The 72,089-nt window shown below is 44.5% G+C and overlaps 2 protein-coding genes across 3 annotated transcripts; both read right to left on the reverse strand.

Annotated features, from left to right (window-relative positions):
- Positions 1–23,035: 23,035 nt before the first annotated feature.
- Positions 23,036–25,164, reverse strand: LOC123130667 (glycine-rich RNA-binding protein-like). Its single transcript, XM_044550498.1, has 2 exons — positions 24,909–25,164; positions 23,036–24,824 (listed from the first exon to the last, which is right to left on the reverse strand). The coding sequence occupies exons 1-2, from the start codon at positions 25,023–25,025 to the stop codon at positions 24,453–24,455; spliced, it is 489 nt and encodes a 162-aa protein (XP_044406433.1). The 5' UTR covers positions 25,026–25,164; the 3' UTR covers positions 23,036–24,452.
- A 3,337-nt stretch (positions 25,165–28,501) lies between these two features.
- Positions 28,502–34,312, reverse strand: LOC123127651 (tRNA (guanine(37)-N1)-methyltransferase). Of its 2 annotated transcripts, XM_044547415.1 has the most exons (12): positions 34,082–34,312; positions 33,833–33,930; positions 32,563–32,667; positions 32,202–32,264; positions 32,032–32,105; positions 30,694–31,216; positions 30,520–30,606; positions 30,171–30,317; positions 29,580–29,686; positions 29,345–29,419; positions 28,884–28,962; positions 28,502–28,794 (listed from the first exon to the last, which is right to left on the reverse strand). In XM_044547415.1, the coding sequence occupies exons 1-11, from the start codon at positions 34,183–34,185 to the stop codon at positions 28,894–28,896; spliced, it is 1,452 nt and encodes a 483-aa protein (XP_044403350.1). In that variant the 5' UTR covers positions 34,186–34,312; the 3' UTR covers positions 28,502–28,794; positions 28,884–28,893. The 2 variants fall into 2 exon arrangements, with proteins under 2 accessions (XP_044403350.1, XP_044403349.1); XM_044547414.1 differs by having other exon boundaries at positions 28,502–28,962.
- Positions 34,313–72,089: the final 37,777 nt, after the last annotated feature.

The following is a 72,089-nucleotide window of genomic DNA, read 5'->3' on the forward strand; positions in this document are numbered from 1 at the left end:
TCCATTTAAACATATCATACCTTGGAGCCGATTGCATTCACTCGGCTTTAAAGAGATGGGCACAAAACCATTCTTGGTCGCGCTGAGAAAATCAAATTTTGATAAGTCACGTCCCGTCAAGCAGGTAGCATTGGGATGTTGCCAATCCACGATGCATCGGCCAAAGCAACATAGGCCGAGTTATCCGCATGAATAACTTCCACTTCATCATCAACCCACTGAATCAAAAACTGGTGCATAGTGGATGGCACGCACTAGTTTGCATGAACCCAATCGCGGCCTAGTATGACGTTGTAGTTACCTTGCACCTCAGCGACAAAGAATGCAGTAGCCAAAGTTTTGCTTCCGACTGTAAGCTCCACATACATCACACCTTTGGCTTCAGTTTTCTCTTTGCCTTCAAATCCGTTGAGCACCATATTGGTCTTGATCAATTCTTCATCAGGCAAACCCAATTTCTTGAAGACCGAATAGGGCATAAGATTTACCACAGCACCACCATCAACAAGCATCCGAGTGAGCGGCGACCCATTGATATGACCTCTAAGATATAATGGTTTAAGATGCGTTACTGGTTCTTTTGGCTTCTCGAATATTGCGTTTTTAGGGCCAAAATCCAGCTGAGCTACCTCCCCTTCTTCATCTACAGCACGAGACTCAGCAGGTAAGTAATACACCATATTGATATCCATACCTTCATGAACCGGCGTAGACTCATAGTCCAACATATCAGCCTCCTCCTCGAGTGCATGCACAGATTCTGAAATTTGTCTGAGTGAAGGAGAAGTAAGAAGTGTCGCAGATGATGTCATATATGTTGCATCGTCCTCCTTTGGTGATGTAGGTATTGATGTGATAGATGTAGAAGTTACTGTATCTTGTATTTGTTTAGGCCTCCACACTTGTTTTGGTGGAATCATGGGTCGAGTGTCATTGAACAACTTATCCCTTTGTTTCTCGGCCTCCTGTTCTGCCATCTCCTGACTCCTTAACATCTGTAGTTTCCTCTTTTGTGTCTTTGTTAGCCCTAGAGGACACCACTTTGGCTGAGTGTATTTAGGATCTCTCATTTTTACCTGGCTGGTGCTTGCCTCATGGTCATTAGCCGAGTGCTTTGGCGCGATAGCAAGTATCGGCTCAGTCGGATTGCTATGCACAATCGGCTACTGTATGGCGAATGTTTCGGTACCCAAGATAAGTGAGTCGACATCCATTTTCTCCTTGCCTTTTCCCGGCTCAACTGCTGCAATACTTGGTGATTTAACATGCCATTCTTTTTGACTTTCCAGATGCATGAAATTTCCACTCGGGCGCACCTTTTTACTCTGATGGAATCCACTCGGATGGATATCACTCGGATGGAATTCAGTCGGATGGAATCTACTCGGCCACATTTTTTCACTCAAATAGGTTCCACCTGGGTGCATTCTTACACTCGGATAATTTCCATCCGGTCGCATGTTTTGACCAGCCGGCCGATAATTACCGATGTTCAGTCAGCCATTATATGAGTATTCAAGTCGACCCCAAACAGTTTGCCTTTGCTCTTCTGGAAACAACGCCTTTGGTCCACTCAGTTTCATATACTGACTGAACATATCATCTGATGGTGACCTTGGTTGCTTCAAGTATGATGGCCGGTTAGAGCTGAGACCAGCCGACTGATTAGCATATTTGGATAGCAACATATCAAAAGTTGGCTTGATCCGCTTGCGTTGCACTTTAGCTTCATTCCTCTTCCACTTGCCAACTTCTGGACTCTTGGGTTTGACAAATTTAACTCGAATATTTTCTTGCACTTGCGGTTGCCCCCCGAGTGTAGGATTCTTCATGGTGATTTTGATTACTTCCTTGCCATCGGGCTGCTTATCAATCACAACATGTCTCCCCAAGACCGTGCTGCCTTCCTTGTCTTTCCTGGGCTCACCAATAATGATATTAGCTTTATTAGCAGATTCGGCTACCTCAGGCCGAATGAGTAGCTTCTTCCCCTCCAAATCCATGGTATTCATTGGAAAAGGTTGTTTATCAACTTGCATCTCAGAAAAGTTCAATCGTCCGTCATTAATGGCCGATTGTATCTGTCGTCGAAAAACATTGCAATCATTAGTAGCATGAGAAAAAGAATTATGATACTTGCAATAAGCACGCCGTTTTAGCTCTTCAAACGGCGGTAAAGTATGAGATATTCTAATAATCTTAGCCTGCAGCAAAGCATCAAATATTCTATCACACTTAGCAATGTTAAAAGTAAACTTAATCTCTTCATCATGATTCTTATGAATCGGTTTCAGATCATTGCAAGTAAAGGGTTTGGCCTTAGATGGCCAAACAAATTCAGTAGCAAAAACATCACCCTCATCGTCCGAGTGATCACTATCATATTCCACCATATTCATCTTTGGGCGGTCGGTTTTGTATCTATGCACTTCTTTGAGATCTTTGCTTCGGCTTTCCTGAGCCAAAGCCCTTTGTAAGACTTGGTTGATATTTAAGAACTCATAACCTTCTAGCTTTTCTCTAATGGGAGTTCTCAAACCACTCAGCACTAGGTCTGCCAAGTCTCTCTCGGTTATCACCAAACTAGAACACCTATTTTTTGTTTCTCTGAATCTCTTGACGTAATCGGAGACTGATTCATCATGCTTCTGTTTAACCGATGTTAGATGTGATAACTTGAGTTCATTGTCGCCGCTATAAAAGTGATCATGAAATTTCTGCTCTAGCTGCGACCAAACCCGAATGGAACCATGTGGTAAAGAAGAAAATCATGAAAATGCAGTACCAGTTAAAGATAAAGGAAACAAATGCACTTTCAACTCATTTAGTGAGCCTGCTTCACCTAGTTGTGATAAGTATTGACTAACATGCTCCCATGTGGTTTTTGTGCCCTCTCCATTGAACTTAACAAAATCTGGAATCTTATATCCCGGAGGGCACTGGATGGCATCAAAGTACTCGGGGTACGGCTTTTGGTAAATCCGATTCCGAGGTAACTCAACTCCAAAATTCTCTCTAAGCATCTTAGCCATCTCCTCTCTAAGATTAGCTCGACCATCACCCGTAGTGGACGATGAAGCTTGTGGCGGTGACATAGGAAGAGTATGGTTACTAGCTGTAGGTAGGAATTGTGGCATGTATGTCGACCCATAATTTGGTAGTGGTCGAGTGGTTGTAGCTATAGGTAGAGTTTGGTTCGGCGTTGCCACCGAACCTGTCATGCTCATAATAGGATTAATGGGTGTAGCCACAATCTGATTTGTTTGGGTAGGATAATGAGTCCTCGGCACGGGAGGCGCCGATGCAATAGGTAAAGCTAGATTAGGGTTTTGCACACTAGCAGCTACACCATTATTACCACTAGACGATTGAGATATATTCTTATAAGCATTAGTATTTTCTATAAAAGTTTGATAGACTAGATTGTTACCATCAGCAATACGACTTTCAATCTCAGCCCACTGCTCAGGAGAAAAGGCAGTACTTACACAGGGTTTAACCTGTTCAGTTTGAAGAGGAGGGAACTTGATTTCTTCAATCGGAGTGATGTTGCCTTGGCGATCTTTCTTGAATTTTGCAAGGAACTCCTGCAGGTTCTTCTCCTCGCGTGCCTTCTTGTAATCCTCATAGACTTGGCGATGATCGGCCGATATCTCATCAAGGCTGGGCTTAATGATGTTATCGGCGTCTACCTCACATGGCTTGGGAAGATCAGACATGGTGGATGATGATGATTGATCTTTGATCCCCAGTGGAGTCGCCAAAAAGTGTGTTGACACATGAACACGTCACGTGTACCCTCGACGCTAGGGGTGATACACCGCAGCTCACGTCGAAGGAGACCCGACCGACAGGGCGATACGCAAGACAATCGACAGGCGCTTTTGCAGACCCGAAAACCCCACACCCCCGGGAGGGACCCCGTCAGGGAGTGCGGCGGCTATGGGCTTCCCTAGGTTGATTCGCTCGCCCCTAGAGCCTCGGGATTCGCAGCTCTCAAACACGAAGAACAACGAAGAACAAGATAGAAAAACGGTGAAGAGATAAAACGTAGATGAAAAAGTAGTATATTGATTTGTTCGATTGTGTGTTGTTCAATCGGCCATCACCCCCAACATATATAAGAGGCGGCTGAACTTCCCGTACAAGCAAAGGATTCATCTAGGCTTTCCTTACAAAAAATTACATCAATTCACATCCTAGAGTCCTAGTTCTATTCCAACTCGGATTCAGTCTGAATCTGACCCAACTTCTGTCTTCCTCCTTGCGCGGGCCGCCGAGCTTGGATATGACCTCCGATCAAGATGGCCCAAATATGAAACTTGTGCGCCTCGACGAGACGAACAATCCTTATGTTGAACACTTTTCCAAATAAGACCATCTTGAATATTTTACGAAGCCATCTTTAATATCCAGTCGGACTCGGTCATGTAACGGACTGGATTGTCCGAGTCTCGTAGTGAACTTATAGGCCGTATACTATCTCATATGATAATGACTCCAAAACCAAAGTTCACCGTTTTGACGATGCGCGCAACTTCCGTGTTGATCACTTTTCCATCCGAGGTCATCTGGATTACCTTTCGGGCACATCTTCAGTTTCACTCGGATCCGAGCTCATCCACTCGGATATTAGAGTTTTTCGTTCGACTGGACCTTTTCACTCGGAAGACAATCTTTCACTCGGATGACTATAATTTCACTTGGAATACAATCTTTCACTCGGATGACTATATTTCGCTCGGAAGGCAATATCTTACTCGAACGTCAAGTTTTCATCCCGATGGTAATCTTTTCACTCGGAATAACTTCACTTGGATGATAATTTCACTCAGATTACTATATTTTCACTCGGAAACCCATCTTTTACTTGATCGGTAAGTTTTTCACTCGACCTTTTACTCGATCGGTAGGTTTTCACTCGGATGGTAAACTTTTCACTCGGATTTCCTGACTGAAAACACAGCCTGATCTTGATTTGCCTCTCCAGGTTGCATACGACCTCGGATTGGGACAAATTTTATATGAAAAGCGACTGGCTCGACGAGAAAAATCTTTTTCATGTTTAAGGTTTTTCAATTCAAGGCCATCTTGATGGCCGAATTACTCGTGCAACCTATCAGACAAGTGTCTGGCACCTCGCGCCATATTTCCGTTGAGCTTCGGTCTGCAGTGTATTGCCTCTAACTTTTGCATATGAACTCGGATTGAGATGATTTATATATCAAAATCGATTGCCTCGACGAGACGAAGACAATTCCTTAACAGTGCTCCTTCTTCCGAGGTCATCTTGAAGACGTGATTGGCCAAAAACCACTCGGAGTATAGTTTCGGTCCGTAAGATAAAGTCGAATGAATATAACCGAAACATCAAAGTGGTTCCACTCGGCGACGTGAATCTTTTCATGCTGAAAACCCGTTCACTCGAGACCATCTCCATTGCAATCTGTATCTTGCCAAAATCAGGTACCAACAATACCTTGCACTTTTTTTCTTGAAACTAGTGGTTTTGTTAACCATCAACACTTGATGCTCTTTCTTGATTTCTACTTTCGTCGATTTTAGTATAGCGAAGAGCTTGGGAATTGTTTTCATCATCCCTTGCGTACTATAGTTCATCACAAAGTTCTAGTGGCTTGGTGATAGTGACTAGAGAACTATGTCAATCACTATGTTATGTGGAAGATTAACTCCCACTTGATTCAAGTGATTGTAGTACCCAGACATTCTAAGTACATGCTCACTAGCTGAGCTATTCTCCTCCATTTTGTAGGCAAAATACTTGTCAGAGGTCTCATACCTCTCGACATGGCATGAGTTTGAAATACCAATTTTAACTCTTGGAACACTTCATATGCTCCGTGGGGTTCAAAACGTTTTTGAAGTTCCGATTCTAAGCCGTAAAGCATGGCGCACTTAACTATCAAGTAGTCATTATATCGAGCTTGTCAAATGTTCATAACGTCTGCATCTACTCCTGCAATAGGTCTGTCACCTAGCGGTGCATCAAGACATCATTATTCTATGCAGCAATGAGGATAATCCTCACATCACGGACCCAGTCCGCGTCATTGCTATTATCATCTTTCAACTTTTCTCTAGGAACATATCAAAAATATATAGGAGCTATATCACGAGCTATTGATCTACAACATAGATATGCAAATATTATCAGGACTAAGTTCATGATAAATTAAGTTCAATTAATCAAATTACTTAAGAACTCCCACTTAAATAGACATCCCTTAAGTCATCTAAGTGATACGTGATCCAAATCAACTAACTCATGTCCGATCATCATGTGAGATGGGGTAGTCATCAATGGTGAACATCTCTATGTTGATCATATCTACTATATGATTCACGTTCGACCTTTCGGTCTCTAGTGTTCCGAGGCCATGTTTGTACATGCCAGGCTCTCAAGTTTAACCCGAGTATTCTGCATGTACAAAAATGTCTTGCACCTGTTGTATGTGAATGTAGAGTCTATCACACCCGATCATCACGTGGTGTCTCAACACGATGAACTGTCACAATGGTGCATACTCAGGGAGAACACTTATACCTTGAAATTTTAGTTAAGGGATCATCTTATAATGCTACCGCCATATTAAGCAAAATAAGATGCATAAAAGATAAACATCACATGCAATCAAAATATGTGACATGATATGGCCATCATCATCTTGTGTTTTTGATCTCCATCTCCAAAGCATCATCATGATCTCCATCGTCACCGGCTCGACACCTTGATCTCCATCGTAGCGTCGTGGTCGTCTTGCCAATTATTGCTTCTACAACTATTGCTAACGCATAGTGATAAAGTAAAGCAATTACATGGCGTTTGCATTTCATACAATAAAGAGACAACCATAAGGCTCCTGCCGGCTGTCAGATATCTTACAAAACATGATCATCTCATACAATAACATTTATCACATCATGTCGTGACCATATCACATCACAACATGCCATGCAAAAACAAGTTAGATGCCCCCTACTTTGTTGTCGCAAGTTTTACGTGGCTGCTACGGGCTTCTAGCAAGAATTGTTCTTACCTACCCATCAAAACCAAAATGGTGTTTCGTCAAGTTTGCTGTTTTAACCTTCTTCAAGGATCGGCCACAGTCAAATTCAATTCAACTTGATGTGACACGGACTAGCGAGATGCTAATTCGCGCGCGTAGATGGCCCGATCTTTCACGACGATGCTTGATCAACAGTTCGTCCCCTTGTTCCTCCTCGCAACCTTTAAGATAATTTTCACCTGTGTACGAAAATACACAAATGAAAATAGCGACCCCCTCGGATCAGCACGTAGGCGTCGATGTGATGATCGACCCTCCGTCGCTAGTAAATTTTCACGATGGGAAAATCACAGATAATACACAAGATATGGTCGCCCGTAACTCAGACGTTTTTTTGTATATATCATACTCAAAAATAAAACTCAAAACTAATCCCCCGTACATGGCTGGAGCTAGCCTATTATATAGGGGACACACAACCCTACGTAACCAACTAAAACTTAAACAGACTCTCCTGCCTTATCTCAACTAATTGAGGATTCTTCTAATTAATGATCTGGCAAGATCTTCTTACCAACTAAACTAAACGCACATGTTTGGACTCCATAAAATATTAGACTCAGTTTACCTACCTAAATCTATCCATATTGGCAAGGACCCAACAAATAATCTACATGGAGGTGTACGAAACGTGGGTGTTATTTCTTCTGGCTTTGGTTCTTCTATGCTTGTACGTGTTAGCTTCTTGCTCCACATTGGTGGCATCTTCATAGACGGTTGTGTAGGTTGGTTTACTTGACAGTAGTTTTGCTTCGGTTCTGGTTGCGGACCACAAAGCAAACGTAGCTTGCCATCCTTTCCACAACTAATAAGTTGTCCTTTGGCTATGTCTGTCATCTTGTCCTTCATCACGGCCACATAGTCATTTCTTAATGCACTTGATATTTGTAGGTTCGTATCATCCTCCCTTCCTTTAAACAAAACCGTCCTCGGTTTTGAGCCAACCTTCAAAACCTTCTTTTTTGAAACTTCCATGTTTCTAGTGATCACACTGTCCAGCATTGGTTTTAGAACGTGTCGTCTACCATCATGCTTGAATGTATATGTATTTGATTTACCTGCATGCATTGCATCACGATCAAACTGCCACGGTCTTTCCAATAATAACTGACACGTGTCCATCGGCATGACGTCACAATCCACCTTGTCAACATAATCCCCAACAGCAAATGTCACACGTACCTTATGTGTAATTTTTAATTTCCCAGAGTTATATAACCACTCCACGTGGTGTGGTTGAGGGTGTCGCCACATAGACAAACCCAATTCTTGTACAAGGTCTTTGCTAATGGCATTGGTAAAACTGCCACCATCGACTATCATCTTACATGCACGGTCCTTGATCTTGCATTGTGTCTTGAAAACACTCCATCGTTGGCCTTTTGCATCACCGTCTTGTACCTTCTGTACCAAAAGATTCACACCCTTCATCGGTGCATCAACTTCTTCCTCTATTTCTTTTTGCTCTTCTCTCCTTTTCTGCAAACGGCCTATCCAATCTGCCATGAACACATCCACTGGCATAGGAATAAAACAGATTTGTTGGCCCTTCCATGATACAAAGTAAGTATTTTTCTTGGAATTCCGAACAGCCCCAACACGTTTGCACCATGGGTTCCCAAGCAGCAGATGGCACGACACCATGGGCACAGGACAAACATGAAAAAATTCCGCACAACAATATTTTCCTAAAGTAAAAATTAGCAAAATCTGATGTGTAATGTGGATTTCACCTTTGAACCACTTCAATGTGTATGGTCTTTCAAGAGGTGTCATCTTCAGCCCCAATTTTTCCACCACCTCAATGCTAACCATGTTGACTGCAGTAGTCTCATCGATCGTCAGATTGACACGTCGTTCGCTCACAACGCAACGACTGTGAAAAAGAATGACCTCGCCAATGCCTTCCTCCTCCATCAATATGTTCTTGCTCAACATGTTGATGCTCATCTCCGCAGATGATATTGCAAATTAAATCGCCGTGACTAACCTTAGCTCTGATACCACTTGATGTGACATGGACTAGCGAGATGCTAATTCGCGCGCGTAGATGGCCCGATCTTTCACGACGATGCTTGATCAACAGTTCGTCCCCTTGTTCCTCCTTGCAACCTTCAAGATAATTTTCACCTGTGTACGAAAATACACAAATGAAAATAGCGACCCCCTCGGATCAGCACGTAGGCGTCGATGTGATGATCGACCCTCCGTCGCTAGTAAATTTTCACGATGGGAAAATCACAGATAATACACAAGATATGGTCGCCCGTAACTCGGACGTTTTTTTGTATATCTCATACTCAAAAATAAAACTCAAAACTAATCCCCCGTACATGGCCGGAGCTAGCCTATTATATAGGCGACACACAACCCTACGTAACCAACTAAAACTTAAACAGACTCTCCTGCCTTATCTCAACTAATTGAGGATTCTTCTAATTAATGATCTGGCAAGATCTTCTTACCAACTAAACTAAACGCACATGTTTGGACTCCATAAAATATTAGACTCAGTTTGCCTACCTAAATCTATCCATATTGGCAAGGACCCAACAAATAATCTACATGGAGGTGTACGAAACGTGGGCGTTATTTCTTCTGGCTTTGGTTCTTCTATGCTTGTACGTGTTAGCTTCTTGCTCCACATTGGTGGCATCTTCATAGACGGTTGTGTAGGTTGGTTTACTTGACAGTAGTTTTGCTTCGGTTCTGGTTGCGGACCACAAAGCAAACGTAGCTTGCCATCCTTTCCACAACTAATAAGTTGTCCTTGTTGGGGAACGTAGCAGAAATTCAAAATTTTCCTACGTGTCACCAAGATCTATCTATGGAGAGACCAGCAACGAGTAGAAGGAGAGTGCATCTACATACCCTTGTAGATCGCTAAGCGGAAACGTTCAAGTGAACGGGGTTGATGGAGTCGTTCTCGTCGTGATTCAAATCACCGATGATCAAGTGCCGAACGGACGGCACCTCCGCGTTCAACACACGTACAGCCCGGTGACGTCTCCCACGCCTTGATCCAGCAAGGAGAGAGGGAGAGGTTGAGGAAGACTCCATCCAACAGCAGCACAACGGCATGGTGGTGATGGAGGAGTGTGGCAATCCAGCAGGGCTTCGCCAAGCACCATGGGAGAGGAGGAGTAGGGAGAGAGGTAGGGCTGCACCAAGAGGGATAGAACTCATGTGTATGGCAGCCCCAAACCTCATCTATATATAGGGGAAGGGGGGGCTGCGCCCCCTTTAGGGTTTCCCACCCCCAAGGGGTGCGGCCAGCCCTAGATGGCAAAGGGGAGGCGGCCAAGGAGGGAGAGGAGAGGGAGGCACACCAATATGGGCCTTAAGGCCCATCTGGACTAGGGTTTGCCCCCTCCCACTCTCCCTTGCACCTTGCACCCTTGTGGGGGGCGCACCAGCCCTCCTAGGGGCTGGTCCCCTCCCACACATGGCCCACGCAACCTTCTGGGGCAGGTGGCCCCACTTGGTGGACCCCCGGGACCCTCCCGGTGGTCCCGGTACATTACCGATATCGCCCGAAACTTTTCCGGTGACCAAAACAGGACTTCCCATATATAAATCTTTACCTCCGGACCATTCCGGAACTCCTCGTGACGTCCGGGATCTCATCCGGGACTCCGAACAACATTCGGTAACCACATACAAACTTCCTTTATAACCCTAGCGTCATCGAACCTTAAGTGTGTAGACCCTACGGGTTCGGGAGACATGCAGACATGACCGAGACGTTCTCCGGTCAATAACCAACAGCGGGATCTGGATACCCATGATGGCTCCCACATGTTCCACGATGATCTCATCGGATGAACCACGATGTCAAGGACTTAATCAATCCCGTATTCAATTCCCTTTGTCTAGCGGTATTGTACTTGCCCGAGATTCGATCGTCGGTATACCGATACCTTGTTCAATCTCGTTACCGGCAAGTCTCTTTACTCGTTCCGTAACACATTATCCCGTGATCAACCCCTTGGTCACATTGTGCACATTATGATGATGTCCTACCGAGTGGGCCCAGAGATACCTCTCCGTTTACACGGAGTGACAAATCCCAGTCTCGATCCACATAAAACAATAGATACTTTCGGAGATACCTGTAGTGCACCTTTATAGTCACCCAGTTACGTTGTGACGTTTGATACACCCAAAGCACTCTTACGGTATCCAGGAGTTACACGCTCTCATGGTCGAAGGAAGAGATACTTGACATTGGCAAAGCTCTAGCAAATGAACTACACGATCTTTTGTGCTAGTCTTAGGATTGGGTCTTGTCCATCACATCATTCTCCTAATGATGTGATCCCGTTATCAACGACATCCAATGTCCATAGCCAGGAAACCATGACTATCTGTTGATCACAACGAGCTAGTCAACTAGAGGCTCACTAGGGACATATTGTGGTCTATGTATTCACACGTGTATTACGATTTCCGGATAATACAGTTATAGCATGAATAAAAGACTATTATCATGAACAAAGAAATATAATAATAACACTTTTATTATTGCCTCTAGGGCATATTTCCAACAGTCTCCCACTTGCACTAGAGTCAATAATCTAGTTCACATCACCATGTGATTAACACTGACAGGTCACATCACCATGTGACCAACATCCAAAGAGTTTACTAGTGTCACTAAACTAGTTCACATCATCATGTGATCAAGACTCAATGAGATCTGGGGTTTGGTCATGTTCTGCTTGTGAGAGAGGTTTTAGTCAACGGGTCTGAACCTTTCAGATCCGTGTGTGCTTTACAAATCTCTATGTCATCTCCTAGATGTAGCTCCCACGTTCTATTTGGAGCTATTCCAAATAACTGTTCTACTTGGAGCTATTCTAAATTATTGCTCCATTATATGTATCCTGTCTCTCTATTCAGAGCTATCCGGATAGGTGTCAAGCTTGCATCGACATAACCCTTTACGACGAACTCTTTTACCACCTCCATAATCGAGAAAATTCCTTAGTCCACTAGTTACTAAGGATAACTTTGACCGCTGTCCTGTGAGCCATTCTTGGATCACTCTTGTACCCCTTGACTGACTCATGGCAAGGCACACTTCAGGTGCGGTACACAGCATAGCATACTGAAGAGCCTACGTCTTAAGCATAGGGGACGACCTTCGTCCTTTCTCTCTATTCTGCCGTAGTCGAGCTTTAAGTCTTAACTTCGTACCTTACAACTCAGGCAAGAACTCCTTCTTTGACTAGTCCATCTTGAACACCTTCAAGATCATGTCAAGGTATGTGCTCATTTGAAAGTATTATTAAGCATTTTGATCTATCCTTATAGATCTTGATGCTCAATGTTCAAGTAGCTTAATCCAGGCTTTCCATTGAAAAACACCTTTCAAATAACCCTATATGCTTTCTAGAAATTCTACATCATTTCTGATCATCAATATGTCAACAACATATACTCATCAGAAATTCTATAGTGCTCCCACTCACTTCTTTGGAAATACAAGTTTCTCATAAACTTTGTACAAACCCAAAATCTTTGATCATCATCAAAGCATACATTCCAACTCCGAGATGCTCACTCCAGTCCTTAGAAGGATCGCTGGAGCTAGCATACCTTTTAGCATCCTTAGGATCGACAAAAACTTTCTGATTGTATTACATACAACCTTTCCTTACGAAAACTGGTAAGGAAACTCGTTTTGATATCCATCTGCCAGATTTCATAAATGCAGCTAATGCTAACATGAATCCGACGGACTTAAGCATCGCTACGTATGAGAAAATCTCATCGTAGTCAACTCCTTGAACTTGTGAAAAACTCTTCGCCACAAGTCGAGCTTCATAGATGGTGACATTACCATCCACGTCCGTCTTCTTCTTAAAGATCCATTTATCTCAATGGCTTGCCGATCATCGGGCAAGTCCACCAAAGTCCATGCTTTGTTCTGATACATGAATCCTATCTCGGATTTCATGGCTTCTAACCATTCGTCAGAATTTGGGCCCACCATCGCTTCTCCATAGCTCGTAGGCTCATTGTTGTCTAGCAACATGACTTCCAAGACAGGATTACGTACCACTCTGAAGTAGTACGCATCCTTGTCATCCTACGAGGTTTGGTAGTGACTTGATCCGAAGTTTCATGATCACTATCATAAGCTTCCACTTCAATTGGTGTAGGTGCCACAGGAACAACTCCCTGTGCCCTGTCACACACTAGTTGAAGAGACGGTTCAATAACCTCATCAAGTCTCCACCATCCTCCCACTCAACTCTTTCGAGAGAAACCTTTCCTCGAGAAAGGACCCAATTCTAGAAACAATTCATATTGCTTTCGGATCTGAATTAGGAGGTATACCCAACTGTTTTGGGTGTCCTATGAAGATGTATTTTATCCGCTTTGGGTTCGAGCTTATCAACCTGAAACTTTTTCATATAAGCGTCGCAGCCCCAAACTTTTAAGAAACGACAACTTAGGTTTCTCTAAACCATAATTCATACGGTGTCATCTCATCGGAATTACGTGGTGCCCTATTTAAAGTGAATGTGGTTGTCTCTAATGCCTATCCCATGAACGATAGTGGTAATTCGATAAGAGACATCATGGTACGCACCATATCCAATAGGGTGCAACTATGATGTTCGGACACACCATCACATTATGGTGTTCCAGGCGGTATTAATTGCGAAACAATTTCCACAATGTCTTAATTGTGTGCCAAAACTCGTAACTCAGATATTCATCTCTATGATCATATCATAGACATTTTATCCTCTTGTCACAATGATCTGCTACTTCACTCTGAAATTACTTGAACCATTCAATAATTCAGACATGTGTTTCATCAAGTAAATATTCTCAACATCTACTCGAATCATCTGTGAAGTAAGAACATAACGATATTCACTGCATACCTCAGCACTCATTGGACTGGACACATCAAAATGTGTTACTTCCAACAAGTTGCTATCTTGTTCCATCTTACTGAAAACGAGGCTTTTCAGTCATCTTGCCCATGTGGTATGATTTGCATATCTCAAGTGGTTCAAAATCAAGTGAGTCCAAATGATCCATCTATATGGAGTTTCTTCATGCGTAAACACCAATGGACATGGTTTGCATGTCTCAAACTTTTCAAAAACGAGTGAGTCCAAAGATCCATCAACATGGAGCTTCTTCATGCGTTTTACACCAATATGACTTACATGGCAGTGCCACAAGTAAGTGGTACTATCATTACTATCTTATATCTTTTGGCATGAAAATGTGTATCACTACGATCGAGATTCAATAAACCATTTATTTAGGTGCAAGACCATCGAAGGTATTATTCAAATAAATAGAGTAACCATTATTCTCCTTAAATGAATAACCGTATTGCGATAGACATAATGCAATCATGTCTATGCTCAACGCAAACACCAATCTCGGTGGTAGAGGGAGCGTGCGATGCTTGATCACATCAACCTTGGAAACACTTCCAACACATATCGTCAGCTCACCTTTAGCTAGTCTCCTTTTATTTCGTAGCTTTTTTTATTTCGAGTTACTAACACTTAGCAACTGAACTGGTATCTTAATACCCTGGTGCTACTAGGAGTACTAGTAAAGTACACATTAACATAATGTACATCCAATATACTTCTATCGACCTTGCCAGCCTTCTCATCCACCAAGTATCTAGGGTAATCTTGCTCCAGTGGTTGTTCCCCTTATTACAGAAGCACTTAGTCTCGGGTTTGGGTTTAACCTCGGGTTTCTTCATTAGAGCAGCAGCTGATTTGCCATTTCATGAAGTATCCCTTCTTGCCCTTGCCCTTCTTGAAACTAGTGGTTTTACTAACCATCAACGATTGATGCTCCCTTTTGATTTCTACTTTCGCGGAGTCAAACATCGCGAATATCTCAAGGATCATCATATATGTCCTTGATATATTATAGTTCATCACGAAGCTCTAGCAGCTTGGTGGTAATGACTTCGGAGGAACTATCACTATTTCATCTGGAAGATCAACTCCCACTTGATTCAAGTGATTGTTGCACTCAGACAATCTAAGCACAAGCTCAACAATTGAGCTTCTCTCCTTAGTTTGCAGGCTAATAAAATCGTCGGAGGTCTTATACCTCTTGACGTGGGCACGAGCCTGAAATCCCAATTTCAGCCCTCGAAACATCTCATATGTTCCGTGACATTTCGAAAACGTCTTTGGTGCCTCTACTTAAACCATTTAACTGAACTATCACGTAGTTATCAAAATGTGTATGTTCGATGTTCGAAACATCCACAAACGATGTTTGGGGTTCAGCACACTAAGCGGTGCATTAAGGACATAAGCTTTCTACTGATCGCATAATCGCTACTGTCAACTTTCAACTATATTTTCTCTAGGAACATATCTGAAACAGTAGAACTAAAGCGCGAGCTACGACATAATTTGCAAAAAGGTCTTTTGACTATGTTCAAGATAATTAAGTTCATCTTATGAACTCCCACTCAGATAGATATCCCTCTGGTCATCTAAGTGATTACATGATCCGAGTCAACTAGGCCGTGTCCGATCATCACGTGAGACGGACTAGTCATCATCGGTGAACATCTTCATGTTGATCGTATCTGCTATACGACTCATGCTCGACCTTTCGGTCTCCGTGTTTCGAGGCCATGTCTGTACATGCTAGGCTCGTCAAGTTAACCCTAAGTGTTTTCGCTGTGTAAAACTGTCTTACACCCGTTGTATGTGAACGTAAGAATCCATCACACCCGATCATCACGTGGTGCTTAGAAGCGACGAACTGTAGCAACGGTGCACAGTTCGGGGAGAACACTTCTTGAAATTGTTGTAAGGGATCATCTTATTTACTACCGTCGTTCTAAGCAAACAAGATGCATAAACATGATAAACATCACATGCAATCAAATAGAGTAGTGACATGATATGGCCAATATCATATAGCTCCTTTGATCTTCATCTTCGGGGCTCCATGATCATCTTGTCACCGGCATGACACCATGATCTCCATCATCATGATCTCCATCATCGTGTCTTCATGAAGTTGTCACGCCAACGACTACTTCTACTTCTATGACTAACGCGTTTAGCAATAAAGTAAAGTAGTTTACATGGCGTTCTTCAATGACACGCAGGTCATACAATAAATAAAGACAACTCCTATGGCTCCTGCCGGTTGTCATACTCATCGACATGCAAGTCACGAATCCTATTACAAGAACATGATCAATCTCATACATCACATATATCATTCATCACATCCTTTTGGCCATATCACATCACATAGCATACCCTGCAAAAACAAGTTAGACGTCCTCTAATTGTTGTTTGCATGTTTTACATGGCTGCTATGGGTTTCTAGCAAGAACGTTTCTTACCTACGCAAAACCACAACGTGATATGCCAATTGCTATTTACCCTTCATAAGGACCCTTTTCATCGAATCCGTTCCGACTAAAGTGGGAGAGACTGGCACCCGCTAGCCACCTTATGCACCAAGTGCATGTCAATCGGTGGAACCTGTCTCACGTAAGAGTACGTGTAAGGTCGGTCCGGGCCGCTTCATCCCACAATACCGTCGAAACAAGATTGGACTAGTAACGGTAAGCATATTGAACAAAATCAACGCCCACAACTACTTTGTGTTCTACTCGTGCAAAGAATCTACGCAATAGACCTAGCTCTAATACCACTGTTGGGGAACGTAGCAGAAATTCAAAATTTTCCTACGTGTCACCAAGATCTATCTATGGAGAGACCAGCAACGAGTAGAAGGAGAGTGCATCTACATACCCTTGTAGATCGCTAAGCGGAAACGTTCAAGTGAACGGGGTTGATGGAGTCGTTCTCGTCGTGATTCAAATCACCGATGATCAAGTGCCGAACGGACGGCACCTCCGCGTTCAACACACGTACAGCCCGGTGACGTCTCCCACGCCTTGATCCAGCAAGGAGAGAGGGAGAGGTTGAGGAAGACTCCATCCAACAGCAGCACAATGGCGTGGTGGTGATGGAGGAGCGTGGCAATCCAGCAGGGCTTCGCCAAGCACCATGGGAGAGGAGGAGTAGGGAGAGAGGTAGGGCTGCACCAAGAGGGATAGAACTCATGTGTATGGCAGCCCCAAACCTCATCTATATATAGGGGAAGGGGGGGCTGCGCCCCCTTTAGGGTTTCCCACCCCCAAGGGGTGCGGCCAGCCCTAGATGGCAAAGGGGAGGCGGCCAAGGAGGGAGAGGAGAGGGAGGCACACCAATATGGGCCTTAAGGCCCATCTGGACTAGGGTTTGCCCCCTCCCACTCTCCCTTGCGCCTTGCACCCTTGTGGGGGGCGCACCAGCCCTCCTAGGGGCTGGTCCCCTCCCACACTTGGCCCACGCAACCTTCTGGGGCAGGTGGCCCCACTTGGTGGACCCCCGGGACCCTCCCGGTGGTCCCGGTACATTACCGATATCGCCCGAAACTTTTCCGGTGACCAAAACAGGACTTCCCATATATAAATCTTTACCTCCGGACCATTCCGGAACTCCTCGTGACGTCCGGGATCTCATCCGGGACTCCGAACAACATTCGATAACCACATACAAACTTCCTTTATAGTCCGTGATGATCTCATCGGATGAACCACGATGTCAAGGACTTAATCAATCCCGTATTCAATTCCCTTTGTCTAGCGGTATTGTACTTGCCCGAGATTCGATCGTCGGTATACCGATACCTTGTTCAATCTCGTTACCGGCAAGTCTCTTTACTCGTTCCGTAACACATTATCCCGTGATCAACCCCTTGGTCACATTGTGCACATTATGATGATGTCCTACCGAGTGGGCCCAGAGATACCTCTCCGTTTACACGGAGTGACAAATCCCAGTCTCGATCCACATAAAACAATAGATACTTTCGGAGATACCTGTAGTGCACCTTTATAGTCACCCAGTTACGTTGTGACGTTTGATACACCCAAAGCACTCTTACGGTATCCAGGAGTTACACGCTCTCATGGTCGAAGGAAGAGATACTTGACATTGGCAAAGCTCTAGCAAATGAACTACACGATCTTTTGTGCTAGTCTTAGGATTGGGTCTTGTCCATCACATCATTCTCCTAATGATGTGATCCCGTTATCAACGACATCCAATGTCCATAGCCAGGAAACCATGACTATCTGTTGATCACAACGAGCTAGTCAACTAGAGGCTCACTAGGGACATATTGTGGTCTATGTATTCACACGTGTATTACGATTTCCGGATAATACAGTTATAGCATGAATAAAAGACTATTATCATGAACAAAGAAATATAATAATAACACTTTTATTATTGCCTCTAGGGCATATTTCCAACAGTCCTTTGGCTATGTCTGTCATCTTGTCCTTCATCACGGCCACATAGTCATTTCTTAATGCACTTGATATTTGTAGGTTCGTATCACAACTAAAGTAGGAGAAACAGACACCTGCCAGCCACCTTTATGCAAAACTAGCTGCATGTTAGTCGGTGGAACCGGTCTCATGTGCGTGGACATGTAAGGTTGGTCTGGGCCGCTTCATCCCACAATACCGCTGAATCAAAATAACACGTTGGTGGTAAGCAGTATGACTATCACTGCCCACAATTGATTGTGTTCTACTCGTGCATATCATCTACACATAGACCTGGCTCGGATGCCACTGTTGGGAAACGTTGCATGGAAAACAAAAAATTTCTACGCACACGCAAGATCTATCCATGGAGATGCATGGCAACGATAAGGGAGAGTGTGTCTACGTACCCTCGTAGACCGTAAGCGGGAGCGTTTAACAACGCGGTTGATGTAGTCGTACTCTTCGCGATCCGATCATGATCCAACTGATCTAGTGTTGAATGAACGGCACCTCCGAGTTTAGGACACATGCGGCTTGATGACGTCTCCTCCTTCTTGATCCAGCAAGCGGGACAGGATAAGTAGATAATATCACAACCAACACGATGGCGTGGTGGTGATGGTGGTGGTGGAGTACGACAGCGCTTCGCTAAGCATCGCCGGGATGAGGCGGTGGAAGTACGGAGTAACGGGAGAGAGAGGGGAGCCAAGGGCTTGGTATGTCCTCTTGGGGAGCCCCCTCCCCTCTATATATAGGTGGAGGGGGCGTGGGAAACAGCCCCTCAAAGCCCTAGGGCGCAGCTAAGGGGAAGAGGACTTGGACTCCAAGTCCAATCCTATTCCTAGTAGGACTCCTTTCTTTTTTGCCTTCCCTAGCCACTTGGGATTTTGAGGACTTGGTGCGCCTAGCCCAATAAGGCCAGGGCACCTCCCCGCAGCCCGTTCTAGCCCTTGGGTCGTGGTGGACCCACTTGTGGACTTCCGGACCCCTCCGGAATCCTCTGAAACCTTCTAGAAGCTTCCCAGCACAATACGAAAAAACTACACTTTTTTCGGAACCCAAAATATGACTTCCCATATATAAATCTTTACCTCTCGACCATTCCGAGACTCCTTGTGACGTCCGTGATCTCATCCGAGACTCCGAACAACATTTGATTACCACTCATTAAATATCCCAATACTAGTCTAGCATCAAAGAACGTTAAGCGTGTGACCCTGCGGGTTCGGGAATTATGTAGTCATGACCGAGACACCTCTCCGGTAAATAACCAATGGTGGGACCTAGATGCCCATATTTATTCTTACATATTCCACGGAGATCTTTATCAGTTGAATCGTTATGACAATATACGTAATTCCCTTTGTCCATCGGTATGTTACTAGCCCGAGATTCGATCGTCGGTATCTTCATACCTAGTTCAATCTCGTTACCGGCAAGTCTCTTTACTCGTTCCGTAATACATCACCTCGTGACTAACTCCTTAGTCATTTGCTTGCAAGCTTATGATGTGTATTACCGAGAGGGCCCAAAGATACCTCTCTGATACTCGGAGTGACAAATCCTAATCTCGATCTATACCAACTCACCAAACACCTTCGGAGATACCTGTAGAGCATCTTTATGATCACCCAGTCCAGTATCTGGAAGTTGCATAATCTCATAGTCGAAGGAATATGTATTTGACATGAAGAAAGCAATAGCAATAAACTGAACGATCAATATGCTAAGCTAACTGATGGGTCGTGTCCATCACATCATTCTCCTAATGATGTGATCCCGTTATCAAATGACAGCACATGTCTATGGTTAGGAAACCTTAACCATCTTTGATCAACAAGCTAGTCTAGTAGAGGCTTACTAAGGACACAGTATTTGTTTATGTATTCACACATGTATTTAGGTTTCTGATCAATACAATTCTAGCATGAATAATAAACCTTAATCATGAATAAGGAAATATAAAATAACAACTTTATTATTGCCTCTAGGGCATATTTCCTTCATTCACACCCCTATCCTCTTCTACAGACAGCAGATATAACCATTTGCTAAGTAGACACTTGTTCTTTACTTTGAGGTTTTCAATACCCAAGCCCCCTCGGTGTTTCAATCTACAAAGCATGTCCGACTTAGTCAGTAGGTATTTAGATTTATTCCTGTCACTTTGCAAAAAAATCACGCTCGATAAAAGTCAAACCTTTTTCATACCCCTACACGTACCTCAAAGATGGATAGCAGAAATATCGACATGCTTGTAAACATGTAATTAATAAGAATTAACGACCCCCGTAAGACATAAGTTTGCCCTTCCAACGACTTAGGTTTTCTCAAATCAATTTTCAATGCACTTTCATTCTTTATTGATCAACTTTTGGTCATGGATTGGGATCCCTAGATAACTAAAAGGTAGGGCTCCAAGTCCACATCTGAACAATTGTCTATAGTTTACCGGTTCCTCCTTGGCGCGCTCAAAACAGAACAATTCGCTTTTATGGAAATTTATTTCAACCTAGACAGTTGTTCGAAGAGACATAAAACCAACTTCATATTTTTAGCTTTTGCCATACCATGTTTCATGAAAATAATTGTATCGTCAACATATTGTAGTATTGACACACTTCATCCACAAGATGTGGAATGAGCCCACCTACCTGACCGCCCTTCTTGGCTATACCAATGAGGATCACCAGCATATCAGCAACAACATTGAACAAGATAGGAGACATTGGATCCCCCCTGCCGCGGTCCCTTCTGCATCTGAAATAATGACCTATATCATCAAATAACTTAATTATGAACAAAATTGCCCTGACAGATGCATACTTAAAAATTGCCATGGTATTGTAATTAATATTGCGATGTTTTTATGATAAAATTGCCATGTGTGTAAAATAACACAAATTATGAGCCAAAAATGTCATGGAAAATGCATATTAAAATTTGCCATGGTTATTTTAATTAAAATTGTCATGCTTTGTGTAAGAAAATTGCCATGGGCATAATTTTTTTTGATGAATATGCTTTTCATAAAGAAAGTACACATCATGGGAAATTTTAGGTTTTAGTTTCTTTCGAAAAAAAAACATGGCAAATTTTTGATGTTCCCGTGGGGCATTGTAATTTAGGCATTTGGTTCTCTAAAAAACATGGCTAATTTATGTATTCCAAAATATAGAAGATAAATTTGCCACATGATTAATAATTGATAATGTCATTGTAGAGACAATTTGCCATGGTATCTACATACAAAAGCCATGGTGAATGCAAAAAAAATTGTCGTGGTCAAATAAAAAAACAGAATACCTACATTTTTGCCCAATAGATGTGTAGATAAACGTACTTTCTCTCCATGGTTTGATCGGGTGAAGAATTTCAATTTGTCTGTTGGTGATGACTTACCAGTTTGGATGCTTGATCCTTCTGGTATCTACTCTCTTAAGTCTCTCTATAAAATGATTAATTTTGGAGGTGCGACCTCTGACCTGAAAGATTGTATTTGGAAAATTAAAAGTTCCACCTAACATTCACATTTTTCTTTGACTTGTGGTGCATAGTAAGAGTTTAACCAGGGACAATCTTTGCTAAGCGTTGACATGTAGCTGATATTACGCGTCTTCTATAATGAACCCGAAACTATACAACATCTATTTTTCGACTGCATTGTTATAGGACATATCTGGTCTATAGTCCCTGATATCATCAACATACTTGTTCCTTGTTCTTTTTCCTCTTTGCATTCCATTTAGAAAGCAAATAAAATCGGTGATGTAGTTAATTTTGTCACATCTGCTACCTTGTGAGGTTTATGGCTTTTCCGAAATGAATTTGTCTTTGAGGGTCGAAAATGGCGAAGCTTGCGTTGCATCTCGGACTGGCAGGTTCGCTAATAAGCTAATGGGAGGTTTTGTGCTCCGACAGTCAAGTTGCGCTACGCCTCCAATGCATAAGGTTACTTGATCGTTGCCGAGGGGACCTTCTTGGGATTGTTTGGTCCAGTAATGTGTAGGGAGTTCGATAGGCTCTTTTTGCTGTGCCAAATGGTATTCATGTTGAATGCCTATCTATCTGGCTTTAAAACTCGGTAACTTGTAATAATCCATTGCAGCTACTTTCTGGTTTCGGCAGAGAGTTGTGAAACATTTTGATTGATATTGCCTTGGCTTTAGTAAAAGTTGTGATGGGGAGAGGGGGAACCCTTTTGATTTTCATTTTAAAAAGAGCAATGCTAGAGCTACGTAAAAAGTTCTACGTAATTAACATAACAAATCAGGTGGATGAATATGATTGGAGGTAAGAGGAAGGACGGGCCTACCTCTTGAAAATCAAGGAGGAAGAGGTTTAGTTGTCAGATAGTTTACGTAAAATGGTACGTAGCTCTTCATAAATGTAGGATTTCCATTTAAAAAATATGGATAATGGGTGATGGGAGACAGAGTTGAGGCGTTTACGACGGCCCGCCTATATTTCACAGAAAAAATCGTGCGTTGACGTGGCTAATTTGTGCTGACCCAAGACTCGTGCAAAATCCAATGGTCCACGAAACGTTTGCCCCAATTCCGTAAAATTTGGAAAAGCCGAGATAGATTGTTTTTTTCCTTATTTTTTGGTAACAGAGTTTAACATTTGCATCACATCCCCCCATTGGGATTGCGTTAAAATTGTAACAAGATAGCACGATACTGACTCCACTGCTTGATCGATTTTCTTCACCGGGACAGCTAACTAAATTTTCCATAACAGCCAACTACCGACGAGCTTGCGATCAAAAAACTACTATAAAACTACTACAATTCGGGTTAGGGTTCCAAAAAACTACCGAATTTTATTTTTTCGCTAATAACTACCAAGTCCGAGGTCGGTTGTTTCAAAAAACCCAAAACGCCGAGTCCTTATCAGTTGATTATGATTATGACAATTGGGGCCCACACGTAAGATAACCATTTGTTTGACCGTTTACTTTGACCATTAACTTACATGTAGGTCCCATCTGTAAATTTTCTAAAAGTAATCAGGTCCCTGTAAGTTTTCTAAAAAAAGCAATCAGGTCCCTATGAGTTTTCAATCAGGTCCCTACATGTTTTTGCAAAAAAAGCAATCAGGTCCCTCCTCCCGATCCAGAGGAGCCGCGTCGCCAGGACCTCGATCCCGAGCGCTCTGCCCGAACGCCGCCTCCCCCGGCCGGCAAGCCGTGCCTGCAGTGGCCGGATTGACGCCGTGCATCTCCTGCGCCGGCGAGCCGGGCCCGCAGCGCCGTTCCTCTCTTGCGGCCGCCGCCACGCCTTGCCTTGCATGCGACCGCCGCCTCACCCTGCCTCCCTGTGGCCGCCGTGCTTGCCTCCCCGCGGCCGCTGCCCTGCCTTGCCTCGAGTCACGCCTGCAGCGGCCGGATCCACTCTGTTCCTCGCCTGCGGCCACCGCCACGCCCTGCCTCGCCTGCGGTGGCAGAGGTGCGCACTCCAGCAGCGGGGCAGGTATGCCTCCTCGTCGCCAACTCCACCACCAAGCTTTGGCGAGCACCTCCCACGATCATGGGGAGGCTGGGGAGGGGAGGGAGTGTGGTCGCCGGCTCGGGAGGAGAGGGGAGGATCGCCGGCTCGAGAGACACCGGGGAGAGAAGAGAAGAGACAGAGAGGAAGAAGAAAGAGAAGAGGAAGAGGAAAATGACATGTGGGCCCCATATGTCAGTTAACAGTCAAACAAACGGTCAAACAGATGGTTGATTTAGGTGCGGGCCCAACCTGTCATAATCGTGATCAATTGTGAAACACTCAACATTTTGGGTTTTTTAAAACAACCGATCCCGAACTTGGTAGTTATCAGTGAAAAAAATAAAATCCAGTAGTTTTTTAAAACCCTAACCCGAATTGTAGTAGTTTTATGCTATTTACTCTCAAAAAACACAAATGGAAAACCACACAACACAAGAGACAAGATAACTCGGGATCACGACCGCGAACTCGCAAGATGACTGGCCGCGTGGGGCCGTCCCCTCAGCTCCTTCAGTATCCGTCGGAGTTGCCTCCGCGGCCGTAGCCGCCGTCACGCCGCCCGCCGTACCCCCTGCCACCGCCGTAGCGTCCGCCTCCGTAACCGCGGCCACCGCCGTAGCCGTCATCCCCGTAGCCATCGTCGCGGCGCTGGCCATACCCGCCACCACCGCCGTACCTGCCACCGCCTCCGCCACCGCCGCCACCGTACCTGCCGCCACCCCCGCCGCCGTACCCGCGGGACTGGGCCTCGTTGACGACGATGCTGCGACCATCGAGCTCCTTACCGTTCATCCCCTCGATGGCGTCCTGCATCGCCTGCTCGCTGGAGAAGCTGACGAACCCGAAGCCGCGGGACCTCCCCGTCTCGCGATCGTTGATGATCTGCACGCGCCATGCATGGTCGAGTCGGAAAGCAAAGCAGCAAACAATATCGACAAGCGCGAGAAGGATGGGCGTGCGGCGGACCTTGGCGTCGAGGATCTCGCCGAAGGAGCTGAAAGCAGCCTCGAGGCCGCGGTCGTCGGTGTTCCAGGACAGGCTGCCGACGAAGCAGCGGTACTCGGCACCGTCCGCATCTGCCATTCCCGCGGGAACCTCACACGAACCAAGCGTACCGGATGGAGAGAAGAAGACAACCCACTACACTCTGCGAGAGCAATGAGAGGAAGGCGCCGCGCGCGGCCGAGCTTTATAGCGACGTTGACGCGCCCTCCGGATCGCGTCCAGCTGACACCGATCATATGGCAGAATACCAACATAGTGACGACATACATATAGCAAACTGAACCATGGTGTCGACATTGTAGATCGTCAAATAAGAACGCTCTCTAAAACCAGCTCATATTGTGAGGCTACGTTCACACACTAACGTCACTACCCATGGAACCCATGGAAGGCGCAAGGAGGGTTCGCTACCATAGAGAGCAAAATGTCAATGGGCTCAAACAGTTTCTCATGCCTGTTGTGCTCAAGGCGATGCATGTAAATCTCACAAGAAATCGACTTGTGGAAATTATCATAGTGGTGGAAGATAGCATAGATTTTTATGCGCTTGATATTCTGAAGAGCTTTATTCTCAAGTTCAACCATAAAGACTTGCATACCACCCCTTAGAAAACCAGTGCTTGCACAAGCAGTTAATTTTTTTTAACACAGTACCTCCTCCATTGCTAAATATATATTAAAAAAATAGAGATTTCAATGCAGACTGCTTTTTATTTGAAAAGGAGAATGTACCCTGGCCTTGGCCTCTACGTCTGGAAGATGCATGCAGCTATTTTATTAATTATTCATAAAGACCTTACAAAGTAATATATCAGTACGTCTGAAGCCATCGTCTAGGCAACATCTGTTGCTACTCCTATCCCCTTGATGAAGGGGTGCCAAATGTCCGAGCCTAATACCAAACAGACATAGCACCAAAGTCTAACATCTAAAGCCGGATGCCCCAGCCTAGCAACATACCCGGACTGGGTCACACACCGGTCTAGCACACTCACAGTGGGCACCACATGCGCACATTGCAAGGCTCGTCACCACCGTCTTCCATCGATCTATCTTCAGAGCAGAAACTGACGCATCAATCATGCCAGGCCTCTCTGCCATCGACGCCATCACAACGCCAGATAGTGTCATCCTCCTGCCCTCCTATCCACTCTTTAATATTTGCTGATGATTTGTTGGCTTGTGGAAAAGCTAATGTACATGAGGCATCTACTATCTCCAATATTTTACATCAGTTTTGTTAGCATTCGGGTCAGCTCCTCAATTGAAACAAATCTGCCATTCTTTTTAGTAAAAAATGTGTCTTTGCAGGCTAAACAAGATCTCAAGCAATTTTTTCAGGTGCCAGACTTGGATGCCAACATCATTCATCTTGGTCATCCACTCATCCTGCCTGCAAAAGAGAGATCTGCAGCCTACAACTTTGTTTATGATAAATTCAAATCCAAACTTTCAGCTTACAAGGCGAACAGACTCTCCCATGTTGCAAGACTCACTCTTATTAAATCTGTTTTTGCCTCCATACCTGTGTATTATATGTCTAATATTCTTTTTCCTAAGAAGTTCCTAGGAAAGCTCACTGCGATTATAAAAAACTTTTGGTGGACAGGTGTAAGAGATGAACCTACTACAAAAAGCTTGTGCCTAAGGGCATGGGCAGACATTTGCGTTGAGAAGAAAATTGACGGCTTAGACATCAGGAACTTGCAGGCAATCAACCAAGGACTTATTCTTTCAACGGCATGGAGGTTGGCAAAAGAACCACATAGCCAGATGGCTTTGGTCCTCAAGGCTAAGTATCACCATGAAACGTCCATTTGGAGAGTCAAAGCAAACAAGCCAAAATCAGCTTTCTAGGCTGTAATACTAAAGGTGAAGCCTCTCTTAATTTCAGCCTCTACCTATCAGATTATAGATGGTAATAGTTCTGTGTGGAGTTCTCCTTGGTTTTCGAGATGGAAAGGAATTTATGATCATCTAATTATACAAGAGCAATCTTTTGTCTATCCTGCTATTGTTAGAGATCTTTGGTTGCCAAATCAAAAAGCTTGAAATGCGGATCTAATTAATTCTTTGTTCTCTCCTAAGATAGCTAATGATATTCTTCAGATCCTATAGTTGTTGCTGCTGGACAAGATGCCTTGATTTGGAAACTAACACCTGCAGGAAATTTCTCCTCCAAGAGTGCATATAAGCATTGCTTCAACAACCTTGACCTACCAGCTAGACAGCGACCGAAAGAGGTTCATCCTCAGATCGTTGCTCTTCTTAATCAAGTTTGGCAGGACAAACTCATGGCGCCGCGACATTTGCTTGGAGACTTCTTAGGAGAGCGCTTCCTACAGGTAAGAGAGCAAGTAAATTCTCTAAACACATAAATGAAAACTGCTCCAGGTGTGGCAAGACAGAGGATGAAATGCACATGTTTTTTCTTTGCCCTTTCTCTAAGGCAGCCTGGTTTTGCTCACCTTGGTTTATTAAAACGGAAATCCTTGCTGCTGTTAACCATTGTATTCCTATCATGATCCGAACTTTGCTTAACTCTGGCCATCCACAAATTAATCCTTCTAGCTTGTATACTTTTCTGTGGTGCCTGTTGAAATCTCGAAATGATGCTCTCTTTGCTAGGAAATTTTGCAGGCCCTTTCAGGTGTATGCAGCAGCAAACACAATCATACAAGGAACCAAATTAGGAGAAATCCCTGCTGAAGCTCATGCTATGCATTGCTTATAGGACCAACTGGTGCAGCCGACAATACAAAATCCACGCTCTTTTTCAGGCAACACAATCTTTTGTGATGCTGCGTGGGAAATACATCCAGCTCACACTCCTAAACAGGCAAGAATTGGAGTCTTCATTCAGGTTCAGAATAATGATCGAACCCATCAACTTCACATTGCAGCTATGTCTCCTATGGCTTCTTCTCCTCTTCAAGCTGAGACTTTTGGTCTCATGCTTGCAACCAGGCTGGTGGAAATACTCAATGTTTAGGAACCACATTTCTTTACGGATTGTTCAGTGCTAGTTTCGGCAGTAAAATCGACGGACATTCTCTCTGCTCCAGGTCCATGGGACAACAGACCACTGCTTGCACAGATACAAAACAGTCCTTCTTTTCAGAGTGGCAAAGTTGCTCACATTAGCAGGGGAAACAATGTCAAGGCGCATCATCTTGCACGCCTAGCTTTGAAAGTTCAAAACAGCCATGTACTGTTTCGTTGCTTATGTCTTCATGCAGGACTTTGTTCAACTAGGGATTCCCTCTCTGTATCCAGCGTGCTTCCTTTCACGCTTGTCTCTGTAAAATGCTCCTAAGTTAATGAAATCTTTATGTTCAAAAAAAGGGGCCCTAAGCCGGACTGTTAACTTGAGGGGTGTTGGTATCTTTTAATGCTCCAGGCAGTTTGAACTGCCGTGGTTTAGCTAACAAAAAATAAACTGACGTAGTTACCCAAACAAGACACAGCCTCGCATAAAATTGCATTTCTATTTTTTATTCTTTTTTGCAGGCAGCGTTGCCATTGTATTGCTTGCGTGACCAACATTGAAGATATGAAACAGATAATGTTCGAACTGCTAATATTTCGGATTTCATCACGATTCAATCACATGGTAAAAAATCTGGAAACAGCAAACCAATCTCTCTCTGTGTACTTACGTGAAGCCTTACAAAACCACCTAACGAACACTTCACTGTTTGCTCATGTAAGCAGAACTCAAGTCAGTGCTAAATTTCAGCCCCGAACAAGAAACCTCCCAGGTTAAATCTGACAAAACATCCTATTAATTCCCCTTCATCATGGAATGGTGATTCAGTTCAGACTGCACCGCATAGCTCGAAGATTGCTAGGAAGATAGACATTTCTTCAGAAAACCTCTTGGAAGTACCAGGAAACAGCCGTAGCTTCAGAAGCAACGCATGGAAGAAGACTAACCGTCAACTGATCAAATGTGATCTTCAGTTTCCTCCTTGAGACATTCCACGGGTAACCTAAAACTTAAGCAAAACATAGCCTGCAACAAAAATCGAACATCACAAAAAGTACAGGCAAGGTTTACCATGTGTCCATAATCAACGTAAAGTGGCAAAACTAGTACTGGTGGCCAAAAAGATAAAGTCGCACAGATGATTTTGGAACAATCTATCCATGCTTCATGTCTAAATAAAGCTCATCATCTCCTCCTATCCATGTATTCCATTCATCACAGAAATATATCATAGTACTGTTTAAAGACCATTCCTCATGAGCAGTTTTGGTCTGGGTCTTACCCTGTGCTCAAATTCGGAGAAAGGGGAAAAGAGGGGGAAATGCATGTGCTAAGATCAACAAAACAAAACAAAGCACACACAAAATTTTGCAGACAACTAGTATGAATCTTTTACTAGATAATCTACCTTGTTAGGTGCAACATCACGAACCCTATGGAATATTGGTTCTGCTATCTTGGCATTCAGTTTATTTTGTGCTTCCTGCAAAGAGGGGAAGAGCTGTCAAAAATAATGCAGACACCTCGTAACACAGATATGAGCATATGGAAACTGTCAATACTGTTGTGCAGTATGGACCTATGGTACGATCAAATGGAAAATTTATCATTTACTGAGAAATAACCAACAAGGATAGACTTACACATAATATCGATTCTTCAGTTTCACTCGAACGGATGAAACAATAACAGTGGATCCAAGGTAATGACCCTTTCCAGTATCTCTTTTGAATAAGACCACTAAAACAATCTGCAGAATAGATATACAAATAATGAAACTAAAACATAGAGCAACTATGTCTGTAACTGTTAAATAATATAAAATCAATTCCACCAAATATTAACAATAGAACAGCTACATGCTTGTTACTTACAGGCAGCAAACAAAAGATATTTTACACAGGAGGGAAATCCTATCACAAGGGGGAAAAAACTTATGTTCCCAATGGGCTGAACTGGAATGTGCATACTGGGCAGGATCAGGATCTAAGAAGTGAATGTGGCTGGCAGGTTGAGAGATTTTCCAGAAGCAGATATGTTATGTTTATGTAGGGAGCCAGTTTATCACAACCATATTCACAATGTACGATTATAGCGTTGGAGTTCAGAAGGCAGGGGAAAAGTTCATCTAAGAGGTGATATAATTTAAGTTTTTAGCAAAAGTGATTAATGCATACGAAACAAATAGTGCTGTGCAGAAATGCTACGATTTTTTTTACAAGAGAGAACATTACCGAGAAACTGCAGTGCAGAAGCAGGGAGATTCATTAATACATGGTCAATGTGCTCCCAAGGCTTGACAGGTAGTGGCCCTGAGCTTTTAACTTTCTTATTGTTCCTCTTTTTTGTTTGACTGGCATCTTCTTGGCCGGCAACATCACCTATAGGAAGCATAACACTGTAACTCTACCACAAGAAACATAATAGCTAAACTTGCCATACTTATCAAGCTGGTAACCTCACTCATACGGCAGTTTCAGTTAACATAAACTACCAGGCTATAAACACTTTGAGAAATAAGAAGGCAAATAGACTTCTAGCGACATTCTTACAGAGTACAGACATTACATACAATGAAGTTACCTTCGCTAGAGGTTTCTTGACGCCTTTTGGCACTAGTGCTTACCATGGAGGAGCCATCCAAACTCCCTTGCCAGGTCTCTTGTACATCTATTATACAGTAGCCTTATTGTGAGTTGAGCAAAAAAATCACCATAAACTACAGAGGGGGAGGGGGGGAGGAGGTGTAGAAAGTACCATTATGATTTCCATTTGGTGTAGGGTGTTCATTACCAGAAACGATTTCTTCAGAACAACGATTAGCAGCAGCAAATTGACACTCGGACTTAGTTTCTGGGTCAGGTACTGCCATTAAACTTTGCATGAATACTCTAGCATCCATGTTATATGTGAAGATATAATCCTCCACCTTGTTAATCTTTGCATTTGTCTTCAGATAATGAATACTGTCTGGATTTAAATCATTTGCATATACAACACATCCTTTCTGTCTGGCTGGGATAGAAAATGGGCCAATACCAGCAAACATGTCACAGATAACATCTCCTTTCTTGAAAAGGGAAACCAATCTGATGTGTTCATGCTCAAGTCTCGAATTCCAGTAGACCAAACCATAGTCAAGTCTAAATGTAGCACCATACTGTTTAACTTCAGTCACCATATCCTTTTTCCCTGCTAGAATCTCAAACTTTGGGACTCTAAATTCATTTGAAATTGCCCCAACTTTATTAACCACTGTTTGAATCCTTGGATAATTTTTCTACATATAAGCATAACAGAAAATGTTAGCTGAATAATAGAAGTAGGCAGGCTATTCTAGAATGTTCTGAATCGTTCTAGATGACCACATGTTCATTACACTGTTTTTACAGTGCCTACTGCTTTACAGGTCTGGTGACAACCTTTTTAGCCTATTTATCGTGTGAAAGTTGCATCCTCAGCTCATATGCTGAAAATGAGTAAACATTTAAGAGCAGTATAGAGGTTAAAGAGGCCACTTATATGAAGTATATGCTGAAAATGAGTAAGCATTTAGGAGCAGTAAAGGTAAAAGTAAAGTATGAGCAGGACCTTCCACTTTGTGATCCCTCCGTTCCTTTATATAAGGTGTGTTTGTTTTTTCAAAAGTCAAACGAGCACATGTTTGACCGAGTTATTAGAAAAATATATCAATATCCACAACAGAAAATTTATATCATTTGATCAATCATGAAAAGTAGTTTCATATTTTACCTATTAGGTATTGCAGATGTTGTTGTTTTATTCTATAATCTTGGTCAAACATTCAAATTGTTGACTTGCACGGAAATCAATACACTTTATATTCTGGAACGGAGGAAGTATGAAGTAATAAAGTACGTAAATGCAACAGAATGCTAGGTCAATTTTTTTTGCACATTACAACTTTACAAGTAGTGCTACTCGAGATGTGTTGTCCTTATACAGTCAGAGGTAAATTCGAGCTGTAGTTCATGTACATGAATAAGCACTTTGCTCCAAATTAAGTGTCCCTGATTGTAGGAATTAGTATAAGAGCGAATTACTCAGGAATAAAAATAGGACAAGCAGGCTTACATCATAGATAACCTTTGCTATGACATCTTTGTATGCTAGCAAGTCATCAGGTATGTTTAAGTGAGCAACATGGCCTGCAAAATTCATACAAAGCACTATTAGTAACAAGATCAAACAAAAAATGAAACAACAGAAAGGAAGCATCATGAAGTAAAGTTTATTATACTTAACAATTGTTTCAAAAGAAGAGGGCACCTCTACTCCTTCAGGCAATATTTGCTTCAGAATATGGTCTGCGCAAAATAAAAAGATAAGCATCTAACCAAAGACATGAAGCACATTTACTGGGTAAATTAACTCTTGCAAGATTAAATCCTAAACTATAAAGAGTAGGGTTATTAGCAGTATTCCTGATTCTTGATGAGCAAGCCAGAATGTTCAAAAAGTGCTTGATTTCAATTAATAAGAAAATTAATTTACCATCTGCACTTGTAGAAAAATGACATGCAGGAACACAATAGATCACGACTAAGGAGCACACCACAACAAAATTATAGGTATCAGATGACCTAGAACAGAAGAGAAACTTACCAGCACTAAAGTAAGAATAACCAAGAGTCAACATGTAAGGTACAACATCAACGCTGCACAGTTGCTTCAAGGAATTGTGAACCTGCTCCGGAATGTCGGACAAATCTACATATACCAGATATAATGGACGTAAGATTCTTCGATGGAAGCATAAAAGAAGAGAAATGTTAATACATTTAGGACATGTTTGGTTACTGCTTTTGTAAGGTAATCTGATTACAGCATTATTAAGAGATACCGTGATATCATGTTTGGTTCGGTTGCTCTGTAATCTAATAACATGGTATCAATTCCCAGCCCAATACAAATCTGATTCCGCCAGAAATCCTCCGTAACAGAAAACGTTACAGGCTACAACTATCTCCTCTCCATATTCCCATCTCCTCACACACGAACAATGTCGCCATGGCCAAAGCGTGACTGGAGGATCAGGCCATCGGCGACTAGGCGCTCGAACCGATTCTCACCTCTGGACAGCCATGCATCACCACGCTCTGGGGTTCAGGAATTCGAGGCCCTGCGAGTGGCAGCCGGTCATGCTCCTGTTCAGCTGGCACAGCGCCCCTCTTCGACCACAACGTGATGCCCTCAGCTCAGCCATCAGCCTTGATGAAAGGCCGCGGTGTCGGGCATCACCGGTGGTGACTTCTCACCACCTCGGGCCAGCAGCCATATCACCAGCGTTCAACTCTGTATGGCCACCCCATCATCGCCACTAACGTCGAGTATGACCTCTACGTACTCATTCTCCTCCTCCCTCAACCGCATGCTCCACCTGCTCGCACTACTTCACTGCCACCTCCAGCAGATGAGTTTTTTTTTTCCGACCTGTCCAGCAGATGAGCTCATACACTGCAAACTCCGGTATTTATTGCCGTTACAGTAGGTTAGCAAACATATTTCGATTTTTGCCCATTACGTTTACATTAACAGTGTAAACTCATTGCGTTTACGTTAGAGTTACCAATCTGGAACCAAACATGTCCTTAAGTTTCTCGTTTGACAACAAGAACCCAACAAGCGCAACAAAGTTACAGCAGTAGCAATGGAGACATGGGCGACCAAACGGGTTTAACAAGTCGATTTTCTTTTAGGTATTAATTAACAAGTCGAAATACTTGCTATAGTATTGAAGCTTTGACGGTAACTAGAAGTTCTTGGTCAATTCACAGAAGCAGGTTTGATGTCATTTTTATAGTCTAACAAACAACAGACAAGCACCTCACAAGTTTAAAAATCTGCTTGGTTCCAGGTGGTGGTTAAGGCATACCTGGGTTCTGGATCTTCTCCGACAGCACCACGAGTCTGTTCTTGTCACTCCCAGGGTCCTCAACTACAGGCTTGACCCGCGGCATGTCCAGTAGGGACCTGGAAGCAGGGGGGCAAAGAAAATTCAGCTCTCCGCTACTGCTCCGATACGGCTACTGCTGCTAAACACGACGGCTACTTGGAGCCCTCAAGATGCTGTGCTATCCTCCAGCTGGGATCATTAGATTATAGAGTGAGCGGCGGGTGTTACCCGGAGCGAAGCAGGCGGGTGACGGCGGAGGCGAGCTCGCGGGGGATGCGGAGCGCCCAGAGCTGCAGCTGCTGCTCGAACTTGCTCTCGTCCAGCTTCTCCATTGCCGCCCACCCAGACACGCGCCCTCCTTTCCCTGAGGTTTCTAGGGTTTTGGACGCGGGGTGGGGGGATGAGAGACGGCGGTCGGTGGGACTGAAGGCAGAACTCGCTCTCGACCGGAGTCGTGTGGGTTAGGAAGCTTAATGGGCTGGATGAAGCATTACTCGGCCCAACGCATTTTTAGTTTTTTGTTTTTCTAGACAAACATTTTTAGTTCGCCACTTCGGCGGACGCATGACGCGGTGGTTGCCAACCACGCGTTTTTGGACCAGCTCGTTGGGCCAGTCCTGCGTCGGTTCCCACCGTTTTCGGTTTTGGGAAGGTCCTATTCCTATAACTTTCCCTGGACAGGTTTCCATTTTTTATCTTTTTTCCTTTTTATTGAATTCCCCGTGATTCTTTCTGATTTTTTACTATTTTCCATTTTAAAATTCGAGTATATTTTTAAAACTTTGAAAAAAATAGTTAGGTTCGCAAATAATTTTGAATTTGTGAATATTTCGCAAATCCATTAGCGTTTTTATATGCAAACGTTTTTGGAAATCACGAATATTTTTTCAAATTAGTTAATTGTTAGAAGTTGAAGACATTCCTAAAAATAGGAAACATTATTTTAAATTAAAAATATATAATAGATTTTTTAAATTCAGAGACATTTTTTAATTAGTGAATATTTATCAAATCAACTATTATTTTTGAACTCATAAACATTTCTTACATTTTGAGAATTCTTAAAATTTGGGGATATTTTCAAATTCAAGAATGTTTTTTAATTCAAAAACACATATTCAAATTCGTTATTTTTTGAATTAGCAAACATGTTTTAGCTTAATTATATATATACTTTGAATTCACAATAGATTTTTCGAAATTGTGAAGATCTTTTCAAATTCATGAACATTTAAAAACTTGTTTTTTAATTAAAAATATTTTTCAAATTCATGAACATTTTCTAAAAATCATGAGTGCTTTCTAAAACCATGTACTTTTTCCTTCAAAAAGGAACTTTTGAAAATAATAATATTGCACATTTTAAATACTTTTTGAAAATAAAACCTATTTTTATACTTTTTCCATGAAATTAAAAAAGGGGGCAAAAAAGACGAGGATAATATCTAAGCTTTTTTAGACAATCTCGCAAAGCTTTATTAAATCGTCTCAATGGTTATGATACGTCTCCAGCGTATCTATAATTTTTTATTGTTCCATGCTATTATATTATCTGTTTTGGATATTTAATGGGCTTTAATATGTTTTTTTATATTTTTGGGGGACTAACCTATTAACCGGAGGCCCAGTGCCAGTTTCTGTTTTTTTTTTCTATTTTAGTGTTTCGCAGAAAAGGAATATCAAACGAAATTCAAACGGAACGAAACCTTCGCGAGGATCTTTCTTGGAACAAACGCAAAACAGGAGAATTGGAGTGGAAGTCTGGAAGTCCGCGAGGCGGCCACGAGATAGGAGGGCGAGTCCCCCACCCTTGTGGGCCCCACGGAGCTCCACCGACGTATTTCTTTCGCCTATATATACTCTTATACCCTAAAAACATCAGGGGAAGCCACGGAACCACCTTTCCACCGCCGCAACCTTCCGCACGCGTGAGATCCCATCTGAGGCCTTTTCCGGCGATCTGCCGGAGGGGGAATCGATCACGGAGGGCTTCTACATCAACATCATAGCCTTTCTGCTGATGTGTGAGTAGTTTACCACAGACCTTCGGGTCCATAGTTATTAGTTAGATGGCTTCTGCTCTCTCTTTGGTTCTCAATACAAAGTTCTCCTCGATGTTCTTGGAGATCTATTCGATGTAATACTTTTTGCGGTGTTTGTCGAGATCCGATGAATTGTGGATTTATGATCAAGTTTATCTATGAATAATATTTGGTTCTTCTCTGAATTTTTATATGCATGATTTGATATCTTTGCAAGTCTCTTTGAATTATCGGTTTAGTTTGGCCCACTAGATTGATCTTTCTTGCAATGGGAGAAGTGTTTAGCTTTGGGTTCAATCTTGCGGTGTCCTTTCCCAGTGATAGTAGGGGCAGCAAGGCACGTATTGTACTGTTGCCATCGAGGATGAAAAGATGGGGTCTATATCATATTGCTTGAGTTTATCCCTCTACATCATGTCATCTTGCTTAAAGCGTTACTCTATTGTTATGAAGCTAATACTCTAGATGCATGTTGGATAGCGGGCGATGTGTGGAGTAATAGTAGTAGATGTAGAATCGTTTCGGTCTACTTAACACGGACGTGATGCCTATATTCATAATCATTGCCTAGATATTCTCATAACTATGTGCTCTTTTATCAATTGCCCGGCAGTAATTTGTTCACCCACCGTAATACATGCTATCATGAGAGAAGCCACTAGTGAAACCTATGGCCCCCGGGTCTCTTTCTTATTATAGTGCATCTCTTTTTATTTACATTGCATCTCATTTGCTATTTTGCAATCTTTACTTTCCAATCTATACAACAAAAATATCAAAAATATTTATCTTATTATCTTTATCAGATCTCACTTCTACGAGTGACCGTGAAGGGATTGACAACCCCTTTATCGCGTTGGTTGCAAGGTTCTTGATTGTTTGTGCAGGTACTAGGTAACTTGCGTGTTATCTCCTACTGGATTGATACCTTGGTTCTCAAAAACTGAGGGAAATACTTATGCTACTTTGCTGCATCACCATTTCCTCTTCAAGGGAAAACCAACGCATGCTCAAGAGGTAGCAAGAAGGATTTATGACGCCATTGCCGGGAAGATCTACGCTCAAGTTGTTGGAAATATGCCCTAGAGGCAATAATAAATTAGTTATTATTATATTTGCTTGTTCATGATAATCGTTTATTATCCATGCTAGAATTGTATTGATAGGAAAACTCAGATACATGTGTGGATACATAGACAACACCATGTCCCTAGTAAGCCTCTAGTTGACTAGCTCGTTGATCAATAGATGGTTACGGTTTCCTGACCATGGACATTGGATGTCGTTGATGACGGGATCACATCATTAGGAGAATGATGTGATGGACAAGACTCAATCCTAAGCCTAACACAAGATCGTGTAGTTTGTATGCTAAAGCTTTTCTAATGTCAAGTATCATTTCCTTAGACCATGAGATTGTGCAACTCCCGGATACCGTAGGAATGCTTTGGGTGTACCATGCTGGGTAACGTAGTAATTTCAAAAAAATTCTATGCACACGCAAGATCATGGTGATGCATAGCAACGAGGGAAGAGTGTGATCTACGTACCCTTGTAGATCGACAACGGAAGCGTTTGGTTGATGTAGTCGTACGTCTTCACGGCCCGACCGATCAAGCACCGAAACTACAGCACCTCCGAGTTTTAGCACACGTTCAGCTCGATGACGATCCCTGGACTCCGATCCAGCAAAGTGTCGGGGAAGAGTTCCGTCAGCACGACGGCGTGGTGACGATCTTGATGTACTACTGTCGCAGGGCTTCGCCTAAGCACCGCTGCAATATTATTGAGGACTATGGTGGCAGGGGGCGCCGCACACGGCTAAGAATAAGATCACGTGGATCAACTTGTGTCTCTGGGGTGCCCCTGCCTCCGTATATAAAGGCTCAAGAGGGGAAGGCCGGCCGGCCATCATAGGGCGCGCCAGGAGGAGTCCTACTCCCTCCGGGAGTAGGACTTCTCCCCCAATCCTAGTTGGAATAAGATTCGCGAGGTGGGAAAGAGAGAGAGAGAGAAGGAGGAGGGCGCCGGCCCCCTCTCTCCTTGTCCTATTCGGACTAGGGGGGAGGGGCGCGCGGCCCAGCCCTGGCTGCCTCTCCTCTTCTTCCACTAAGGCCCATTAAGTCCCATATAGCTCCCGGGGGGTTCCGATAACCTCCTGGTACTCCAGTAAAATCCCGATTTCACCCGGAACACTTCCGATATCCAAACATAGGCTTCCAATATATCAATCTTTATGTCTCGACCATTTCGAGACTCCTCATCATGTCCGTGATCACATCCGGGACTCCGAACAACCTTCGGTACATCAAAATGCATAAACTCATAATATAACTGTCATCGTAACCTTAAGCGTGCGGACCCTATGGGTTCGAGAACAATGTAGACATGACCGAGACACGTCTCCGGTCAATAACCAATAGCGGAACCTGGATGCTCATATTGGCTCCTACATATTCTACGAAGATCTTTATCGGTCAGACCGCATAACAACATACATTGTTCCCTTTGTCATCGGTATGTTACTTGCCCGAGATTCGATCGTCGGTATTCCAATACCTAGTTCAATCTCGTTACCGGCAAGTCTCTTTACTCGTTCTGTAATACATCATCCCGCAACTAACTCATTAGTTACAATGCTTGCAAGGCTTAAGTGATGTGCATTACCGAGAGGGCCCAGAGATACCTCTCCGACAATCAGAGTGACAAATCCTAATCTCGAAATACGCCAACCCAACATGTACCTTTGGAGACACCTGTAGAGCTCCTTTATAATCACCCAGTTACGTTGTGACGTTTGGTAGCACAGAAAGTGTTCCTCTAGTAAACGGGAGTTGCATAATCTCATAGTCATAGGAACATGTATAAGTCATGAAGAAAGCAATAGCAACATACTAAACGATCGGGTGCTAAGCTAATGGAATGGCTCATGTCAATCAGATCATTCACTTAATGATGTGATCCCGTTAATCAAATAACAACTCCTTGTTCATGGTTAGGAAACATAACCATCTTTGATTAACGAGCTAGTCAAGTAGAGGCATACTAGTGACACTTTGTTTGTCTATGTATTCACACATGTATTATGTTTCCGGTTAATACAATTCTAGCATGAATAATAAACATTTATCATGATATAAGGAAATAAATAATAACTTTATTATTGCCTCTAGGGCATATTTCCTTCAAAACGTCACAACGTAACTGGGTGGCTATAAAGGTGCATTGCGGGTATCTCCGAAAGTGTCTATTGGGTTGGCACTAATCGAGACTGGCATTTGTCACTCCGTGTAACGGAGAGGTATCTCTGGGCCCACTCGGTAGGACATCATCATAATGTGCACAATGTGACCAAGGAGTTAATCACGGGATGATGTGTTATGGAACGAGTAAAGAGACTTGCCGGTAACGAGATTGAACGAGGTATCGGGATACCGACGATCGAATCTTGGGCAAGTATCGTACCGATAGACAAAGGGAATTGAATACGGGATTGATTGAATCCTCGACATCGTGGTTCATCCGATGAGATCATCGTGGAGCATGTGGGAGCCAACATGGGTATCCAGATCCCGCTATTGGTTATCGACCGGAGAGTTGTCTCGGTCATGTCTACGTGTCTCCCGAACCCGTAGGGTCTACACACTTAAGGTTCGGTGACGCTAGAGTTGTAGAGATATTAGTATGCGGTTAACCGAAAGTTGTTCGGAGTCCCGGATGAGATCCCGGACGTCACGAGGAGTTCCGGAATGGTCCGGAGGTAAAGATTTATATATAGGAAGTCCAGTTTCGGCCACCGGGAGAGTTTCGGGAGTCATCGGTATTGTACCGGGACCACCGAAAGGGTCCCGGGGGTCCACCAGGTGGGGACACCTATCCCGGAGGGCCCCATGGGCTGAAGGGGCGTGGGAACCAGCCCCTGGTGGGCTGGTGCGCCCCCCTTGGGCCTCCCATGCGCCTAGGGTTGGAAACCCTAAGGGGTGGGGGCGCCTCCACTTGGCTTGGAGGCCAAGCCACCCCTAGGGCTGCCGCCCCCTCCCTAGACGGGATCTACAAGGGGCCGGCGCCCCCCTAGCCTCCTATATATAGTGGAGGGGAGGGAGGGCAGCCACACCTGAAGCCCTGGCGCCTCCCTCCCTCCTGTGACACCTCTTCCTCCCCGCTTGTGCTTGGCGAAGCCCTGCCGGCATCCCGCTACTTCCACCACCACGCCGTCGTGCTGCTGGATCTCCATCAACTTCTCCTTCCCCCTTGCTGGATCAAGAAGGAGGAGACATCTCCACTCCGTACGTGTGTTGAACGCGGAGGTGCCGTCTGTTCGGTGCTAGGATCATCGGTGATTCGGATCACAACGAGTACGACTCCATCAACCCCGTTCTCTTGAACGCTTCCGCTTAGCGATCTTCAAGGGTATGAAGATGCACTCCCTCTCTCTCGTTGCTAGATGACTCCATAGATTGATCTTGGTGATGCGTAGAAAATTTTTAAATTTCTGCTACGTTCCCCAACAGTGGCATCATGAGCTAGGTCTATGCGTAGTTTCTATGCACGAGCAGAACACAAGTTGTTGTGGGCGTCGATTTTGTAATTTACTTGCCGTTAATAGTCTTATATTGATTCAGCGGCATCGTGGGATGAAGCGGCCCTGACCGACCTTACACGTACGCTTACGTGAGACTGGTTCCACCGACTGACATGCACTAATTGCATAAGGTGGCTAGCGAGTGTCTGTCTCTCTCACTTTAGTCGGATCGGATTCGATGAAAAGGGTCCTTATTAAGGGTAAATATAAATTGGCATATCACGTTGTGGTTTTGACGTAGGTAAGAAATGTTCTTGCTAGAAACCTATGGCAGCCACGTAAAAACTTGCAACAACAATTAGAGGACGTCTAACTTGTTTTTGCAGCATATGCCGTGTGATGTGATATGGCCAAAAGGATGTGATGAATGATATATGTGATGTATGAGATTGATCATGTTCTTGTAATAGGAATCACGACTTGCATGTCGATGAGTATGACAACCGGCAAGAGCCATAGGAGTTGTATTAATTTATTTATGACCTGTGTGCCAACATAAACGTCACGTAATTACTTTACTTTATTGCTAACCGTTAGCCATAGTAGTAGAAGTAATAGTTGGCGAGACAACTTCATGAAGACACGATGATGGAGATCATGGTGTCATGCCGGTGATAATGATGATCATGGCGCCCCGAAGATGGAGATCAAAAGGAGCAAAATGATATTGGCCATATCATGTCACTATTTGATTGCATGTGATGTTTATCATGTTTTACATCTTATTTGCTTAGAACGACGGTAGCATAAATAAGATGATCCCTCACTAAAATTTCAAGAAAGTGTTCCCCCTAACTGTGCACCGTTGCTAAGGTCCGTTGTTCCGAAGCACCACGTGATGATCGGGTGTGATAGGTTCTAACGTTCGCATACAACGGGTGTAAGCCAGATTTACACACGCAATACACTTAGGTTGACTTGACGAGCCTAGCATGTACAGACATGGCCTCGGAACACGGAAGACCGAAAGGTCGAACATGAGTCATATAGAAGATACGATCAACATGAAGATGTTCACCGATGATGACTAGTCCGTCTCACGTGATGATCGGACACGGCCTAGTTGACTCGGATCATGTATCACTTAGATGACTAGAGGGATGTCTATCTGAGTGGGAGTTCATTAAATAATTTGATTAGATGAACTTAATTATCATGAACATAGTCAAAAGGTCTTTGCATATTATGTCGTAGCTTGCGCTATAGTTCTACTGTTTTAGATATGTTCCTAGAGAAAATTTAGTTGAGAGTTGACAGTAGCAACTATGCGGACTGGGTCCGTAAACTTAGGATTGTCCTCATTGCTGCACAGAAGGATTATGTCCTTAATGCACCGCTCAGTGTGCTGATCCTCGAGCATCGTTTGTAGATGTTGGGAAACATCTGACATACACGTTTTGATGACTACGTGATAGTTCAGTACGTAATACTAACGGTTTAGAATTGTGGCACTAGCGACGTTTTGAAACATCGCAGAACATATGAGATGTTCCAAAGACTGAAATTGGAATTTCAGACTAGTGCCCACGTCAAGAGGTATGAGACCTCTGACAAGTTTCTCAAGCATGCAAACTAAGGGAGAAAAACTCAATCGTTGAGCATGTGCTCAAATTGTCTGAGTACTGCAATCGCCTGAATCAAGTGGGAGTTAATCTTCCAGATGAGATAGTGATAGTTCTCCATAGTCACTGCCACCAAGCTATTAGAGCTTAGTGATGAACTATAACATATCAGGGATAGACATGATGATCCTTGAGCAACTCGCGATGTTTGACACAGCGAAAGTAGAAATCAAGTAGGAGCATTAATTGTTGATGGTTAAACCACTAGTTTCAAGAAGTGCAAGGGGTAGAAGGGATACTTCATAAGATGGCAAATCAGTTGCTACTCTGGTGAAGAAACCCAAGGTTGAACCAAACCCGAGACTAAGTGCTTCTATAATGAGGGGAACAGTCACTGAAGCAGAACTACCCTAGATACTTGGTAGATGAGAAGGTTGGCAAGGTCGACAGAAGTATTTTGAATATACGTTATGTTATTGTGTACTTTACTAGTACATCTAGTAGCACCAGGGTAATAAATGCCGGTTCAGTTGCTAAGTGTTAGTAACTCGAAATAAAAGGCTACGGAGACTAACTAAAGGTGAGATGACGATATGTTGGAAGTGTTTCCAAGGTTGATGTGATCAAACATCGCACGCTCCCTCTACCATCGAGATTGCTGTTAAACCTAAATAATTGTTATTTGGTGTTTGCGATGAGCATAGACATGATTGGATTATGTTTATCGCCATACCGTTATTCATTTAAGGAGAATAATGGTTACTCTGTTTACTTGAATAATACCTTCAATGGTCTTGCACCTAAAATAGATGGTTTATTGAATCTCGATCATAGTGATACACATGTTCATGCCAAAAGATATAAGATAGTAATGATAGTACCACATACTTGTGGCACTGCCATTTGAGTCATGTTGGTGTAAAACGCATGAAGAAGCTCCATGTTGATGGATCTTTGGACTCACTCGTTTTTGAAAAGATTGAGACATGCGAACCATGTCTATTGGTAGATATGCATGAAGAAACTCCATACAGATGGATCGTTTGGACTCACTTGATTTTGAATCACTTGAGACATGCAAATCATACCACATGGGCAAGATGACTGAAAGGCCTCGTTTTCAGTAAGATGGAACAAGAAAGCAACTTGTTGGAAGTAATACATTTTGATGTGTGCAGTCCAATGAGTGCTGAGGCACGCAGTGGATATCGTTATGTTCTTACTTCACAGATGATTTGAGTAGATGCTAAGTATATTTACTTGATGAAACACAAGTCTGAATTATTGAAAGGTTCAAGTAATTTCAGAGTGAAGTTGAAGATCGTCGTGACAAGATGATAAAATGTCTATGATATGATCATAGAGATGAATATCTGAGTTACGAGTTTGGCACACAATTAAGACATTGTGGAAATTGTTTCACAACTAATACCGCCTGGACCACCATAGTGTGATGGTGTGTCCGAACATCACAACTGCACCCTATTGGATATGGTGCATACCATGATGTCTCTTATCGAATTACCACTATCGTTTATGGGTTAGGCATTAGGGACAACCGCATTCACTTTAAATAGGGCACCACACAATTCCGTTGAGACGACACCGTATGAACTATGGTTTAGAGAAACCTAAGCTGTCGTTTCTTAAAAGTTTGGGGCTGCGATGCTTATGTGAAAAAGTTTCAGGCTGATAAGCTCGAACCCAAAGCGGATAAATGCATCTTCATAGAATACCCAAAAATAGTTGGGTATACCTCCTATTTCAGATCCGGAAGCAAAAGTGATTGTTTCTAGAAACGGGTCCTTTCTCGAGGAAAAGTTTCTCTCGAAAGAATTGAGTGGGAGGATGGTGGAGACTTGATGAGGTTATTGAACCGTCACTTCAACTAGTGTGTAGCAGGGCACAGGAAGTTGTTCCTGTGGCACCTACACCAATTGAAGTGGAAGCTTATGATAGTGATCATGAAACTTCGGATCAAGTCACTACCAAACCTCATAGGTCGACAAGGATGTGTACTACATCAGAGTGGTACATAATCCTGTCTTGGAAGTCATGTTGCTAGACAACAATGAACCTATGAGCTATGGAGAAGCGATGGTGGGCCCGAATTCCGATGAATGGCTCGAGGCCATAAAATCCGAGAGAGGATCCATGTATAAAACAAAGTATAGACTTTGAAAAGAACTACTTGATGGTCGTAAGGCTGTTGGGTGCAGATGGATTTTAAAAGGAAGACGGATAATGATGGTAAGTGTCACCATTAAGAAAGCTCGACTTGTCGTTAAGATGTTTCCCGACAAGTTCAAGGAGTTGACTACGATGAGACTTTCTCACTCGTAGCGATGCTAAGAGTCTGTTGGAATTATGTTAGCAGTTACTGCATTATTTATGAAATCTTGCAGACAGGATGTCAAAACATTGTTTCATCGACGTTTTGTTGAGGAAAGGTTGTATGTGATACAACCAGAAGGTTTTTGTCAATCCTGAAAGATGCTAACAAGTATGCAAAGCTCCAGCAATCCTTCTAAGGACTGGAGTAAGCATCTCGGAATTGGAATGTACGCTTTGATGAGATGATCAAAGATTTTGGATTTATACAAAGTTTATGAGAAACTTGTATTTCCAAAGAAGTGAGTGGGAGCACTACAGAATTTTTGATGAGTATATGTTGTTAACATATTGTTGATCAAAAATGATGTAAAATTTCTGGAAAGCATGCAGGGTTATTTGAAAAGTGTTTTTTGATGGAAAACCTGGATTAGACTACTTGAATATTGAGCATCAAGATCTATAAGGATAGATCAAAAATGCTTAATAGTACTTTCAAATGAATACATACCGTGACAAGATTTGAGTATTGAGTTACAAGGTGTGAGTATTGAGTAAGACTCAAGACCTGACCACGGCAGAAGAGAGAGAAAGGACGAAGGTCGTCCCCTATGCTTTAGATGTAGGCTCTATAGTATGCTATGCTGTGTACCGCACCTGAAGTGTGCCAAGCCATGAGTCAGTCAAGGGGTACAAGTGTGATCTAGGAATGGATCACAGGACAACGGTCAAGGTTATCCTTAGTAACTAGTGGACTAAGGAAGTTTCTTGATTATGGAGGTGATAAAAGAGTTCGTCATAAAGGGTTACGCCGATGCAATCTTTGACACTAATCTAGATGATTCTGAGTAGTAAACCGGATTCGTATAGTAGAACAGTTATTTGGAATAGCTCCAAATAGAGTGTGGTAGCTGCATCTACAAGATGACATAGAGATTTGTAAAGCACACACGGATCTGAAAGGTTTAGACCCGTTGACTATAACATCTCTCACAAGCATAACATGATCAAACCTAGAACTCATTGAGTGTTAATCACATGGTAATGTGAACTAGATTATTGACTCTAGTAAACTCTTTGGGTGTTAGTCACATGGGGATGTGACCTTGAGTGTTAATCACATAGCGATGTGAACTGGATTATTGACTCTAGTGCAAGTGGGAGACTGTTGGAAATATGCCCTAGAGGCAATAATAAATTAGTTATTATTATATTTCCTTGTTCATGATAATCGTTTATTACCCATGCTAGAATTGTATTGATAGGAAACTCAGATACATGTGTGGATACATAGACAACACCATGTCCCTAGTAAGCCTCTAGTTGACTAGCTCGTTGATCAATAGATGGTTACGGTTTCCTGACCATGGACATTGGATGTCGTTGATAACGGGATCACATCATTAGGAGAATGATGTGATGGACAAGACCCAATCCTAAGCCTAGCACAAGATCGTGTAGTTCGTATGCTAAAGCTTTTCTAATGTCAAGTATCATTTCCTTAGACCATGAGATTGTGCAACTCCCGGATACCGTAGGAATGCTTTGGGTGTACCAAACGTCACAACGTAACTGGGTGGCTATAAAGGTGCACTGCGGGTATCTCCGAAAGTGTCTGTTGGGTTGGCACGAATCGAGACTGGGATTTGTCACTCCGTGTAACGGAGAGGTATCTCTGGGCCCACTCGGTAGGACATCATCATAATGTGCACAATGTGACCAAGGAGTTGATCACGGGATGATGTGTTACGGAACGAGTAAAGAGACTTGCCGGTAACGAGATTGAACGAGGTATCGGGATACCGACGATCGAATCTCGGGCAAGTATCGTACCGATAGACAAAGGGAATTGAATACGGGATTGATTGAATCCTCGACATCGTGGTTCATCCGATGAGATCATCGTGGAGCATGTGGGAGCCAACATGGGTATCCAGATCCCGCTGTTGGTTATTGACCGGAGAGTTGTCTCGGTCATGTCTACATGTCTCCCGAACCCGTAGGGTCTACACACTTAAGGTTCGGTGACGCTAGAGTTGTAGAGATATTAGTATGCGGTTAACCGAAAGTTGTTCGGAGTCCCGGATGAGATCCCGGACGTCACGAGGAGTTCCGGAATGGTCCGGAGGTAAAGATTTATATATAGGAAGTCCAGTTTCGGCCACCGGGAGAGTTTCGGGAGTCATCGGTATTGTACCGGGACCACCGGAAGGGTCCCGGGGGTCCACCGGGTGGGGCCACCTATCCTGGAGGGCCCCATGGGCTGAAGGGGCGTGGGAACCAGCCCCTGGTGGGCTGGTGCGCCCCCCTTGGGCCTCCCATGCGCCTAGGGTTGGAAACCCTAAGGGGTGGGGGCGCCTCCACTTGGCTTGGAGGCCAAGCCACCCCTAGGGCTGCCCCCCTCCCTAGATGGGATCTACAAGGGGCCGGCGCCCCCCCTAGGCCCCTATATATAGTGGAGGGGAGGGAGGGCAGCCGCACCTGAATCCCTGGTGCCTCCCTCCCTCCCGTGACACCTCTTTCTCCCCGCTTGTGCTTGGCGAAGCCCTGCCGGCATCCCGCTACTTCCACCACCACGTCGTCGTGCTGCTGGATCTCCATCAACTTCTCCTCACCCCTTGCTAGATCAAGAAGGAGGAGACATCTCTACTCTGTACGTGTGTTGAACGCGGAGGTGCCGTCCGTTCGGCGCTAGGATCATCGGTGATTTGGATCACGACGAGTACGACTCCATCAACCCCGTTCTCTTGAACGATTCCGCTTAGCGATCTTCAAGGGTATGAAGATGCACTCCCTCTCTCTCGTTGCTAGATGACTCCATAGATTGATCCTGGTGATGCGTAGAAAAATTTTAAATTTCTGCTACGTTCCCCAACACAAGTCAAGACAGACCAAGTACCCACCATAAACTCTTCTCCCTCGCATTACATTATTTGCCATTCGCCTCTCGTTTTCCTCTCCCCCACTTCACCTTTGCTGTTTTATTCGTCATTTTCCGTTGGCCTTCTTTCGCTTACTTCTTGTGCGTCCGTGTGTTAGATCGTTTGTTTTGCCTTCATGGCTAGTCCTTCTATCATTGTTAGTACTCCCGATAATGAATTTCTTAATTTTAAACAAAGGGAGGGAGAAAATCTAAAAGATGCTTGGTATAGAATTTGCAATGCTCAAAATAGATCCACTAGAAAGCAATCTACTTCTGTTCTTCTTCGCAATTTTTATGTTGGCATCACCCCTTGGAATAGATATATTCTTGATACCATTACTGGAGGGAATTTCTTGGATAGCCATACTTTTGATTCTTATAATGCTATGATAGATTTATTAGGCCCACCACCTCTTTTGGTCAATGGAACTATTTTAACATTGGAACATGTGATGCAAAGGCTTGATATTATTGAAAATAAAATTGCCACCATAGAGTTGATCGAGAATTTGGATAAAAAGATTCACAACCTAATTACCCAATATGGATCTAAGGTAGGAGTTACTCTGATTTTTTTTAGGGAAAAGGAACCCATAGTTAATGAAAAGATAGATCAAGATTCCACTAGAATTGATAAACTTGAGGATATTATTACCAACTTGGGGTCTGCTCTTTTGGCCGTTAGAAACACCTCAAACCCTCCTCCTACCAAAGTTGCCAAGTTTATGTATGTTCCTAAAAATAAGGGTGAATCTTCTAGTAAGGAGAATGAAGTGTTGGGGATTGTAGCAGAAATTTAAAATTGTCTACGCATCACCAAGATCAATCTATGGAGTCATCTAGCAATGAGGGGAAGAGGAGTGCATCTACATACCCTTGTAGATCGCGAGCGGAAGCATTCAAGAGAACGGGGATGATGGAGTCGTACTCATCGTGATCCAAATCACCGATGATCCTAGCGCCAAATGGACGGCACCTCCGCGTTCAACACACGTACGGAGCGAGGACGTCTCCCGCGCCTTGATCCAGCAAGTAGGAGGGAGAGGTTGAGGAAGAGGGCTCCAACAGCAGCACGGCGGCGTGGTGGTGTTGGAGCAGCAGTACTCCGACAGGGCTTCGCCAAGCTCTTGCGAAGGACGAGAGGTGTTGGGGAGGGGAGGGGCTGCGCCTTTGATGTGGTATGCAGCCCTCCCCTTGCCCCTCTATATATAGGGGAAGGAGGAAGGGGGTCGGCCCCCTCTAGATGAGATCTAGAGGGGGGGCGGCCAAGGGGAGGGGGCTTACCCCAGAAGCAAGGGGGGTGCCCCCCTTAGGGTCCCCCCCCCCAACCCTAGGCACATGGGCCCATGGGGGGATGCGCCCAGCCCATGTAGGGCTGGTTCCCTTTCCTTACGGCCCATTAGGCCCTCCGAGAGAGGTGGCCCCTCCCGATGGACCCCCGGAACCCCTCCGGTGGCCCCGGTACAATACCGATATGCCCCCGAACCTTTCCGGTGACCGTATGACAACTTCCTATATATAAATCTTCACCTCCGGACCATTCCGGAACTCCTCGTGACGTCCGGGATCTCATCCAGGACTCCGAAAAACATTCGGTAATTACATACAAGTGTTCCTAATAACCCTAGCATCATCGAACCTTAAGTGTGTAGACCCTACGGGTTCGGGAACCATGCAGACATGACGGAGACAACTCTCCGGCCAATAACCAACAGCGGGATCTGGATACCCATGTTGACTCCCACATGTTCCACGATGATCTCATCGGATGAACCTCGATGTCGAGGATTCAAGCAATCATGTATACAATTCCCTTTGTCAATCGGTACGTTACGTGCCCGAGATTCGATCGTCGGTATCCCAATACCTCGTTCAATCTCGTTACCGGCAAGTCACTTTACTCGTTCCGTAATGCATGATCCTGTGACCAACTACTTAGTCACACTGAGCTCATTATGATGATGCATTACGAAGTGGGCCCAGAGATACCTCTCCGTCATACGGAGTGACAAATCCCAGTCTCGATTCATGCCAACCCAACAGACACTTTCAGAGATACCTATAGTGTACCTTTATAGACACCTAGTTACTTGTGACGTTTGGTACACCCAAAGCACTCCTACGGTATCCGGGAGTTGCACAATCTCATGGTCTAAGGAAATGATACTTGACACTTAGAAAAGCTCTAGCAGACGAACTACACGATCTTGTGCTATGCTTAGGATTGGGTCTTGTCCATCACATCATTCTCCTAATGATGTGATCCCGTTATCAATGACATCCAATGTCCATGGTCAGGAAACCGTAACCATCTATTGATCAATGAGCTAGTCAACTAGAGGCTCACTAGGGACATGTTGTGGTCTATGTATTCACACATGTATTACGATTTCCGGATAACACAATTATAGCATGAACAATAGACAATTATCATGAACAAGGAAATATAATACTCCCTCCGGTCCTTTTTACTCTGCACATTGGATTTGCCGAAAGTCAAACTTTGCTAAGTTTGACCAAATTTATATTAGAAATTATTAGCACATAGAATATCTAATAAATATAATATGAAAATATATTCCAAGATGAATCTAGTGATGTTGGTGTTGTTATGTGAATGTCTATAATTTTTTATATAAACTTGGTCAAAGTTGGATGAGATTGACTTCGGACAAACCTAATATGCAGAGTAAAAAGGACCGGAGGGAGTAATAACCATTTTATTATTGCCTCTAGGGCATATTTCCAACAGTCTCCCACTTGCACTAGAGTCAATAATCTAGTTACATTGTGATGAATCGAACACCCATAGAGTTCTGGTGTTGATCATGTTTTGCTCGAGGAAGAGGTTTAGTCAACGGATCTGCGACATTCAGGTCCGTATGCTCTTTACAAATATCTATGTCTCCATTTTGAACATTTTCACGAATGGAGTTGAAGCGACGCTTGATATGCCTGGTCTTCCTATGAAACATGGGCTCCTTGGCAAGGGCAATAGCTCCAGTGTTGTCACATAAGAGATTCATTGGGCCCGACGCATTGGGAATAACTCCTAGGTCAGTAATGAACTCCTTCACCCAGATTGCTTCTTGTGCTGCCTCCGAGGCTGCCATGTACTCCGCTTCACATGTAGATCCCGCCACAACGCTTTGCTTGCAACTGCACCAGCTGACTGCCCCACCATTCAAAATATACACATATCCGGTTTGTGACTTGGAGTCATCCTGATCTATGTCGAACTAGCATCGATGTAACCCTTTACGACGAGCTCTTTGTCACCTCCATAAACGAGAAACATATCCTTAGTCCTTTTCAGGTACTTCAGGATATTCTTGACCGCTGTCCAGTGTTCCATGCCGAGATTACTTTGGTACCTTCCTACCAAACTTACGGCAAGGTTCACATCAGTTCTGGTACACAACATGGCATACATAATAGACCCTATGGCCGAGGCATAGGGGACGACATTCATCTTTTCTCTATCTTCTGTCGGGCATTGAGCCGTGCTCAATCTCGTACCTTGCAACACAGGCAAGAACCCCTTCTTTGACTGATCCATATTGAACTTCTTCAATATCTTGTCAAGGTACATACTCTGTGAAAGACCAATGAGGCGTCTCGATCTATCTCTATAGATCTTGATGCCTAATATATAAGCAGCTTCTCCAAGATCCTTCATTGAAAAACACTTGTTCAAGTAGGCCTTTATGCTTTCTAAGAATTCTATATCATTTCCCATCAATAGTATGTCATCCACATATAATATGAGAAATGCTATAGAGCTCCCACTCACTTTCTTGTAAACACAGGCTTCTCCATAAGTCCGCGTAAACCCAAACGCTTTGATCATCTCATCAAATCGAATGTTCCAACTCTGAGATGCTTGCACCAGCCCATAGATTGAGCGTTGGAGTTTTCACACCTTGTCAGCATTCTTAGGATCGACAAAACCTTCCGGCTGCATCATATACAATTCTTCCTTAAGGAAACCATTAAGGAATGCCGTTTTGACGTCCATTTGCCATATCTCATAATCATAGAATGTGGCAATTGCTAACATGATTCGGACGGACTTCAGCTTCGCTACGGGTGAGAAAGTCTCATCATAGTCAACCCCTTGAACTTGTCGATAACCCTTAGCGACAAGCCGAGCCTTATAGATGGTCACATTACCATCCGCGTTTGTCTTCTTCTTAAAGATCCATTTATTTTCTATGGCTCGCCGATCATCGGGCAAGTCAGTCAAAGTCCATACTTTGTTTTCATACATGGATCCTATCTCGGATTTCATGGCTTCCAACCATTTGTCGAAATCTGGGCCCGCCATCGCTTCTTCATAGTTTGAAGGTTCACCATTGTCCAACAACATGATTTCCAGGACAGGGTTGCCGTACCACTCTGGTGCGGAATGTGTCCTTGTGGACCTACGAAGTTCAGTAGCAACTTGATCTGAAGTTTCATGATCATCATCATTAACTTCCTCTCTAGTCGGTGCAGGCACCTCAGGAACATTTTCCTGAGCTGCGCCACTCTCCAGTTCAAGAGGCAATACTTCATCAAGTTCTACTTTCCTCCCACTTACTTCTTTTGAGAGAAACTCTTTCTCTAGAAAGGATCCATTCTTGGCAACAAAGATCTTGCCTTCAGATCTGAGGTAGAAGGTATACCCAATAGTTTCTTTAGGGTATCCTATGAAGACGCTTTTTTCCGATTTGGGTTCGAGCTTTTCAGGTTGAAGTTTCTTCACGTAAGCATCGCATCCCCAAACTTTTAGAAACGATAACTTAGGTTTCTTCCCAAACCATAATTCATACGGTGTCGTCTCAACGGATTTCGACGGAGCCCTATTTAAAGTGAATGTGGCAGTCTCTAAAGCATAGCCCCAAAATGATAGCGGCAGATTGGTAAGAGACATCATAGATCGCACCATATCTAATAGAGTGCGATTATGACGTTCGGACACACCATTATGCTGAGGTGTTCCAGGCAGCGTGAGTTGTGAAACTATTCCACATTTCCTTAAGTGCGTGCCAAATTCGTGACTCAAATATTCTCCCCCACGATCTGATCGCAAGAACTTGATTTTCCTGCCATGTTGATTCTCAACCTCACTCTGAAATTCCTTGAACTTTTCAAAGGTCTTAGACTTGTGTTTCATTAAGTAGACATACCCATATCTACTCAAGTCATCAGTGAGGGTGAGAACATAATGATAGCCACCGCGGGCCTCAACACTCATTGGACCACACACATCAGTATGTATGATTTCCAATAAGTTGCTTGCTCGCTCCATTGTTCCGGAGAACGGAGTCTTGGTCATTTTGCCCATGAGGCATGGTTCACACGTGTCAAATGATTCATAATCAAGAGACTCCAAAAGTCCATCTGCATGGAGTTTCTTCATGCGTTTGACACCAATGTGACCAAGGCGGCAGTGCCACAAGTATGTGGGACTATCATTATCAACCTTACATCTTTTGGTATTCACACTATGAATATGTGTAACATCACGTTCGAGATTAAATAAGAATAAACCATTGACCAGCAGGGCATGACCATAAAACATATCTCTCATATAAATAGAACAACCATTATTCTCAGATTTAAATGAGTAGCCATCTCGTATTAAACGCGATCCTGATACAATGTTCATGCTCAAAGCTGGCACTAAATAACAATTATTGAGGTTTAAAACTAATCCCGTAGGTAAATGTAGAGGTAGCGTGCCGACGACGATCACATCGACCTTGGAACCATTCCCGACGCGCATCGTCACCTCGTCCTTTGTCGGTCTCCGCTTATTCCGCAGCTCCTGTTTTGAGTTACAAATATGAGCAAACGCACTAGTATCAAATACTCAGGAGCTACTACGAGTACTGGTAAGGTACACATCAATAACATGTATATCACATATACCTTTGGTGTTGCCGGACTTCTTGTCCGCTAAGTACTTGGGGCAGTTCCGCTTCCAGTGACCATTTCCCTTGCAATAAAAATACTCAGTCTCGGACTTGGGTCCATTATTTGGCTTCTTCCCGGCAGCTTGCTTACCGGGCGCGGCAACTCCCTTCCCGTCCTTCTTGAAGTTCCTTTTACCCTTGCCTTTCTTGAACTTAGTGGTTTTATTCACCATCAACACTTGATGTTCCTTTTTGATTTCCACCTCCGCTGATTTCAACATTGAATATACCTCAGGAATGGTCTTGTCCATCCCCTGCATATTGAAGTTCATCACAAAGCTCTTGTAGCTAGGTGGGAGCGACTGAAGGATTCTGTCAACAACCACATCATCCGGGAGATTAACTCCCAGCTGAGACAAGCGGTTGTGCAACCCAGACATTTTGAGTATGTGCTCGCTGACGGAACTATTCTCCTCCATCTTACAACTGTAGAACTTGTCGGAGACTTCATATCTCTCAACCCGGGCATGAGCTTGGAAAACCATTTTCAGCTCTTGGAACATCTCATATGCTCCGTGTTGCTCAAAATGCTTCTGGAGCCCCGGTTCTAAGCTGTAAAGCATGCCGCACTAAACCAGGGAGTAATCATCAGCATAGGACTGCCAAGCGTTCATAATGTCTTGGTTTGCTGGGGGTGGTGCTTCACCTAGCGGTGCTTCAAGGACATATGCTTTCTTGGTAGCTATGAGGATGATCCTCAAGTTCCGGACCCAGTCCGTATAGTTGCTACCATCATCTTTCAGCTTGGTTTTCTCTAGGAACGCGTTGAAGTTGAGGACAACATTAGCGTGCGTCATTTGATCTACAAGACATATTGTAAATATTTTAGACTAAGTTCATGATAATTAAGTTCATCTAATCAAATTATTTAATGAACTCCCACTCAGATAGACATCCCTCTAGTCATCTAAGTGATACATGATCCAATTCAACTAGGCCGTGTCCGATCATCACGTGAGACGGACTAGTCATCATCGGTGAACATCTTCATGTTGATCGTATCTTCTATACGACTCATGTTCGACCTTTCGGTCTTCCGTGTTCCGAGGCCATGTCTGTACATGCTAGGCTCGTCAAGTCAACCTAAGTGTTTTGCATGTGTAAATCTGGCTTACACCCGTTGTATGCGAACGTTTGAACCTATCACATCCGATCATCACGTGGTGCTTCGGAACAACGAACCTTAGCAACGGTGCACAGTTAGGGAGAACACTTTCTTGAAATTATTGCGAGGGATCATCTTATTTATGCTACCATCGTTCTAAGCAAATAAGATGTAAAACATGATAAACATGACATGCAATCAAATAGTGACATGATATTGCCAATATCATTTTGCTCCTTTTGATCTCCATCTTCGGGGCGCCATGATCATTGTCGTCACCGGCATGACACCATGATCTCCATCATCATGATCTCCATCATCATGTCTTCATGAAGTTGTCTCGTCAACTATTACTTCTACTACTATGGCTAACGGTTAGCGATAAAGTAAAGTAATTATATGACGTATAAGTTGACACGTGGGTCATAAATAAATTAAGACAACTCCTATGGCTCATGCTGGTTGTCATACTCATCGACATGCAAGTCGTAATTCCTATTACAAGAACATGATCAATCTCATACATCACATATATCATTCATCACATCCTTTTGGCCATATCACATCACACGGCATATGCTGCAAAAACAAGTTAGACGTCCTCTAATTGTTGTTGCAAGTTTTTACGTGGCTGTTATAGGTTTCTAGCAAGAATGTTTCTTACCTACGCCAAAACCACAACGTGATATGCCAATTTCTATTTACCCTTCATAAGGACCCTTTTCATCGAATCCGATCTGACTAAAGTGGGAGAGGCAGACACCCGCTAGCCACCTTATGCAACTAGTGCATGTCAGTCGGTGGAACCAGTCTCACGTAAGCGTACGTGTAAGGTCGGTCCGGGCCGCTTCATCCCACGATGCCGCCGAATCAAGATAAGACTAGTAACAGCAAGTAAATTAACAAAATCGACGCCCACAACAACTTGTGTTCTACTCGTGCATAGAAACTACGCATAGACCTAGCTCATGATGCCACTGTTGGGGATCATAGCAGAAATTTAAAATTTTCTACGCATCACCAAGATCAATCTATGGAGTCATCTAGCAACGAGGGTAAGAGGAGTGCATCTACATACCCTTGTAGATCACGAGCGGAAGCGTTCAAGAGAACGGGGAACGGGGATGATGGAGTCGTACTCGTCGTGATCCAAATCACCGATGATCCTAGCGCCAAACGGACGGCACCTCCGCATTCAACACACATACGGAGCGAGGACGTCTCCCGCGCCTTGATCCAGCAAGTAGGAGGGAGAGGTTCAGGAAGAGGGCTCCAATAGCAGCACGACGGCGTGGTGGTGGTGGAGCAGCAGTACTCCGGCAGGGCTTCGCCAAGCTCTTGCGGAGGAGGAGAGGTGTTTGGGAGGGGAGGGGTTGCGCCTTGGATGTGGTATGCAGCCCTCCCCTTGCCCCTCTATATATATGGGAAGGAGGAAGGGGCCCGTCCCCCTCTAGATGAGATCTAGAGGGGGGGGGGGCGGCGGCCAAGGGGAGGGGGCTTGGCCCCCAAGCAAGGGGGGCGCCCCCCTTAGGGTTCTCCCCCCAACCCTAGGCGCATGGGCCCATGGGGGGGATGCACCCAGCCCATGTAGGGCTGGTTCCCTTTCCTCTACGGCCCATTAGGCCCTCCGAGAGAGGTGGCCCCTCCCGGTGGACCCCCGGAACCCCTCCGGTGGCCCCGGTACAATACCGATATGCCCCCGGACCTTTCCGGTGACCATATGACAACTTCCTATATATAAATCTTCACCTGCGGACCATTCCGGAACTCCTCGTGACGTCGGGGATCTCATCCGGGACTCTGAACAACATTCGGTAATCACATACAAGTCTTCCTAATAACCCTAGCGTCATCGAACCTTAAGTGTGTAGACCCTACGGGTTCAGGAACCATGCAGACATGACCGAGACAACTCTCCGGCCAATAACCAACAACGGGATCTGGATACCCATATTGGCTCCCACATGTTCCACGATGATCTCATTGGATGAACCACGATGTCGAGGATTCAAGCAATCCTGTATACAATTCCCTTTGTCAATCGGTACGTTACATGCCCGAGATTCGATCGTCAGTATCCCAATACCTCGTTCAATCTCGTTACCGGCAAGTCACTTTACTCGTTCCGTAATGCATGATCTTGTGACCAACTACTTAGTCACACTGAGCTCATTATGATGATGCATTACGGAGTGGGCCCAGAGATACCTCTCCGTCATACGGAGTGACAAATCCCAGTCTCGATTCATGCCAACCCAACAGACACTTTCGGAGATACCTGTAGTGTACCTTTATAGCCACCCAGTTATGTTGTGACGTTTGGTACACCCAAAGCACTCCTACGGTATCCGGGAGTTGCACAATCTCATGGTCTAAGGAAATGATACTTGATACTTAGAAAAGCTCTAGCAGACGAACTACACGATCTTGTGCTATGCTTAGGATTGGGTCTTGTCCATCACATCATTCTCCTAATGATGTGATCCCGTTATCAATGACATCCAATGTCCATGGTCAGGAAACCGTAACCATCTATTGATCAACGAGCTAGTCAACTAGAGGCTCACTAGGGACATGTTGTGGTCTATGTATTCACACATGTATTACGATTTCCGGATAACACAATTATAGCATGAACAATAGACAATTATCATGAACAAGGAAATATAATAATAACCATTTTATTATTGCGTCTAGGGCTTTCGGGGAGAACAAAATAGAAAAGAAGATTTCATCACGTTTTACGATACGGAGCCGCCGCCAAGCCCTAAAACCTCTCGAGAGGGCTGATCTGGAGTCCGTTCGGGGCTCTGGAGAGGGGGATTCGTCCCCGTCGTCATCATCAACCATCCTCCATCACCAATTTCATGATGCTCACCACTGTGCGTGAGTAATTCTATCGTAGGCTTGCTGGACGGTGATGGGTTGGATGAGATTTACCATGTAATCGAGTTAGGTTTGTTAGGGTTTGATCCCTAGTATCCACTATGTTCTGAGATTGATGTTGCTATGACTTTTCTATGCTTAATGCTTGTCACTAGGGCCCGGGTGCCATGATTTCGGATCTGAACCTATTATGTTTTCATCAATATATGAGAGTTCTTGATCCTATCTTGCAAGTCTATAGTCACCTATTATGTGTTAGGATCCGTTAACCCCGAAGTGACAATAATCGGGATACTTACCGGTGATGACCATAGTTTGAGGAGTTCATGTATTCACTATGTGCTAATGCTTTGTTCCGGTTCTCTTTTAAAAGGAGGCCTTAATATCCCTTAGTTTCCATTAGGACCCCGCTGCCACGGGAGGGTAGGACAAAAGATGTCATGCAAGTTCTTTTCCATAAGCACGTATGACTATATTCGGAATACATGCCTACATTACATTGATGAATTGGAGCTAGTTCTGTGTCACCCTATGTTATGGCTGTTACATGACGAACCACATCCGGCATAATTATCCATCACTGATCCGATGCCTACGAGCTTTCCATATACTAGTTTACGCTTATTTACTTTCCCGTTGCTATTGTTACAATCACTACATAATACCAAAAATATTACTTTGCTTTCATTACTCTTTTGTTACCGTTACCACCACTATCATATTACTTTGCTACTAAACACTTTGCAGCAGATACTAAGTTTCTAGGTGTGGTTGAATTGACAACTCAGCTGCTAATACTTGAGAATATTCTTTGGCTCCCCTTGTGTCGAATCAATAAATTTGGGTTGAATACTCTACCCTCGAAAGCTGTTGCGATCCCCTATACTTGTGGGTTATCACACCTCCCTCTTTTTCATAATTAAACATAATCTCGTTGAAGTCTCCCAAGCACAACCATGGTAGCTTGGTTTGATTATGGAGGATCCACAACAGACACCAAGTTTCTGCTTTGTTCTTCGGGTCCCCGTAAATCCCAGTCAATCTCCATTTGAAACCATCTTCCTCCGTGATAATAGCATCAATGTGCATTCTACCCTTCCACCGCAGACTCAGATCAATCCCGCGCCTCCAGAACAGGGCGATACCACCACTCTTCCCATCACAATCCCTTGCCACCATATGCATCAAACCAAGTTTTATTCTGAACTTTTCTAACCTCTTCTCGGTGAGCTTGGTCTCAGACAAGAAGAGAATGTCGGGGACCTCCTTCTTCTGGATATCCAGAAGACCACGAACTGCCGGCCCATTCCCCATACCCCGACAGTTCCAGGCTACAACCTTCATTGGGAGGCGCAGGGCTGTCCCGGCAGCCCCGCATTTTCTGATACCTCCCCCGACGACTGTCCCTCCTTTCGCTCAACGCACACCTTTTTTTGTACCCCTTTAGTAGCCATTGTCACATCTTCATAACCTCTCTTGTTCCCCGCAATTGCCTCAACCTGTGATGTGTTACCCGGAGCCTCCCCACCCTTCTGATCTTTCCCTTTCAGTCTCTTGAACATGCCACCATTCTTCCCCTGCTTTTGGCTAATGACCGAGCTCTGCATCTGGCTTGAGGTAGCTACCTTCGTCCCTTTCACGGACCCCTTCTTGGTATCGTTTTGCATGGTTTGTGGGACCGTGCTCCCCGCGGTATTTCCCTCAGCCATCCGGGCTACACCATCAGACTGGAACGCCTCAACTATTGTGCCACAAGTGCCCGTGCCAGCAGATGCCCTGAGATCTAGTCGAGCTTCCACCTGTGATAGGATGTTTTGGTCATCTCTGGGGGTAGGTGCCACTCCATGCACCGTTCCATCACTTAGCATTCCATCTACCTCCTCCTTACTGTACTTCTCAGGTGGAAACACCAGCTTCTTCGGGTTGCCTCCGGTTCGCTTGCTGTCAGTGTGTTTTAGCGGGCTGGTGACCTCCTGACCCTTCTCTTCCTCCTCAACCCTGTCTGCCCAGCTTTTGCTCTCTTTTCGCCATGATGGACCATCACTCCCCGAAGATGACCTGCCCTTCCATGTGTTGTGGCCTCTCCCCCCTGAGCTGCGCCCCCCCCCCCCCGAGAGCGAGCGCCCTTCCACCCATCTGTTCTTACCATCACCACCTCTCCGTTTATCTATGAAGGCACGAAGCCATGGGCCAAACTGTTTTTTCTCTTCTTTCTTCAGTTTGATCGCACAAGCTCTATCATAGTGACCCAACACCCCACAAATGTAGCAGAACTCGGGAAGGAATTCGTACTCGAACGGGCACCAATTCCTGTCCTCCTCCTCCTCCTCATGTTGCACGTCAGGCGCTTGTGTGATCATCTTCCCATCGTCCTCCTCCTCATCCAGACTGAAGCCTCTCATTAGTGGGTTCTTTATGTTCAATTTAACCTTTATTCTCAGATATTTGCCCATTGCTTTCCCATCTGGCCTTGCATCCACTTCTACTACTTCACCAATTACAACACCAATTGTTTCTCCTGCATCTCTGTTCATCAAACCTAGCGGTAACCGGAGCACTCTCACCCAAACTGGAACAGTATCAAAAGAGTAATCTTCGATCCGCTTCCTTGGCACATAATCTTCTATGACTAGCAGATCATTCCCAAATTCCCATGGACCATTGTTCAACGCCATTCTTTTCCCCGATTCCTGGCTAAAGGTAAAAAGGAAAGTGTTCTCACCGACCTGCTTGCAATCGACCCCTCTGATCAGGCACCATATGCACCCCAGCGTTTCTGCCATGGCCTCAACGAAGGTCGGCTTCTATGAGAACAGCTTGGCCAATGCTAGTGGTTCCACTACACCTTTCTTGCTAGATCCCGACCAGCCAATCTTGATGCCTTGCTTTTCCTTCTCCGACAGTCTCAGACCCTTCAGCAGGCCCTCGACCTTCTCCATTTGTAACGCCTCAACCGATCTACAGCTTGGCTAGGGTTTCAGGTGGTGTACGATCCCGCGCCCTAGTCGCGGGAAAGGCTTATGGTGGGGGAACGAGGACCAGGGGTGGTAGGGGAACGTGGGTTAAGGGAGGGGATGGCTATTGTTGACGGTGAACTCGGGCGGCGGCGGTGCGGGAACCCTAGATCGCCGTGGGAGTCGTCAGAGCTGGGAAACCAACCGTCACCCCTGGGACGAACCCGAACCAGTCGCATGTGTAGAATTAGCTCCAATTCATCAATGTAATGTAGGCATGTATTCCAAATATAGTCATACATGCTTATGGAAAAGAACTTGCATGACATCTTTTGTCCTACCCTCCCGTGGCAGCGGGGTCCTAGCGGAAACTAAGGGATATTAAGGCCTCCTTTTAATAGAGTACTAGACCAAAGCATTAACACATAGTGAATACATGAAAATCCTCAAACTACGGTCATCACCGGGAGTGGTCCCGATTATTGTCACTTCGAGGTTGCCAGATCATAACACATAGTAGGTGACTATAGACTTACAAGATAGGATCAAGAACTCTCATATATTGATGAAAACATAATAGGTTCAGATCTGAAATCATGGCACTCGGGCCCTAGTGACAAGCATTAAGCATAGCAAAGTCATAGCAACATCAATCTCAGAACATAGTGGATACTAGGGATGAAACCCTGATACGTCTCCAACGTATCTATAATTTTTGATTGCTCCATGCTATATTATCTACTGTTTTGGACATTATTAGGCTTTATTATCCACTTTTATATTATTTTTGGGACTAACCTATTAACCGGAGGCCCAGCCCAGAATTGCTGTTTTTTGCCTGTTTTAGGGTTTCGAAGAAAAGGAATATCAAACGGAGTCCAAACGGAATGAAACCTTCGGGAACGTGATTTTCTCACCGACTACAACTCAGGAGACTTGGACCCTACGTCAAGCCAATCAACAGGAGGCCACGAGGTAGGGGGGCGCGCCTCCCCCCCAGGCGCGCCCTCCACCCTCGTGGGCCCCCTGTTGCTCCACCGACGTACTTCTTCCTCCTATATATACCCACGTACCCCCAAACGATCAGATACGGAGACAAAACCCTAATTCCACCGCCGTAACTTTCTGTATCCATGAGATCCCATCTTGGGGCCTGTTCTGGAGCTCCGCCGGAGGGGGCATCGATCACGGAGGGCTTGTACATCAACACCATAGCCTCTCCGATGAAGTGTGAGTAGTTTAATTCAGACCTACGGGTCCATAGTTAGTAGCTAGATGGCTTCTTCTCTCTTTTTGGATCTCAATACAATGTTCTCCCCCTCTCTTGTGGAGATCTATTCGATGTAATCTTCTTTTTGCGGTGTGTTTGTTGAGATTGATGAATTGTGGGTTCATGATCAAGTCTATCTATGAATAATATTTGAATCTTCTCTGAATTCTTTTATGTATGATTGGTTATCTTTGCAAGTCTCTTCGAATTATCAGTTTGGTTTGGCCTACTAGATTGATCTTTCTTGCAATGGGAGAAGTGCTTAGCTTTGGGTTCAATCTTGCGGTGTCCTTTCCCGGTGATAGTAAGGGCAGCAAGGCACGTATTGTATTGTTGCCATCAAGGATAACAAGATGGGGTTTTCTTCATATTGCATGAGTCTATCCCTCTACATCATGTCATCTTGCTTAAGGTGTTACTCTGTTTTTAACTTAATACTCTAGATGCATGCTGGATAGCGGTCGATGAGTGGAGTAATAGTAGTAGATGCAGGCAGGAGTCGGTCTACTTGTCTCAGACGTGATGCCTATATACATGATCATACCTAGATATTCTCATAACTATGCTCAATTCTGTCAATTGCTCAACAGTAATTTGTTCACCCACCGTAGAATACTTATGCTCTCGAGAGAAGCCACTAGTGAAACCTATGGCCCCCGGGTCTATCTTTATCATATCAATCTCCTACTACTTAGTTATTTACTTTGCTTTTATTTTACTTTGCATCTTTATCATAAAATTACCAAAAATATTATCTTATCATATCTATCAGATCTCACTCTCGTAAGTGGCCCTATAGGGATCGATAACCCCTATTTGTGTTGGTTGCGATGATTTATTTGTTTTGTGCAGGTACGAGGGACTTGCGTGTAGCCTCCTACTAGATTTATACCTTGGTTCTCAAAAACCGAGGGAAATACTTACGCTACTTTGCTACATCATCCCTTCCTCTTCGGGGAAAACCAACGCAGTGCTAAAAGAGGTAGCAAGAAGGATTTCTCGCGCCGTTGCCGGGGAGGTCTATGCAAAGGTCAACATACCAAGTACCCACCACATACCCTTATCTCCCGCATTACATTATTTGCCATTTGCCTCTCATTTTCCTCTCCCCCCAATTCACCCTTACCGTTTTATTCTCCCTCTCTCTCTATCCTCCCTCTCTATTTGCCCGTTTTGTCCGCTTGCTTTTTGTTTGCTTGTGTGTTAGTTTGCTTGCTTGTCACGATGGCTCAAGATAATACTAAATTATGTGTGACGCCCCCGATTTAATCGTACACTAATCATGCACGCAAATGTGTACGATCAAGATCAGGGACTCACGGGAAGATATCACAACACAACTCTACAAATAAAATAAGTCATACAAGCATCATAATACAAGCCAGGGGCCTCGAGGGCTCGAATACAAGTGCTCGATCATAGACGAGTCAGCGGAAGCAACAATATCTGAGTACAGACATAAGTTAAACAGGGTGCCATAAGATGGCTAGCACAAACTGGGATACAGATCGAAAGAGGAGCAGGCCTCCTGCCTGGGATCCTCCTAGGTCACTCCTGGTCGTCATCAGCGGGCAGCACGTAGTAGTAGGCACCTCCGGTGTAGTAGGGGTCGTCGTCGACGGTGACGTCTGGCTCCTGGACTCCAGCATCTGGTTGCGACAACCAGGTAGAAGGGAAAGGGGAAAAGAGGGAGAAAAGCAACCGGGAGTACTCATCCAAAGTACTCGCAAGCAAGGAGCTACACTACATATGCATGGGTATATGTGTAAGGAGGCCATATCGGTGGACTGAACTGCAGAATGCCAGAATAAGAGGGGGATAGCTAATCCTGTCGAAGACTACGCTTCTGGCAGCCTCCGTCTTGCAGCATGTAGGAGAGAGTAGATTGAAGTCCTCCAAGTAGCATCTTCAAGTAGTGTCTCCAAGTAGCATCTCAAGTAGCATCTCCACGTAGCATCGCATAGCATAATCCTACCCGGCGATCCTCTCCTCGTCGCCCTGCGGAAAAGCGATCACCGGGTTGTCTGTGGAACTTGGAAGGGTGTGTTTTATTAAGTATCCGGTTCTAGTTGTCATAAGGTCAAGGTACAACTCCAAGTCGTCCTGTTACCGAAGATCACGGCTATTCGAATAGATTAACTTCCCTGCAGGGGTGCACCACATAGCCCAACACGCTCGATCCCATTTGGCCGGACACACTTTCCTGGGTCATGCCCGGCCTCGGAAGATCAACACGTCGCAGCCCCACCTAGGCTCAACAGAGAGGCCAGCACGCCGGTCTAAACCTAAGCGCACAGGGGTCTGGGCCCATCGCCCATAGCACACCTGCACGTTGCGTACGCGGCCGAAAGCAGAACTAGCCCCCTTAATACAAGAGCAGGCTTACATTCCAATCCGGCGCGCGCCGCTCCGTCGCTGACGTCTGAAGTGCTTCGGCTGATACCACGACGTCGGGATACCCATAACTACTCCCACGTAGATGGTTAGTGCGTATAGGCTCGTAGCCAGACTCAGATCAAATACCAAGATCTCGTTAAGCGTGTTAAGTATCCGCGAACGCCGAACAGGGCCAGGCCCACCTGTCTCCTAGGTGGTCTCAACCTGCCCTGTCGCTCCGCCCCAAAGTAACAGTCGAGGGCCGTCGGGAACCCAGGCCCACCTCTACCGGGATGGAGCCACCTGCCCCTTCAGCCCCCAACTCCGAACAGTATCACAGGTAATGTAACAGTGTAAAGTATATAGTATATGCCCGTGATCACCTCCCGAAGTGATCACAGCCCAGTAGTATAGCATGGCAGACTGACAAGAATGTAGGGCCAATGATGATAAACTAGCATCCTATACTAAGCATTTAGGATTGCAGGTAAGGTATCAACAGATGTAGCGACAATGTCAGGCTATGCATCAGAATAGGATTAACGAAAGCAGTAACATGCTACACTACTCTAATGCAAGCAGTATAGAGGAGAATAGGCGATATCTGGTGATCAAGGGGGGGCTTGCCTGGTTGCTCTGGCAAGAGAGAGGGGTCGTTAACTCCGTAGTCGGACTGGTCAGCAGCAGCGTCGGTCTCGTAGTCTACCGGAAAGGAGTAACGGAGGGGGAACACAATAAATAACAGAGCAATCAAATGTAACACAAAGCAAGACGCGGCAATACGTTGTGCTAGGGGTGTCCTAACGTAGGGATAGGCGATACCGGTGAAGGGGGAAACATCCGGGAAAGTATCCCCAGTGTTTCGCATTTTCGGGCAGAGGAGCCGGAGGGGGAAAGTTGCGAGTTCGATAGGTTAGGGGGGTGTGGCGGACGAACGGACCGCGTATCCGGATTCGTCTCGTCGTTCTGAGCAACTTTCATGTACAAAGTTTTTCGATCCGAGCTACGGTTTACCTTATATTAATTTTAAAAGATTTAAATCATTTTTAGGATTTATTTAATTAATTTAATCAACATTATCCACAATAGTGTCTGCTGACGTCATCATGATGTCAGCATGACGTCAGCAGTTGACTTGGTCAACCTGACAGGTGGGTCCCACCTGTTAGGGATTGTTTAGCTAATTAACAATTAGGGTAACTATTTATTAGGTTAATTAATCTTAATTAGTTAAACTAAACAAGATTAGATAAGTTAATTAATTAGTTAATTAATTAGTTAATTAATTAATTAATTAATTAATTAATTAATTTTATTATTAATTTATTTATTATATATATATTTTTCTTAATTCTTTTTTTTTAATCGTTCTGGGGCTGGGGCCCCTCTGGTCAGTGGCCCGAAGGGGTCTTAGCGGGCGAGTGGGCTTGCGGGCGTCCGACCCAGGAGAGGGTCTAGTGGCACAGACGGGCGCCGGCGCCGGGCGACGACCGGAACCGCGGCGAGGTGGCCGGAATGGGGCGGCGCCGGCGATGCTGGGCAGCGGGGGGGGGGGTGCGGCAGAGGTAGCAGCTGCCGCAGCAGTGGCGGGCGATGCGAAGGCAGGCGGGCACGACGGAACGTGCGTGCAAAGGCCGCAGCCAGGGGGTGCGCCCCGGCGCGGGCGAGCGAGAGGGGAGGCACGGGGCTGTGCGGGGGCGCGTGCGGGAGCAGAGCTCCAGGCGGGGGGGGGGGGGCGGAGCCATGGGGCTCGTCCGACCTGAGACGAGGCGGGCACGAGCGTGCGGCGGAGAGGGGAGAGGAGGCCGAGGGCCTCACCGGGGTGCGTAGGGTCTGGGGAGCGGGGGTTGAGGAGGAAGACGGCGACGACGCCGTAGAGGAGCAGTCCGGTGATGGGGGGGGGGTCCGGCGACGGGGAGGTCGAGGCGGAGGCGCGGTCCAGGCGGCGACGGGTGCGCGAGGGAGAAGGGCGAGGGGATCGGGATTCCCCGATCCAGATCCAGCGGGGGGGGGGAGGAGTGGTGCGAGTGGGGGGTGGGGTAAGCTAGGGTTCGATCATGGGGGGGGATAAGGGAGGCGTGGGGGGAGGCTGGTTGGGCCTGCGGCCGAAAGGGCCGGCCTGCTGGGCCGGAGCCCAGTGGGGGGGACTCTCTCTCCCTTTTTTTTATTGTTTTCTGTTTTCTTTTTATTTATTTTCTTTTCTGTTTTTATTTATTTATAAACACTTAGGCATTTTATAAAATTGTGAACCTTACACCATAATTATCTTTGTAATACATGGCAACCACCGAACATTTTTATTTTAATTTTTAAAAACTTTTATTGTTTTCTTTTATTTAAATTTTGAATTTGTTTCGGTTCTGAACTATCGAGAGTTTATCACAGTAACCGTGGTGACGTGGCATCATTAGCGGGGAATCACTATAGCTTAATTATCCGGGCGTCACAATTCTCCTCCACTATAAGAAATCTCGTCCCGAGATTTAGGATCGGTTATAAGGGGGAAGGGGTCTGGTTACGAAATTCTAACGATTCTTCTCGATCATAGTAGCTCTTCTCGAAGAGGTCGACCCATTACATTGATGTCTTCAGTCCTCTCCTTCAGGTCATCATGATGAAGTTTGTCGTCCTTTCTTCGGGGTTCCATCGTACTTACGAAAGGATAAAGGGTGGGTATTCCGAGAGAATGGACCTCTGCAGGTTTGACTGTCTGGTCGATAACATCGGGGAGGGTGGCGGAAGTAACTCTCGAATTGAAACTTAAGAAAATATCAAGAGCAGAGTAAGGAGGTATCCTGGGAAGTTTCGAGCGGGCAGGCAATCGTTCGATGTCTGATATGTGGCGTGAAAGGGGTTCGAAGCCACGAGAATAAGTATTTGTCTGATACCAGATTGAAGGTGGCTCATGAATTACATACGAGGCCACGCGCGAGGAACAACCTTGGGTACAGGGGGGTACAGGAGAGTCAGGTTTCGATCCTGTGGAACTGTGGGTTATGGGCCCACCATGTGGATTAAAAGTAGGAAGGACAGTGACATCTTGCACGATCATGTAAGCAAGGCATGCTAGAGGATAGTCTGCCGGTTATGTCGGCAACAACATCGGTACCAAGGGCGAGGGACGAAGAGAACCATTTTCCTGCTCGTTGAACGAGGCGGGCCAATAGGCAAGGTTCTCGTCCATCGGTGGCTACCGAAATGTCATCAACAATAGTAACAGGGTCTTACTGACACGGTCGTACACCAAGGTGTTTACATAAGCAGAAGAATATTACTGCTTAGATCATATAGACCTCAAGAAAGGTTAAACCAAACAATGGAAAGGACATATGATTATCAGATTAATCAGGCGATGGAAAGGAAAAATGTGTCTTAGTCACATAATTCAGGGATATATCCTTCCCAAGGATAAGCAGAGCATGGTATCCGTGGCAGGATATCATGTAGAAAACCCTTTAGGTAAGGGGAGAGAAATTTCATGACACTATCCATACAAAGGTGTTTGGATAATTGATAAGGAAAATTTAGCATTTGCTTTAAATGTTCTTGTTGAAAATCGGAGTATCACAGACATGCTTCGAGATAGCATTGACATGGTCTTCAAGCAAAGGTCGGACTTTGGATACAAAGGATCCATCGGAAACAACCTATAGAATAAGTCTTACAATTTCCTCATGGAAGAATGATTAACCTTGCTAAAAAGGAAAACTATAACAATGGGACCTCCGGCCCGGTGCGCTAGGCATGTCATCACCTTACCGGTCACATAAAGACCATTGTTATAACTCTTGAAAATATATCCCAACCATCATATCTGACCGAGATTCAGATCTGATTGGTGTTAGGATATGTCAGACTCAGGATGCCTGAGAAGAAAAGGTGTAACACAATTGGCGAGATGACATTGTAAGATTCTCGGGAAATGAACTATAGGAGCAAGTTTCGAAACAATAGTTCATCATTAACCAAGGAGAAGATGAGGATGTGGATGATGGACTCAGCGACCATTCATCGAGAATTCCAAAAAGATGGATTTCCACAATTATGTGAACAAGGAGATAATCATTTGGCGGATCAAATGATGTAATGATGTATGCTCGAGGGAAACATACACAACTGAACAATGATAGAAGGGTGTACCCAGGAATCTGGACTAGGTAGCACGATCAATGTTCGAATGATGATTCAATAAGTAATAAACTTCAATGCAATAGGGTTGCTAGAAGTTTAGGATTTACACCTCACAGACCATTTGTCGGTTTTCCGGTTAGAAACAACACGAGGACCAAGGAAAGAATGGTGATGTTAATAAGTATCACTTGTGTCAAGAATTCTTAAGGGTGGTGAATTTCTTGCCACACTCTTGACATGTAAAGGGTAATACTCCAAGGTAAAGAAGAACAGATGCTGGATAGCAAGGAACTCAAGGTATAACACAAAACACGACAAGTTTGTGTTGGAGGGAAGTCAATAAAGTGGTCGATGATAATACAGATCACCGAGGGCAAGGATGGTATTTCTCATCATGAATTCAATCGATATCCTGGAAGAGCTCATAATGCTCATGATGATCACGACACATTTGTCGCGAGAGTTCATGAAGATGTAATCGATCGGCGATGACATCAAGTCAAAGTAATGATGAAGTGAAAGGTTATTGGAACCAAGGGTACGACACAACTCGAAACCAAGCTTGTTGTTCAAGGCGAAATGGTATGACGATGAGGATCGACGTAAGGTTAGTTCAGCGTCGAAAATTGGTGCTCCGAGAATAAGGACCAGGTAGCACAGTTAGAATCGTCACAACAATGATATAGCCAAACAGGCTAGGAATGGCGTGATCGGGTACAAACTCGTACTTATAGAAGCTTACTGAAGAGTTGTTGAACCGAAGAGCGGACTCGGTTCAATTATCGGTGTTTTTGAGTGTTCAATAACTCAGAGCCCACGAAAAATTGGAATCAGTGGGAAGGTAGCACTTGATGAAGAACTCATAAGGAGTTATGCAGTTCCATGATAATCTCGAGATGCCAGGGGGGTAATACTCGTCACAAGATCAAAGTAAAGGTGGGACTGGTGTATTGATCCATAGAAGACAATTGTTTTTAACTTGTCCAAGAAATGAGATCAAAGAAGAACAATCATGGTCGGAACCACGGTTGCAAAAGGCCAGATCCTAGATATAAGATGAACTTATACCAAAGGAATAATTTATTTAAAAGAAGCTTTAATGATAAGATCTACATCGTGTCCATGGGCATGAACACAAGTTCAAGGTCGACTCCCACTTCTCCAATGCATACCCTTTCATTCACTTCTCGCTTTCGATGAAGTTATAGCGTTGAAATCTTATCTGGCAAAATACCAGAAGAGTACGACTCGTGAAAACTTTCGAGTTCACACATATTAAGGAAGGCATAGGTTCAACCCATCTGGGCATCTTAGAATCATATACCAGAATCTTTAGAAGTAAATAACTCAAGCTCGAAGGCAAAGCATGGTTGAGAAAGCAGACGATACAATTTACCAAAGGCATTATGTATCCGAGAAAAGGCCCACAAGGTTATTGAATATGAAGGGTGTTGTCAGATAAAATCCAACAAGGGATCTAGTGGCCCACAAGGGATCTGACGTGAGCATCGGTACTCAACTAGAGGAAGCAGATTATAGAAACAACTGACTAACTCAATTGTCAAATGCAAAGGAATTATGATTTCCAAATCAAGGGATCAGAAGCAATGCTCTGATTAGGGATGGATAAGTTGAATAGCCTTAGGGTACAATCAACGACAATTGGATTGGTCGAGAACCAATTCCAGTTAAAAGAATGGAGGCTCAGCCGGAAAGGTAATTTATAAGGATCAATGATGATTGCGTGTATTCGCAGAATATTGAGTCAATAGACTCAAAATGATAATGACAAGGAATGTCAATAAAATTTCTATACTTATGGGATTAATCATAATGAAAGCAAACAAGAAATTCCAGAGCAATAGGTTGCTGAGGATTCTCGGAATATTGGGTGGTATTTCGAAGACTTTTGTGTAACACATGAACAACTGGGGAGGAGCGGATACTCGACAAGTGCGAGGATTTATTTGAAGGGGGTATTCATGTGGCGAAGAACTGTTAGGCAGTAGGCACAAAGTATTCTCGGAACAATAGAGAAAACTTCGGGGTATCTTGTAATAACAAGATCAATGGGGAATGATCGTATGAATGGCAAGTGTAAGTAGTTATCCGTACGGATTTATCAGTGGTCAGGAATAGCCAAAGTGATGGGCACAAGTCTCGAGAGAACATCAGAGAGTATCTTCGGAATCTTCTGATGTAGCAGGTGATCCTCTGCAATAAGGGGCTCTTCGGGTGGATGCGATCACGAGATCCTAATCTTAGAGTTAGCAAATTCATTTAACCTGAATAGTAGAGAGATCAGAGTCCCAGAGTATAGGTCGAGGAGTAAAAGATCCTAGTACCACCCGATGGCGACGTGGGCCCGTAAGGCACACAGCCAAGTTAGTAAAAGTTTTTGTAATGTCTAGACTCGACTTCGGCCAAGGAGTGTGGAAGGGGGATTCCTACAGGCAGTCGGCTCTGATACCAACTTGTGACGCCCCCGATTTAATCGTACACTAATCATGCACGCAAATGTGTACGATCAAGATCAGGGACTCACGGGAAGATATCACAACACAACTCTACAAATAAAATAAGTCATACAAGCATCATAATACAAGCCAGGGGCCTCGAGGGCTCGAATACAAGTGCTCGATCATAGACGAGTCAGCGGAAGCAACAATATCTGAGTACAGACATAAGTTAAACAGGGTGCCATAAGATGGCTAGCACAAACTGGGATACAGATCGAAAGAGGAGCAGGCCTCCTGCCTGGGATCCTCCTAGGTCACTCCTGGTCGTCATCAGCGGGCAGCACGTAGTAGTAGGCACCTCCGGTGTAGTAGGGGTCGTCGTCGACGGTGACGTCTGGCTCCTGGACTCCAGCATCTGGTTGCGACAACCAGGTAGAAGGGAAAGGGGAAAAGAGGGAGAAAAGCAACCGGGAGTACTCATCCAAAGTACTCGCAAGCAAGGAGCTACACTACATATGCATGGGTATATGTGTAAGGAGGCCATATCGGTGGACTGAACTGCAGAATGCCAGAATAAGAGGGGGATAGCTAATCCTGTCGAAGACTACGCTTCTGGCAGCCTCCGTCTTGCAGCATGTAGGAGAGAGTAGATTGAAGTCCTCCAAGTAGCATCTTCAAGTAGTGTCTCCAAGTAGCATCTCAAGTAGCATCTCCACGTAGCATCGCATAGCATAATCCTACCCGGCGATCCTCTCCTCGTCGCCCTGCGGAAAAGCGATCACCGGGTTGTCTGTGGAACTTGGAAGGGTGTGTTTTATTAAGTATCCGGTTCTAGTTGTCATAAGGTCAAGGTACAACTCCAAGTCGTCCTGTTACCGAAGATCACGGCTATTCGAATAGATTAACTTCCCTGCAGGGGTGCACCACATAGCCCAACACGCTCGATCCCATTTGGCCGGACACACTTTCCTGGGTCATGCCCGGCCTCGGAAGATCAACATGTCGCAGCCCTACCTAGGCTCAACAGAGAGGCCAGCACGCCGGTCTAAACCTAAGCGCACAGGGGTCTGGGCCCATCGCCCATAGCACACCTGCACGTTGCGTACGCGGCCGAAAGCAGAACTAGCCCCCTTAATACAAGAGCATGCTTACGTTCCAATCCGGCGCGCGCCGCTCCGTCGCTGACGTCTGAAGTGCTTCGGCTGATACCACGACGTCGGGATACCCATAACTACTCCCACGTAGATGGTTAGTGCGTATAGGCTCGTAGCCAGACTCAGATCAAATACCAAGATCTCGTTAAGCGTGTTAAGTATCCGCGAACGCCGAACAGGGCCAGGCCCACCTGTCTCCTAGGTGGTCTCAACCTGCCCTGTCGCTCCGCCCCAAAGTAACAGTCGAGGGCCGTCGGGAACCCAGGCCCACCTCTACCGGGATGGAGCCACCTGCCCCTTCAGCCCCCAACTCCGAACAGTATCACAGGTAATGTAACAGTGTAAAGTATATAGTATATGCCCGTGATCACCTCCCGAAGTGATCACAGCCCAGTAGTATAGCATGGCAGACTGACAAGAATGTAGGGCCAATGATGATAAACTAGCATCCTATACTAAGCATTTAGGATTGCAGGTAAGGTATCAACAGATGTAGCGACA

This window comes from Triticum aestivum, chromosome 6A, assembly GCF_018294505.1.
Source record: "Triticum aestivum cultivar Chinese Spring chromosome 6A, IWGSC CS RefSeq v2.1, whole genome shotgun sequence".
In the NCBI taxonomy this organism is placed as follows: domain Eukaryota; kingdom Viridiplantae; phylum Streptophyta; class Magnoliopsida; order Poales; family Poaceae; genus Triticum; species Triticum aestivum.

Bases quoted from the DNA above. Each gene is read 5' to 3' on its own strand.
- LOC123130667 (XM_044550498.1), bottom strand. From the start codon at position 25,025: ATGGCAGATGCGGACGGTGCCGAGTACCGCTGCTTCGTCGGCAGCCTG. The intron at 24,825-24,908 runs GTCCGCCGCACG...TGGCGCGTGCAG, and splicing joins GCGAGATCCTCGACGCCAAG to ATCATCAACGATCGCGAGAC.
- LOC123127651 (XM_044547415.1), bottom strand. From the start codon at position 34,185: ATGGAGAAGCTGGACGAGAGCAAGTTCGAGCAGCAGCTGCAGCTCTGG. The intron at 33,931-34,081 runs GTAACACCCGCC...CCCTGCTTCCAG, and splicing joins ACCCGCCTGCTTCGCTCCGG to GTCCCTACTGGACATGCCGC. The intron at 32,265-32,562 runs GTAAGTTTCTCT...TATTTTGCGCAG, and splicing joins TTATTCTTACTTTAGTGCTG to ACCATATTCTGAAGCAAATA.